We start from the raw sequence: 72,089 nt of genomic DNA, 5'->3' as shown, positions 1-72,089 counted from the left end.
AGTGTATTCGTGGACATTTTAGGCCTGCTGCTGTTAGATGAAAAGTCCACGACCATTAGGATTCAACTTCTGGGCACCATAAATCACCGTACCAAATGTCCTGGCAATCTATCCAAATAGTTGTTGAGCCATTTCATTAAGCACCTATAATGTCAACCTCAAGGCAATACTGGAAAAATAAGCAGAGGATCACAAACATCTGTAGGCTTTATCCACTGGGGGGCTGCCAATGTCTGTACCAAATTTCATGGCAATCCATCCAGAGTTTATTGAGGTTTTTCATTTTTGGCCAGCACAAGTGCAAAGGGGGGGATTTCATGTCAAAACAGGATGAAGCCATAGCTCCAGCATGCAAGAAGATACAGGTTGCTGTTTGTGAAGGAAGCAATCCTGCAGTAATACAGGTCAGAGAAGAAGATGCATACACTATCAGTAAATGGGAGGCAGCATTTGTTGTTCTTCACCTTCTTGTGTTAAAAATGGCTCATTTTTAGCACCAATTCAATAACATGACACATTGCGTTAAGGCTGATTTACAGTTTTGATAAAGCATAAATATAAATCTTTGCTTTTTCACACCTCATTCTGACCCGGTGATGAGGATAAGTAGGTCTTATCCACAGTGCTCAGATCATTCATCCTGGCCTTTGATTCATGCATCATTATATTTTCTAATCAACAAAATATGCCAGAGGGCTTATGTGATTAAGATACTGTAATTACAGCACTGTGCTAAAGTCTCAAGCCACCTATTATTTCTTTAAATTTTGCTATAAATGTGCAATGATTTACTAAAACATGTGCAAACATGCATGGAACACTTAAGAGTCAGTACTGGGTATGAACGCCTTCATTCTTCAGCACAGCCTGAACTCTCTTAGTCAAACTTTCTTGTCGTTTCTTTTCGTAGTCTTCATGAATAGTCCTCCGGGCTTCTTCAAGGACATTCAAATTTCTTCTTTGTTCTGTTCTCTGTCAAGATGATCCCACACTGCTTCAATAATGTTGAGGTCCGGGCTCTTGGGAAGGCATTCTGTATTTTCCCATCCAGGTTTGCTTTGACATTGGGTTCGTTGTTGGTATCATTATCAAGCTGACAATATAAGTTTCCTCCATTTTTTTTAAGGACACACTGCACACCATGCAAAGATGCGCCCAGCTAATGGCCAACAGCATTTTGGAAATCATCTCTCAAACTGTGTTAGTGTTAGCATTTCATAGGTTTTACCAAATAAATGGAAAAAATTATGAGCATTTTTTGGGCAAATTGGTAGTAACAAAGTGGCAAAATGTAAAACTGGTTCTGATGAAGGCTCAAAACAACAAACTAAAGTCATTTCTCTGAAAACAGTTACTAAAATGAGCAATGTGTTAAAAAAAATATCCAAATTACCTTGAAGAAGCCTGGAGAATTAGCAAGACCACACAATTCCAGGTAGCTTTGATAGATCAACAACAATCATATCATCTAGTGTCAGTACTCCTCTATAATCTTCGTTGAAGAAACTTGAACAGACCTAAAAAACAGTGGCTAGCTCCCTGTCAAAGATCTGCATGCACAGTATTAATTCTGCTCTGTATGTGTTGCAAAGGCAAAGTAAGGGGAAAGTAAAATATAACTTTCCCCTTCAGCTTTTCAAGTCTAAACAAGCTCACCTATAACCGCTCTCATCTAGCCCACACACTCTCTCTAAAGGAAAAGATCTTTTTAGTTTAAAAAAAGAGCCGATCTTTTGTTCCATAGCAACTTTACATAACTCCAGTTTGCCGTTTGATTTGGATTTGTTTCATGCCAGCCGCTTTCTGTGTAATGTTAGATTCAGAGGCGCTCACTGTCCAGTCTCTTTCCCCTTCAGCAAACAGATGTGTGGGCAAGGCACAAACAAGCTCCCAAAGCTTTGCTCGGTCCATAAATAACCTGTTTGTCTTAATCCATCAAGTTTGTGGAGTTAGAAACCAGTAGCTTTGTAGCATGAAGGGTTGGGGTGTGGGGGTTATTAGCTGGGTGCCTGCAGTATCATAATATATAAGCTTGTTCTTTACACAAGGGTCTGGTCCACTACAGGGCTATTATGCCAGGCTAGTGCCACCAATCCATCATGCTTAAGCACTGTATAGCCTATTTCACTTGGCAGTGAGCCACCGTCACCCTCTGTTCACCTATTTCCATACTCAAATCTATGGATGTGACTTATTCATAAGGTCGATGTATTAGGAGAAATGGCTAGCAGCTCAAAGGGATGTTAACTTGGCAGTGGGACAATCTATCTTGCATCCACACTGGCATGCAAGGACATCTACATTGATTGAAAAAATACTCAAGCCCTTTAAAGAGCCAATACAAAATTCTTAAAATAACCCTGTGACTAATTATACCGTGATCGGTGGAAGTCACACTGCTCTACATCTAAATAGTATACATAACGTCATGTTCCAGGTAAACCTCCCGTGGGACTCGAGCGTCTACCCTTTTGACCTCTCACTGAATAAGTGCTCCTCTGAAAAACTATTGTTTTTCAATTTGTGTTTTATAATTTTAATATAAAATTTGGCCTTTGGCATCAGTTACCGATTTATGTATTTTTATATTTCTGCTGCACTGCAAAAGACCTATCCACTCCTTCACTTTCCCCCATCGTCACAGACAGCTACGCACGCCATTCAAGCGCCCTGAGGAGCAGGGTCACGTCTCTGACCTGCTGTTATTGGTGACGGCCAGGTAACCAAAGCTTTTGCCTGCCTCACCAAAGTGCGACACTGTTGTGAAATCAAACACAGTGGTCCCTCGGTATAACGCGGTTCACCTTTCTCGACCTTGCTGGTTCGCTTTTTTTTGCAATTTTGCACGCTTTTTTTTTTTTTTTTTTTACAGAGCATTGTTTTCTGTGTCCTGATTGGCTGCAGACTATCGTCAATCAATTTCGTGCCGTGTCTCCTGTACAGTAACAGAATGCGTTCAGCTTGTCAAATCTTTGATCGCTAGCTGTGTGATTCTGACTACTGTATGTTTGTAAGTTTTCTCCCCAGCAAAGGCATCTGCTGTAGCACCCAAAAGGCAGAGCAAGATGCTAACCATCGCACAAAAAGTTGGACTTCTGGACATGCTAAATGAAGGTAGAAATTACCGTATTTTTCGGACCATAAGGCGCATTAAGCGAAACAAGTCAAACATTACTCAACTCATTCTTCTTGCTTCCTCCACTTCCGTACCATTGATTCATTAATGTTGAATTCTCTGGCAGCTGCTCTATCCCCATGTTCTGGACCTGAAAACAGGGTTTGATCTTTGGTTTCATTCTGTAATACTGGACTTATTTTTCTACGAAGGTTTGAAAGAGAAAAGTGTGAAAATGTTCATCCCTGGCTGAGAAAAGTGTCTAAAGTGTGTAGTGAGAGGTTTTACAGCCTTAAAACATCTATAATAATTGTAAAAAAAAATTAAAGCTGGCTACTTCGTGGATTTCAACTATCGCAGGTTATTTTTAGAATGTAACTCCCGTGATAAACGAGGGACCGCTGTACTATTACAGCCATGCAAACATAAGCGAAATCGCTCATTATCAGGTTATAAATAGCTAGCTATAATGTACATGTGAACTTTAGGCCCTTTGTTTGACTACAAAAAGAAGTAAATGATCATCACTCTTTGTATAATCTACCTTGTACTAAATTGCCATAAAACTCATTCATTTTTAAATATTGTTTTTATTGCTTATGGGTTTAGTCAAAAATCCTTTTTATCATTTAGACTCTTATGAACTCACACTCACTGTGTCGGATGAAAAATACACACGTGCAGTCCTGCTGTGTACAAAAAGTGAACCAGGTGTCTGCCACCGTGGGCGCTCGGTGAGGAAAAGCCTTCTATCTGAGTGGATTGTTCACCAGTACAAGCGAGATGAAAGGATACGTCAAAGTTTCTGCACGAGTCCGTGAGCCATGACAGGCAGCATGTCGTGTGTGTGTGTGTGTGTGTGAGTCTGAGCTGCTGCAGAGAGATGATGGAGTCAGTTTGTGCGTGATGTCCCATCTAGTTTGGACAATTTTGGCACCGGCTCACTGAAATATTACTAGCATTCGCAGAGACAGTACAAATGCACTTTTTTTTAACCATAAATATTGTACATCAGTAATGCATATTAACAGCCAGTTGCAGCATATTGCCAAGCAAGGAGAAAGGTTAAGAAAACAGGAAGAAAGGGATCTACAGCAGGCAGCTCCAGGTAGCAGCTCTGTTATGTCCCAGATTCAAATATTCAAGGACTTTTTATTAATATATTATTTTTAATATGCATGCATAATAACATTAAGGCAATACTCCTTCATATGCAGTATAAAAATTCAAATTACATACATACACCGATATAAATGTAAGTACAGTTCATGGCATGTGTGGAGTAGTGCTGTGTGAATTTGGAGCTCTGTGCTCTGAATTTTGGAGCTTTTAACCTATAAAGACAGCCAAAATAATTAGTTAACACATTAAAACACACTTTTCAGCTTTTCATGTATTTTGAAGCTTGTTTTTTGGGGACATGAAGTCTAAATGTCTGTTGTTTAAATGTGCTGGGTCGATACTACCGATATTTAGATGGATCCGCCCACCTCAAATGTGGAGTAAAACATGTAATCTACAGAGAAAGTATTATATAAACTGTGAATATTATTTTTCTCCAAAATGAAATGAAAAACATAAAAATGCTAAAAAGTACAAAAAAGGTTATAAATCCTAAAATCCTAAGATTCACAAACAGCCATTAACTAAGTACTGTTAGTGTCTGCAGTTCCTGCCCTGCATTCAGTTGCCGACTGAGTTTCACTTGTAAACAGGAACACCAGTTACAATTTTGTGGTATTTCTGCTGCCCTAAAACCCTGGATCTAGTGGTATTAGACACCACATGTAACCACAGATGTTACCACCTTTTATCCATGGGCATGTACCCACTCACACCCACACACACACACAAATAATACAAATACAAATGGCTTCATGCATAACAGTAATGCACACAAATGAAATTAGAAGACTTCCTATTTAAAGCACTGAGTAAGACAGCGCACAGACACATATTTCAAGTAAAAGTGGCACCAAAGGGAAAAGGGTACATCTGGTTCCACACAGCACTGCTATTGCTCCAAGGTGTGTTTTTGTGGCCCACTTTGGCAACAGGAACAATAACAGACTGCACGCTGCCCTCGTCTCAAAGCGTCCCCTCAGCAGTCATTTTACACTCTGAGCAGAAGTGTTATTTTTCCACTTTCTAATTATATCCTTTTTATCAGGCCACCCTGTGATTGGTTTTAGGTGATAAGCGGGGAGTCAGAATGAAAAAACAAGCAATCGTAATGTTGAGAATTAGAAGGCGAAAACGGCTTTTTTGTTATCTCACCGGGGGAGTAAAATGGGAAGTCGAAGTCGATTTTAAAAAGTTACGTGAGCCTTACTGCGAGGTGGCAAGGTGTGGCGAAGCAATCAGATGCTGTCTTTGTCTTCTAGGAGCTGGAATTTATTTTTCTTAACCACAGCAAAAAAAAAATATATATATATATTTACAATGTTGAACTTTTTTCAGGCGGAAACGTCGACTTTTTAAAAACTCTGCTCTGAAGTTTGCTCAGTTTTCGTGGCAATCGCCTTCCTGATTACCCTACTGAAAGATCAAGACGAGCAGGCTTCAGAGGGCTGTCTCTGTGTTAGCAGCCACTCCCACGGGGGGGCACATTTATGCAAAACTGCTCTTTTTGTGAAAATTTGGTGGAACTAGGTGGGAGGATGTAAGCATAGGTGTATTATTCAAGCGAATCCATTTCACTCAGACTTCACTTGGGGTCACATTAGCATTGCAAATAAGGGATGGTTTAAGGGAGTGTGCGAGCCTTCTAGATCTTAATGATTCAATAGCGAAAGTGTTGAGAAGGCGGTGGGAGAAAGATGCCTGCTGTCGTAGTAGTTTTGTGGTGGGTGAGAAAAAATTACACGGATTATGATTAATATTTCACCGCTATACGTATATACGGTATTTTAGAAATAATAAATGCGTCTCGTAGAATATAAAGTATGATGTATGGAGTGTTATCTCCACACACAGCATGGTGGGAGAGAGTTATAGAGGAAGAGAGATGCGGCTCTCTCAAAGACCTGCTGAAACTCTGGAGCCCTCATAGTCTTATTTGTTTTTGAATCTCCTCAAAAAGAAACTCCAGATGCTCAGTCTGAGAACAGAACGAAACTAAAAACAGCAGACGCTTGTGTTTTTTGTTTTTTTTTGTCCCGCTCTGAAATATTGCAAATGGCTTTTGGGTGCCAAGGCACATTGTTAGAATGTTGATGAATGCCAACTGCTTTGGAAATTGGCTTGGAAATGGCTAAGACAAACATCTGAAGCTGTCTCTGTAACAGGTCTGTTTGTATTTTCGCGATGCACCATCTAAGTATAATGAGAACCAAATAGACATTAAAATTTAATCCCTCGACTTCTATTCACATAGGTTTGTTGTTGCATGGCGGCTATCCACTTTGTACTGTTTCTGCTTGTTATCCAGCGTTCAGATTCAGAACCTAGTAGAGTGTGGAGAGACGTGCACACTCAGCCAGCAGATTTCCTATATGAAGTCCAATAACTCTGCTTTTTCAGCCAATACCTATCAGGGTTCTTCTGTATTCAGCAACCCTAATTTAAAAGAAGATGTATAATCAAATCTAAAGTTTTCTCATAAATACTCCGTCGGTTACTAATCAGCTTGGGTAGTTTTGCACGTCGCTGTGTTTTTGAGCTGTATTCATGAGATAAAGATAACAAAAGATCAGAACAGGCACATGGGTCTTATTTCCAGTTTGTGTTATCCACCGTGTCTCTTGGTCTCTGACCAAAATCTTTTGTTTTACTGTGTAAACTCCATCTGTCTTGCTTGCTTGATGTAGCTTAATGTAGCTCGCTTGATGTCGCTGTCTTTGTCAACAGTGTGATCACACAGTCCCCTTTTTTCCTACGCAGCAAACAGAGTAGAAGCAAATTGAAATTAGTCTGTCTAAACCTCATTCTGAAAGCCTCGAGTTACCGTGGTTCTCTTTGTGCGCAATTTGGACCCAGTACTCAGGTGAGGAACAGAGGGTGCTTTGACTCTTGAGTGTCAAAATAGCCTTAAAGGTAGTTTGTTTGTTTCTGGATTAATATCTAGGCTGCCTTTTTTTGGCCATGTGTTGGACGGAAACGAAGGAAAAAAATTCTACAGTGAAGTTTGTTCCAAAACTATTGAAGAAAAAATACTGTTCATGGATCTAAATACATTCAAGATGACAGAAAAAGCTTTTAAAAATGCTGAATTAGCTAATGAAGTGTCCATGACTGATATGTGTAATTACATTATTGTGCTAATTGTTATGTTCTATTATTGGCATTACCCGTTTTCTTAGCCATTGTTTGTTCTTTGCATTTCTGCCATATGTTTTTTGCGACGGTGCTTTCAAATCATCACGCCTGTGTCGCTCAGGAGCGATAACACGCTTGCATGTAGAACAATAACAACATATGTGGTAGGAGTACATAAAGGTAGAAATATATTTATGCAAATTGTCCTTACATATTGGAAGTCATACAACTCATAACTGATAAACAAGAAGTGCTAATCAGTGTTATTTATGCAAGATTATATAGTGACTCAATGAGGGGGGGGCACATTTGCATTACACTTAAAGGATCCCCAGTTTGAGACCCTATGGAGAGCCAAAACCAGCTTCGGGGGCCGGCCACAAGCTAGTGTTCTTTTTGTGCTGGTCCCAAGCACAAATGAAATGGGAGGGTTGTGTTGGAAAGCGTGCCAAATCAAACATGTGGATCCATCTGCAGTGGTGACCTCTTGGGAAATAGGGGAGCAGCTGAAAGTAACTAGAGCTAGCTGTAATGTATTATATGAGGAAGCAACATTTTCCCATTGTAACTGATAACAACTGGTCATTTTCAGTGTTTCTAACTCTGTCATTGTCAAATGTATGGATAGCAATGAAGCAATAGTACAATATTTCACTCTGACGCATAACATAGCATGAAATGGAAATATTCAACCTATGTATAAATACCTAAAGCTGTACTATTCCACTTCTGAAAGTCTGGAACACTGATATCGTGTGGACAGGGATATTAGATTCCTCTCTGGAGTATTAAAATATGACAGGTCAAGCCTGCTGCCAGTGACGGTTGATTTTGCTCTTTAATTCACTTTTAGTGATGCACTGAAAGTCCTGATGCAATTGCAGTGATTTGCACACACAGCCACATTGCTCAGCAATATTATCAATCAAAAGAAAGTAAGGCCAAAAAAAAATCTGTGTAGGATCGGTCTTCGTTATTTATTGGTCAGCAGCGATGTTCCCGGAGTGAACGGTACAACAAATAGAAAGTTATCAAGCAATCTATTAATGAGACCCCCAGGAATGTTTACTTTCTCCTCGAGATGGATATAAAAGCCGATATTTTTAACCAATAAATCCACACATCAAACCTCACATGGATCCTCGAAGAAAAACTGCCTGCCTTCCACTCATCACTGGCCTATTGTAAAATAAATATGTAGCTCTCCTCCATCGTAATGGTTGTTGTTAGTAAAGCAGCTCTTATGTGTGTAACAAAAGGCCCTTTGAAACACTCACCGCAAGTCTGTTCAGAATTTAATTGTAGAAGACGAGCCCAGTGAATGTTTGGAACATTTTACTCGGAAGGGAAAAAAAACAGAAACTGAAGGAAAATGAGGGCTATTACAGTAGCACGCAGGATAAAAAAAGACTAGAGTGAATGCCCAAGGACAGGTTATTGTGTCCCTGCTATCTAGCAGATTGATAGCTGGAGCTGTTTACCACAGAAATGTCGTGGGACCTCGTTTACACAAACAAATCTGAAAACAGCATCTGAGAATATACTAATAGCTCATGCTTGCGAGGCCCACACAGGTCAAATCGATGGGATGCTTTGGCTTTGAACATCCTTCTAATGTATTGCCAAGGGTTTTCCCATGTCGCCCAATTTACAAGTTGGGAGATTTGTATACGCCAATAACTCAGAGCTCAAACTTTAGATTTTCTTGCCCTTGCTCGTCCTGAAATGTGCCCTAATAGAACGTCAACAGCAAATAGAGCTTTGAAACATCATTAGCAGCAAATAAACATATGGTTTTGTTTGAGGATTGCTGATCTGTGATGCATTATTGTCTTATACAATGATAGATTCACAGTATTTACAGTAAAATTTGAAACTACAACCACCTACATCTTTTTTCTCTCATCTCCTCTATTGTACATCCATCCATCCAGTTGAGCCAGACGGTCGCCCACAACGAGCCTGGTTCCGTCTGAGGTTTCTCACCGTTAAAATATTTCTTCCACCCGACTGTTGCCAAGTGCTGGCTGAAGGGAAACTCGTTAGGTTCATCTGTTTATGTAACCGTGATACTTTTTGTAACCTGTTTTTTTCGAAACGTGCTATATATACATATATAGAAATTGTTATTATTACTGCTACACAGTTACAAACTGTACATCTGCATATCCAGAACTCACATTTTTTTATTTTTACTTGTGAATCTAGGTGGAGTGGATTCAAACAGACCTCTCGGGAGGCTTGCTCTGTGTAATTCGGGCGGATTTGGAAAGGGAGCTCTCCTTTTTATCAAGAGAGGGGAAATAAATAGGTCAGTCATATAGGGATGGTGCCACTCATCTTCACCTGTGCACTGTCAAAGCTGATCATGTTGCACAGTTATTAAAGTGTGCACAGGTAGAATACGAGAGGCAGAGGAGAATGGTAATGAGAATGATAATAACTGCACAGTGACAAGGTAATACTGAGTCCTCGGTTCTTATGTGCCTCGTAAAAGATTTTAAACTCACTGGTCATTTTATTAGATACACCTTGCTAGTAACAAGTTGGACCCTCTTTTGCGTTCAGAGTTTGCTTCAATCTTTGCAACATAGATTCAACGTCCCTCAGAGATTTTGATCCATATTTCCATGCTAGCATCACGCGGTTGCTGCAGATCAGTGATGTGGATCTCCTGGTTCACCACAAATGTGCAATTTGAGTACAGTCCACTCACTGTTGTATTCAAGGAACCAGTTATATGGTCATTTATGGCAAAATCAAAGGCATTTCTTTACTTATTTGCAGAAGTTATCATTCTGTTATGTGCCATATATGTTTGTTATGAGTATATTTAAAAATGTGTTACATGCTTAAATTTAAACAAAAAAATTCAGAAATCTGCAGTCACAAAATCATATATTTTTCACCAAAAATTCAAACCTAATTTTTCATGATTTATGGGGCTAATGGCACCTTTATGCCATTTCCAGAGTGTCACAATCGTCAAGCTGTGCTGAAATCTGAAATCCCTGTGGTGTTAGTTTAAAAAATGTGCTCTGGCACCAATCATAGGCATTGGTTGCTACTGACAACCAGAAATAAAGCAGTTTTAAGGGCCACCTTCAGGGGGGTGGGGGGACGTTATGCAAAACATCAGAATTTCAGATTTCATATTCAATGTTAATTTTGTGTTAACGCTATTTTATTTTAATAAACAACTAAGGTGGCAAGAGATGATGTTAGTGTGGCACATGCCACCCCAGCAGATCCGCCTCTGTAAGAGACAAGATTTACAATATTTGATACAGGTATTTCAATAAAAACGCACAAGTTTTTAAAAGCAGTCATGTCTTTCAATGACTTATCAGGCAACTTGTAATAATTTGTTTGTTTTTTTATTTATTTAACCAAAGTAACAAATATTAAACCTTTCATTTTATTTTACATAGTTTTCAAAATTCACACAACTGTTTAAGTTAAGCACATTTCTTTTCAGTAGTTCAGCTTTTGTTTTTATTTTAGTTTACGAAAATGTTTTTTTTTTCCTCACATCTAGTTTTAGCCAGTTCTAGTTTTAGTTAATTTTACTAACCTTGTTACTTGGACCAAACCATCTGGCACCAACAACCAGCATTCAAAGTCATTTAAACCACCTTTCTTCCTCATTCTGATGCTCAGTTTAAACTTTGGCAGATCGCCCTGACCATGTCTACTGAGTTGCTGCCATGTGATTGGCTGATTATATATGTTTGTTAAAGAGCAGCTGAAGGGGTGTACCTAATAAAGTGTCTTGTAAGTGTATACTGTTTTGTTTAACCAATACAGCATATGCTACATTTGTTGTCCAGCTGGTGTTATGTTAAAAATGAAATTTCATTTTAAATGGCTGAATATAATAATCATTTTCAGTATCGATTAATCTGCTGATTATTTCCTCAATCAATCAATGAATTGTCTTATTTGTACAAACTGTTAAATAAGTGAGAAATGCCATAAACCCAAGAAGTAAATGTAATTTATTATGTTCTCATGTTGTTTTTTGCTGTTAAATGACACTTAAGAACACCATTAATTCTCATTTGATGTTGCAGTGGTTATTTGTTACTGCATATCTGCATATTTTCATTAAGGCTTCAATTTACTACTCATACCTTTAAAGTATAAGTCAGAGCCTCGGACCATTATGGCCGTCTGAGCGGTGCGCCCCTGTGCTTTATGCAGGAGATGTTTGTCTCAGTGATGAAAGATTCGCAGAAATGTTGAGGATTCAACTCGGCAAGTCATTTGCTGTACTTCACTTCAAGTGTGTCTTGAATTTGCAGATGCTTTGAAGTGTGTGTGCTGTCTCTGTTTGTATGTGTTGAGAGACTGACAGAGCGCACACATGCGCGCACGGTACTTGAGGGTCTCTCAGCAGCCCCATTTACTCCTCGGTGTCACTCATTTCCCCTGCTCTACAAGTTTCTCTTCCCTCGTGGACCCTCGAGGATCTAAAAAACCTGTAGTTTATGTACACTTCATATCTCAGCAGCAATCGTCTGAGGGGGACCTGGACCGTTATCCCAGCAGAGAACAACACATCATTTTCTCCTGTCAAGCCTTCTGTTAGGGCTCATCACAGAGAGCAAGCACTCAGGATCCATGATATTATTAGTCTCCCAGGGAAGGTTGTTCATTCGGTTTTCCCCACAGCATTGCACTGTAGCAAGGTCCTTCAGTGTGAAGTGAACAAAAAGTGAAAAATAAGATGGTGCAGAAGCACAGCTTGTGTTAATCTAGTCTCTGCATTGAGAGGTATTTCTTGCAAACAAGGTGATCCAATATCTACCGTCTTTAGAGACAATCTGGGCGAAAGCTATAGAATGTTTTCTCTTTACTCTCATAGCTATGATTTCTGCAGCTTTGCATGCATGACACTCTTGATTTATTTGTTGAGCTGCAGCCATTGTGAGATTGATGGAAATCTCCAGGTTGTGCCTACTACGCCGTGAGAAAGGTCAGGGAGATTCTACAGAGTAATCTACTTGATAGAAACATTTGCACTTGAATATATGCAGGAAATTCAGCAAAACTGGGCTGTTTTTTTTCTCCCCCCTATCATACACCTCATTCAATCTAAGGCATCTGTAACATTCAGGGGGGAAAAGGTACTTCTGCTGTATTTTCAACATTCCTGCACAGTTCAATCCAACTCCTACACTCAAAGCCCAAGGCTTAATCCCCTCTCTGGTAAAGGCGTTTGTTTGAGGATGGTCCTGACTGCTGGCACCCGCCTCTCTGTCCTTGCCATACCCTTCAAAGATGTTACTGGCAGATCTTCACTCAGGATTACCTTTAAAAAAAACTTTTCTCCCAAGCCTACACTGCCCCTCACCTGAAAATCTAATTTGTTTATCCTCAACACTGCAAGGCCCCTCTTCTGTGGAACCAGCTTCCAGTTTGGATTCGGGAGACAGACACTATCTCTAGTTTTAAGATTAGACTTAAAACTTTCCTTTTTGCTAAAGCATATAGTTAGGGCTGGATCAGGTGACCCTGAATCCTCCCTTAGTTATGCTGCAATAGACGTAGGCTGCTGGGGGATTCCCATGATGCATTGAGTTTTTCCTCTCCAGTCACCTTTCTCACTCGACATGTGTTAATAGACTTCTCTGCATCGAATCATATCTGTTATTAATCTCTGTCTCTCTTCCACAGCATGTCTTTCATCCTGTTTTCCTTCTCTCACCCCAACCGGTCGGAGCAGATGGCCCCGCCCCTCCCTGAGCCTGGTTCTGCCGGAGGTTTCTTCCTGTTAAAAGGGAGTTTTTCCTTCCCACTGTCGCCAAAGTGCTTGCTCATAGGGGGTCATATGATTCTTGGGTATTTTTCTCTGTATGCATTATTGTAGGGTCTACCTTACAATATAAAGCACCTTGAGGCGACTGTTGTTGTGATTTGGCGCTATATAAATAAAATTGAATTGAAGAATATAAGGAATGGGATTTTCTTCAATTTTCAGTAAGCATTAGCTCATGAAACAATGTTGGATTTGTTTGTTACTTTGTTTATATGTTTTGGTTTTTTTTAAACTGGTATAATAGTTCAACAAATATTTGCAAGTACATAGTAGTAGATTACATGGACGTTTTCATGAGTATATCGATGTATCTTAACAAGCGTTTCTAAAAAAAAAAACCCGTAACTTTATTCTGGCTTCCTTAACGACAAGGCAACGTTTCATTATCGACTCCATTGCTGGTGAATGAACCCATGTGGGCAGATATAAATCTCATCTGCACTGTCCTCCTATTTCAGCTGGCTGATATGATTGTTATCCTTTGGGAAATTCTCGCGAAGCCTAATAAGGCATTAAAGCTGATTCCGTTGCTTTTGGAAAAGTACGAACGGGCTCAGAAAGCCGAATAATGTCCTCATTCAAATTTGACACACTTGAAGAAAAATGCTGAGCGTTTTGAAGTCGTAAAAGTTGGAAGTGGGTGAGAGAGACATAGTCTTACAAATGATTTCCAGCAGCTTCAGACCATACGGGTATCAGACTGGAGACTTTTCTATTAGATTTTAGTCTAACTTTTCATCAGCCTGCTGAGAGAAATCCCCCAATGGTCTGGAGAATCAAAGAAAATAATTTCAACCCTTGCACCATTTTTCATCACCTTCTACTGCTATGAGAAGGCATGTGCTGCTATTTTTTTTTTCCTAGGCAAGCATATGAGATAATAAACAGTCAAAATGTAAATTAATCTATCAGCATGTAGATCTACCCTCACGACTTTAAAGACACATATTTCAAACTGCAAACACAGCTTCTTAGAAACGCTTCAACTTACTTTTTTTTTGCCCACTTTTTTCTAGGTGTTTAAAAAGTAAAGCAAAGCAAACATTTCTGTGTCCACAGCCTAGATAATATGAGTTTCTAATTCTTGAAAATCTAGGCTGACTCACACACCATAGGGGATACAGCAGGAAAGGAAGGAGGAGAGCTGCCAGTGATTGATCGCTGAGCTGTTGAGCTGAGCTGTAGAAGGGGGATTGGGAAAGCTCGGATTTGAGAATATGCCAATAACTCATTTCTAAAGAAATAAACATCAATTGCATTTACAGCAAATCAGAGATTCACTTCAGAAGGGGGGAAAAAAGAACCTTTTTTCCCTACAAATTGCCTAACAGCTCAGACGTTGCACAAGGCAATCAAGTCATAAAAATCACTATTTCTGAGCATGAGATAAGCATATGTTTTCAAGTGGATCACAATCATAAATTTTAAGTGACAAATACATCGTTTTCCCCCTGTTATGTAAATGATTTACAAGCAGCATATGAATCCTGTATAATGTGACGCATTAAAGATTAATAAGGTAGGTGTTACATGAGTGATGTATACTTGACAGGTTCAGAATGTGACAATAAAAAAGACCCTTGGGGTTTGTAATGTGTATTCATATTCAAGCAAATCTGCTGCAGGTATCTATTTCTCAATCTATCTTTGTATATTTGTGCATTAATGTGTAAATACCTGGACCACATTTCCCCAGGATGAGAGGCTAAACTATGCTGCAAGATTTAATGACTGGCTAAATAATAATAATCAAATCAATCAATCATTCACAAATTGTTATTGACTTATTATTATTGTTTATTATTCATGTTAAATGATAATGGTAGTATAATATTTATAATGCCTTCAGTATATCTAAGGTTTATAAATTACATATTGCATTATTTGGTGTTTTATAGTTGATAATAATAATATTTTTTATTTAAAGGGACAGTGCAGTTTAACATAGTCCAAGTATAAAACATGAAACTGATGTACTGCACATATGTTCATAGCTATTGCTAATTTCCAACCATTGTCCCATTATTTGGTGTTTTATTGTTGATGAGAAACAATTAGGTCTGAACAACATTTAACAGAGGTAGCATTTGATATATTTTATTACTTGAATATTGGTCAAATCTGCATCATAACTTTTTTATTACTGATCATTCCCATGATGTCAATAATGGTTTCAGTGCTGTAACATAACTTTAGTGGCGAAATTTAGACTGCTACTGGACATATCGGTACTCAGGTGTGGTTCATTTTAATAAAGCAGGTGCCCAAGCGTCATTTTTGCAAAATATAACTTTATTATTGCAGTTCCTTTTTTTTTCTTTAATCAAAGCGGTTGTCTTTTCCGAACCCTAACCAGGTAGTTTTGTGCCTAAACTGAGCAAAGCTATTATTATTATTAATAATATTAAGTATTATAAACATTTAAAGCTCTCTAATTGCTATCCAATTAAACTTTACTGCAGCATTACAAATTATTTATTAACTGTATACAAAGTTTTTATAACAGAGTAACAACTTTACAAGAAGACAATGACAACTTATTAGCATGTCATGAAAAGATATTAGCATTGAATTTTAAACAGTAATTAATAACGTTTTATCAGTTTTATCAATTTTATCATGAAATCCTGAATTTCACCTAAAATAAGAAAGTTCTACATTTTCGTATTCGCACAATAAACTCAAAGCTGTAACTAGCAGGAAGCAAAAAAAAAAAAAAAGCATTTCTCTTTTAAAAGAGGAGAGTTTAATATTTTAACAAACACACTTATTTACTAGTTGTCTGAAAATATGATGAAATATTCTGGAAGCAGCACCTGAAGTTCACAAAATGCTTTGTGCCAAATTATGTCTTGGCAGTAGGCACTTAGGGAAACAATAAAACAGTTTTGTTTTCAAGCTGTCGTCTGCAGTCCTCGTGGTGAGGTAGGTGGATTAATATTTACCCCAGAATGAGAGCGGCAGCAGTATTCTCATGCAGTTATAAATACTCCAACTGTGTTTCTAGGATTAAGATAAAGGATAGATATTGTTTAGGGGAGGAGAGGTCACCTGACATTTTAACACGTACATATTTTGATTAAAGAAGGAACTAGAAAACCGCTTGGCTTTTTTGAGATTTCTGCTATCTGGAGCTTTAGCTTACCTCATACATTTTCAAATTTAAAGTGACCACAACACATGTAAGTCAAAACTTTTGAAGTTGTTGTCCCTACTTTTCTGTGTGTTCCTGTTACATTCCTCCCTATAGCTCCCTCTTTCTCCCTCTGGTGATCTGACTGATTTCGGGGTTGTTTTTTCTTGCAGCTATGTGAGAATCGGAATGTGCTCAGTGAAGCAGCTCAGTGTCTGCCCAGTATCAACAGTTGCCATGTGGCTCTGAGAAACCCTTTCTCACACAACAACAGTTTTGTTTATGCTTGGGTAGAGTCTTGACACTGCACTGTAAAAGAGGATTATGCAATCATACAGGTAGCAAGGAATGTTCTGCCATCTGCTAACCTCTGCTGCGCTATCAAAGTTTTTGCACAATAAGGAAGAAAAGTTCTAGTTGCTGTTTGGACAAACTGCTGTTTGTTATTAATTGAAGAAATATAACTTTATTCAGGTAAACATTTCGACTGGATTGCTGCAGTATGTCTACAAAGCGCGATCACATACCTTGGCCTTGTACAGGGAAACAGTGAGGCCACAGTGTACCCACAAGCATTAGCACTTGTAAAACACTGCAGGGAGCTGCCACATCTCAGGCTGGGGAATAACAAGACGCTGTTGTTTCAACTGACTATTTTAAGAGCTACTTTCAAAAAAATCTACTTAGTTTTTAAAGTGATGCATATTAAAATATGTTCTGAGACTGGATATGAAAAATATGTTTTATTGATATAAAAAACTAAATAAAGGCAGAAATTCTTCAAGCGCACAGGTGCATGAAAAAAATGTTTGCAAACCTTTTGGATTTACAAGGTTTCCTGAACTGATTATTCACAAAATGCGGTCTGATCTTCATCCAAACAATCTGGCCAAGCTACCAACACATCGATGATTCAGAGCCAGTGTAGGGGGAAAAAAACTCACTATGTGAATCTTTGTGCTAACAACAACAAAATCTACTTGTAGTCTGGTCCACAAATTAATGAGATTGGATTGGAAGTGCAGGCTATAGGGGAGCGCCTCAACCCTCTGTTTTTATAAACTGAGGTACAAAATCTGTACTGATGGACTCTGCTCGGCGTGAAGCATACCTCGATCGGAATAATTTTCACCGCAGACATTATAGAGATGAGCACAAGGTCCTCAAAGAGGTTAAAAAGAACCCAAGTGTTTCAACAAAACACCCAGAGAAATATCTGTAACTTTATTTGATGTTTACTATAAAAAAGCACTAATAAAAAACTGGTGTTACTGGACAGACACCAAGAAGGAAGCATTGAAACACTGCAGCACACTTGCAGAAAAACACCTGTATGTTCGTCAACACTTCCTGGATAATATCCTGTGGAGAAAAGAAAAAAAAAAACAAGTTAAGGGCTGTGTTTGGAGGAAAAAGAGTACTGCATTGCACCAAAATCTCAACTCAGCTGTGTCGGCTGAGGGAGCATGGACACCTTGCAATCAATTCACAATTGTATAAAGAACAGGAGTGTCAGGGCAGCAGTCCATGACCTGAAGCTTAGAGGACAATAAGCCCGAGCATACAAGTAAATAAGCAAACTTAACTCAAGTTGTGTTATAGGATTGTTCCATCGATATACCCCACACATACTGCTGAACAAACTTATGGGTTTTGTGGGAGGAGTAGTCCAAAACAACACCTTCCCATGCAAGACTCCAAGAAGCTTTGGGAAACTTCTGATAGAGGTTGCTGCTGTCTTCAGTAAAGACAAGAAAAGTATGAGTGTTTGTGCATTATTAGTTTAGTCAAATTGAGTTTGTCTAGATTTGCGACTTAGATGACAATCAGATCACATCTTATGAGCAATCAATTCCGAAAGCCTCGTAATTCCAAAGACTTTTCCTTGAAACTGTAATTAAAATTTAATTGAAAAATTAATGTGCAAACTGCAGCCTTTAAATCCCATTTACGTCCTCCGATCCCTCTCGGTAATTCTGCAAACGCCACATCTTTACGACGAACCAATATCAGCCCGTATTTATTTTCAAAGTGACTGTATGTGACAGTGGTATTACAGAGCTGACGCTCGGCGATGAGGACGAGGCAAACTATTTGTGTTTATCTATTTGCAAGAGGTCATATTACAGCAAGCAAATAACGCTGCTAATATTTATTACTGCATCCAGAAAGTGCGAGTCATATTTACAGTAACTGTAGATCAAACATCTGCTGCGGCACCGGCATTCCTGTTTGTCTCTCTGAGCGAAAGACCTCTCGTAGAAAAAGGGAGGAAATCTACCGCTGGCAGCAGACGCTAAAGGACATTTGGATGCAAAACAAGAGGAAAATGTAGATATATACATATTACTGCCTCAGTATTCCCTTTCACAACATTTCATATTCAGTAAGAACACGCTGGAGTAATACAATAACACTGGCAGACGGTTGGTTTACACCCTGAATTTCTGCGACTGGAGTGAATTAAATCAAAGTTGAAGTAAATTGTGTTTGACTTGAAAGAAGAAAGTTCGGCACCTCAGTTCTTCAGAGAAAATGAACATGTCTGTTTTATCCATTTCATTTCCCTTCATGGGTCCTTTCCATTTCCCTCTGCCCAAAGAACAAAACCTGTCAAATATGATTTCTCGATCACTTCCTTCATTTCGTCCTTTAAATCTTCACAGCTTACATATACATACACATTTGAGCCATTAGACTGGGTTATCTAAATTGAAAACATGGTGAGAATTTCCAAATATAAAGATCCTTCGTGTGCAGAACAAGGTAAATGAGTGTCGGTATTTATGCCTTTAGCAGATGATTGCTCGAGTAATTTCTCTGGCTTTGATTGTGGCTGGAGTTCAACACAAAGAGCATGGGGTAATAGAAATGTCAGTATCAATGAGCAATGAAGGACAAAGATACAGTATATTTGATTCAGGCCAGTTTACTCAGATGGCTTTGTTACTGTATCTCCTTCACTCCCACACAACGTTGCTGCATAAACCCGATAGTCCTCTGAGTCAGAGTTGATGTAAACAACAAGAGAGCTTCATGTCCAGCCAGAGCCTAGCAGGATAATGGATATCAACCCGGCGACATGTGATTTGCATAGACAGCACAGAGGGATTAGGGTATGATCTGCAGCGTCTCAGAAAAGGCAAAGCAGAAATGTGCCGCTGTAATTTGTGAGCAACCCAAGCCTGTAGATTTGTTTTCATGTGATTCCAACCAGCAAATCCCGATCAGACAGTTATCCTGATAGGAGAAAAACATCCCAGCGTCACATTTAAATATCTGTGCTCCCAACTTTTATCAATGACAGACAGACAACAGTATGTCAAGCAAGCATCATTTGGTATTATGTACTCCTTCGCTCTATATCTATGCAAAACAAACAAACAACAGGTCTCCTGATTTCTTTTTCATGTGCTTTTGGCTTTATTTTTTTTTAATTCAGTGTTGTTGCCCTCTGACAGGCCTGCAGGGAAGTCATTTTTTAGAAGCAGGACGTGTCTATCTGAGTGTATTTTTAAAGGCCCAGGCAAGGCATGACATTATACCTGCTCCTGCTGCGCTAGCTGAAGGGGAATCCCCAGTGGCACCTTGTCGAGCGGCCATGTCAATTGTTTGTTTGCATACTGAATAGCTCCGGGCGTTGTGCTGTCGAGCTCAGAGAATAAGCAGCTCATCACTTCCCTTGGACAATCAGGAAATCTGTATGCCAACCAGGAAAACTCACAGGGACTGACAATCATGTAACTGTCATTGAATGTAAATAAACACGTATGCTGGAGGAACAAAATGAAGTGGATGAGAAAAGTTCAAATAAAGAAAGAAATATGCAGAGCTGTGCAAAAGTCTCGAGTCGCTCTTTATTTCTTTATATTTAGCTTGAGTGTTTAAGGTCAAGACAATTCTAATGAGCTTAAAAGTCAAAGTTTGTTATGACCACCTTTATTCATCAACACAGCCTGAACTCTCTCAGGCAGCTTTCTTGTCATTTGTTTAAGTAGTCTTCAGGAATACTTCTCGAAACTTCCTGAAGGACATCCAAAGCTCTTCTTTGGATGTTTCGGCCTTTCCTTCTGTTCTGTGTTGAGATGATCCCACACTGTTAAAACAATGTTGAGGTTGCGGCTCTGGGGAGGCCTGTCCATGACTGATAGTTTCCCATTCTGTGCTTTTATATCCAGGTGTGTTTTTACTGCATTGGCAGTGTGTTTGGGATCATTTGTAAAAAAAAAATGAACCTGTTAACAATCAAACTCTTCCAGATGGTATCCTATGTTTCAATTTTCACAAAATCGCCAACTCCACTGTCTGAAACGCAGCCCCAAACCATAAGTTCATTGACCCCCACCCCCCTATTTCTTAAGGTCATAACTTTAAGATACTGTTCATCTGCTACAGATAGTTTTTTAGTCCTGCACCTTCTTCTTTAGTCCTCCACTCAATTAGTTTTCTTCAATTGTTGCACAGACGAGTTTTTGGCAAGTAGCTGTTTTAGGATCACCTTGTTGCTGGAAAAATGCTATTTTATGTACCTCAAACTGTGTTATTTTTGACATTTTCATAGATTAAATAAAAGAAAATGAAAATTGCTTTTATGTCATGCCTTGTCAAAAAAAATATTTAAAAAGGTTTCATTGCTAAGTTGTTGACACCAACCTAGTTCATGCCATGAATTGGGTGGCTTTTTCTGCTTGAATGATTCATCAACATGTGAAATGTTAAATGGCATAACAGAAATTAATTAGTTATTTAATTAAAACAAAGATGTTTGTTGGTCAGTTATAGCAACTGTCTAAAGAAAGACTTTAAAGACCTTCAGAAAACCTGTAGAGCCATTGGTCGAGACCACTAGAGCCACTTGACAACAAAGATTACAAGAAAGTCTGAATCCTTGGAGGCAACATATAAATAAATGAGGGGCAACTCAAAAATTCTACACAGTGGTGTCAAGAGTATTTGCATGTGGACATGAGTTAGAATGAACTTTAACATTTAATCAAGAGTTTTATGCTCCTGTATCACAGTACACTGCAGGGAAGTTGTTGCTTAGCTTACTTAGCCACATTAGTGTCCTTGATCTCAACAGAAAAAGGTGGTTTCAAAGATGAAAAGCAGCTCGTCACAGAGTTTTTACTTTTCTGTCGCTGCTGATAAGGTCAAAGATTACAAAAGCTTAACATGAAAGTAATTCCTGTTCTTTAATGTGGTAATAAACTATTTTCAATTAGTGTTTAGCCTGAGGCCCAAAAGCTAAAACTTTGGCTTGAAAAGAATGACACATCTGAGTTGCAGACTAAAATTTTTTAGATTTAAAAATTAACAATGGGGACCACATTTAAAAATCACCAAATCAGTTTTAGCTTTTGTCTTTTAGATGTCTAATGAAAAGTGACCTTAAATTTTTGGCAAGTGAAGAAGCCAAACTGTTCAACAAATCTCCCAAATGCTTTCTGGAATTAAACAGTCTTCTGAATTAATACAATGCAATAATGCATTTTAAAGATTTGGATAGAGTACATGACCTGAATCTAAATCATTTTCAACATAGCCATGACTCATGCTCAGTCAGTGCGACAAATAAATCACATATGACAAAAACAAAAGAAACATGGAAAACACAAACTTTTACCAAGAACTGTACAAGGCGAGAAAATAAGGCTGAGGAAACAGTGGTGATACACAACGAATCTCCAACTGAAAAACGAGATAAAGACAATTAGGAATGGCTCGAAAGCCTGAATGCAGGAAGTACAAAGAAAATGTGGAAAATGGGAGGTGAACTGCTGTGGGTGAACCATAAACAGCCATAATAAAAACCACTGAAATGCTGTCATTGATCTGGCTGATCGGTAAGTGGGCTACTAAGATTGCTATTTGGATGACTGAACAAAAAACTGTCAGGAAAAAAACCAACAAAGGCACAAAAAAAGGATACATTAAAATACAGTATGTTAAAAACGTAAAATAAAACAGGAAGTTATGAAGGAAGTATTAACAAAAAAGCAAAAAAACCCACACATTTGGCTTCTTATTTCCGTTTTCAGTCTATGAGTGAGTACATTTTCCCGATGAAAAGTTAAACTTACTATAACACGACCAATAATAATAACCAAATTAGTCTTCAGCGTGTTGACTGAATACACACACGTGCTAATAAACAAGCTGTATAGTGAATTTGTGAATATCCCACAAAAAAAACAATCAGTTACTTTCATAGATCCATACACACACGTAAGCTCCAATCAGTTGTGCCATGACCAAGTTATACATGAGAAGCTATCTTTTCTGTTTTAGCAGCTTGCTGTAAATATACTCTACATATACTGTAAGTAAAATCAATTTATATCTCCTGCAAAGCTAAGCCATTTTTTTTCCACAGCTGCAGTGAGAGAGCTATATGGTTGGCCCACTGGGCTGCCAGCTACCTTCTCCCTGGGGATAAATCCTAGAGCATCTTGTCTCAAAACACTACTTAGACTGGCCCTCTGGGACATGAGCTGCTAAGGGGCCCTGTCTGCAGGAGAAAACACCCACTTTTCTTTTTGCCTGGTTGCATTTGACGGAAGAGAAACAACAAGCTATTGTTCTTGTAGGATACCTCATTTTTAGCCCATTTTGAAAGATAACAATCATGTAAATTCCTATCTCGACTGACTATCCTATATTTCTTTGGCTACCAAGTGGGAAACTGTGGAGATAGAAACATTTAAATTCAACATAAATAGTGAAATGACATTCTTTTAGAACAAATACTATCTTGACGTGGTCATGCTCTGCTTTTTCTATTAAACAGTTGTCCAAATTGTAAGTGCGTGGAGTTTCACCTTTCCTGTCATCTACCAGCATCTGCCGGGCTGACCCACTGAAGCTGATCACTAACGTGATAACAGATACGCGTGCCCTGTAAGGCTACTATAAAATACCAGGAACGAGCTGAAATGAATTAAAGGCACAGCTGAAACGTATCGGCATACTTTTCCCACTTGTTATATGAAGGCAGAATAATTAGGAAGGAGTGTTAAATGAGTGTTTATGGCATTGCTGGAAAGATCAGTGGAAAGAAAATAGAAAAATAAGTAATTTTATTTTACCAAATAAGTTAATTTGGTAATGTTTTGTACCATTTAATAAACACTATCAGCGCTTTGGTAGATGAATGGTGCTCAAAGCTGCAAACACAATTATAGTATGTTAATGCTCAAATTGTCACATTGTATCTTTTTTTTAGTGGCAAGTTTATGTGAGTGTGTGTGTTTTCCATCTTCATGCTAATCTAAAAAGCTCCTGAGCTACTTATTAATGGTATAAACTTGTGTGTGACATCAAACTTTGTTGCTCAGTGGCAGCATTACCACCTAAAGCCACAATCACCCAGGCTTAGTGACCACTTAGCTACTGCCTGGCAACTATCAGGCTACGTCTACACTAATCCGGATAAATTTGAAAACAGCGTTTTCGTCTAAAAACACTTCACGTCCACACTATTGTTTTGAATCAGTTTCATCAACACTGAAAATGCTATGTTCCTGTACTGTGCATGCGTGAAACCTAAGATGATTCGACCTGCGTCATTTCGTCTGCAGTTTGTTTACTTTTCAGCTGTTTGAAACGTCACGGCAAAATGTGGAGGAAAAGTGCAGACTTTTATTTGGAGCATGTGCAAACCGATATTAATCTTTAATAGGGCTGTCAAAATTGAGAGCAAAAAAAACCATCTGCTGTACGATGCCGTCCTCCACCTTAGTTGAACTGGTCACATGACTGCGTCGTATGACTAAAATGCGTCATCGTTTTCGAAGTCCACACTGCGACGCGAAAATGTTGTTTAAATTTATCCACTTTGGACAGCGTTTTCAAAAAGCTCAGTTTTCCTTGACCAAAAACGCCGTCTCAGTGTGGACGGAAGGCCAAAACGGAGAGAAAAAGATGTGTTTTCAAACGAAGACGTATTAGTGTGGACATGGCCTCAGTGTCTGGGGAAAAAAGTATATTCCCCGACTGGTCGGGGAGTCCTTGCTGGATGTTGCTTGCTGTCACAAGAGTAAATTGGTCGCAATCACTGAAAACCTCCTTGTGTTTGATTTGGTTGCTAACAGCTTGTTACTGTTAACTTTAGTTTGCTTGGAAGACGTCAACTTGTTCAGCAACTACTTGCTAAGTAGTCTTGATGCACGCTCAATCATCCAGGTAGGTAAATCCCAAAGGTTGATTCTGTTCATCTGGACGTAGAGTTTTCAATGGAAGAAACATTTCGTCACTCATCCAGGTGACTTCTTCAGTCACTGGATTGAAGAAGTCCGACCAAAGAAGTTACTTGGATGAGTGACGAAATGTTTCTTCCATTGAAAACTCTACGTCCAGATGAACAGAATCAACCTTTAATACTTGCTAAGTAAGTAGTGAAACTGTGGAAAGTGCGACGGAGACTCTTTATCTTCAAAGCAAAAGGTGTGTCTTTTGAAAAGTGTCAGTTTTACTAAAGGAATTTGTTAGAATCAAAGCAACCACAGCAATTGCAAGGAGGTTTTTGGTTTTTGTTGCAATCACTTACCAACCTGTTGGGGAATGCAGTTTTTTTCTTATGAAACCACCAGTCTCTAAGCCTGTGTGACTAAGGCCTAACTACTCATAGGTCCAAGTGTTTGGGCCTTAAGTTACTTTAGCATTACTCACTCCCCTTTTGGTTTCTACCTAAACTGGAGGGAAATACTTTTGTATGTTACGTTTTAGCAGCTAGACGCTACATTACCTTTACAAAATATTCAGATTTTTTTCCCCTCTAGTTTTTGGTACTGAACAAATAGTGCTCTTTTAAGTGATTTCTACCCATTGTGGCTGAAAACAGCAATAAATGTGAAAGTAGTCAAGTGTGAACCAAAGTAAAGTGGGCCTTCAAATGAAAGCAATGTCTAGAAAGCTATAAAGCTCCAAAGTGCAGACTTGGCTGGCAATGCTATTTGAGCCCACACATATTCATTTCATCATATTGAAATGCTGCTCACAGCTGCTGTGATGCTGTTAATGTTGTTAAGGAGGATAGGAAAGCAGATTAACGAAAAAGGTGTTACTCCTCCCATTTTTATGTATATTTCTTTGTTACCGCCGACAACATCGCTGCAATTATTCAAAGCATCAACTCTTTCCCCTTGCCTGCTGATGCTCAGCACTCCTCTCTGCAGTTCAGTTGCTTGATATCTCCCAAGATAATTTGATGGGAAATTTATTTCATTTACACATCATACCACACTGGCAGTAATTAATTGTTCCGCAGGTTGGAGTACAATAGTTCACTGACTCCTTTGTGTGACTTCAGGCTCGTTACTGTTCCGTGATATGTGGTGAAAACTGGTAACAGATGTTGCCGTCAGCGAACATGTCCACAATGATGACTGCAAAACAACAAATTCCTGGATTTAATCAACCGAAAGCTTCTTGTAATATATTTCATTCTTTTTTGACAATAAGCTTCTTAGTGAATTACTATTTTCCCTGATTACATTTGACCTGATGGTGGATATTATGTTTTAACCCTACGAGTTTTTGGCAAACATCACTTCAGTGGTAGATATGTGAGCTACAAAACGGTATTGCATTAAACGCTGGTTTTAAATAAATGAATTTTATTCTCAAATCTGCTTTTATTTTACTTTAATATCATCACATAACATGAACATGAATATATACTTCCCTGCTCTATGTTAAGTAATGAACATAGCATATTATTTCGCACAAAACTGGTCAAGGTGAACCAGTCGTTGCTCAAAGCACACCATCTGTACCCTCCTCACTTCCCCATTTTTTCCATCACTTTATGCCGTGCACGAACATCACAGCCTTAAACTCGATTGCATTTACTTTTCAGATTTTCATGTCAACTTCTAAAATGTTTGTGACTCTCACCGGCTATTTGACAGGCATATTTATCACTGTGCAGTGATTGAGTAGCAATGACACACTGAGGACACGTGGGTAATTGTCAGCTTGGTCTATAAACTTAAACTAAACATGTGAATATTGAAGCTTGCAAATTCTGAGAACATGTGCACACAATTCTCCAAACCGGTGCAATTTATATGAGGAACTGTTATAACCAGGGGTGCACATAAGTGGTCTGCAAGTGCGAATGCCCTGTCAAAATAAAAGACGTGCACCAGATAAGAAGTTGTAACGCGCGTTTGCGTACATAAGATTTTCTGGAGGAGGACAGACATTTGTTTAGAACTCCAAAAGATGTCGAAGAAGCAAGCTCCCTTAAGCAATTACTTTGGTGTTCCTCCACCTCCAAAGAAATGTCAGAAGGAGTCCGAACCGCAAAAGAAGCGCGTATTCTCGGAAAAGTGGTTGCAGGAGGTGAGCTGGCTTCAAACAAATGATGAACGCACAGAGATGTGGTGCAGAATATGCCGTGAAAATCCCACTCTAGCGGACAAATACAGTGCCTTTTATATGTATGCAAACACGCGTTGCAACTTCTTATCTGGTGCGCGTCTTTTATTTTGACAGCGCATGCACACCTGCGGACCACTTATGTGCACCCCTGGTTATATATTTACTGGTTGTTTGGACGATATGAGATTCATATCAGTCGATTCAAATACTGAAGGGGTGTTGTTATACTCTGCATTACCTACGGGCTATGCAGATATTGATCTGGTGAGCCCACATCGCCTTTGCCAGTAGAGGCAAGAATGTCCACATGTGCATAGCTTGAGGTATGTAGCAGGTCATGAAAGGGCTACTCATGTGATTAACAGGAAGCATCAATATAAAAACCTTATATTTAAGGCATTAGTATTGATGGTTCATGTATTATATTTATATTTGCTATGACCAGATTTACCATTTTCCACAGCACATTTGTATTGGCTCTCCAGACTTAGATTTTACAAAGCAGTTTTCACGAGTAACTGAATTTCATTTATCATTTGTCACCTCTTTAATACAATATTGCGCATACACCACATGCTAATGCATAGCATAGATGCAGAGTTATTTGAAGCAGTGGAAGCTGTTTGTTTCAAGCTATGCTTAAGTCAGCAGGTAGAGTCTTCACCTTGACTGCAGTATCTAGGAGCAGGCAGCACATCACAATTTGTAGCTATAATGAATCTTAGTCCATTGCCCTTCATACTCTGCAACCCTCTTTAGTCCAGTCTCTTCCTCTTAAACCTAGTAAAGCAGTGCCAGTTTATAGACTGGCACTGCTTTGCCAGAGAAATACATTTCCCCCTGCTGATAAACATTCCCGACAACCATTCGTTTTCTTAATGGAATCGGCTGAAGGATGCTCAATAGCAGGCCCCATAAGCCTTCCTGTCCTTGTTGCATCTGTGCTAGAATCAATGGGACTGTTACCAGCAAAATCCTTTTCCTGTGCATTGCATGTCCTTTAGTTACGGGTGATGTGTTTTGTATTTTGAAAGCAGCAAACTAAAAAGTTTCAGCTACCTGTTGTGTTTTGGGCATTCACGTGTGGGTGGCACACTTTCATCCTTAGAACAAGATAACAATATGCTTTGATCGAGTAAAAGAATTTTGTAATTAAATATGTTTATAAAAGGAAATAATCAACACAGTCAATTATATTCAAGTACATGAAAACATAACCCCTGTGTGGGTTTTCTTTTTCATACTCCTGCTAATGGACATGTATCTCACATTGTCAAGTCTTTACCATAGACTCCATATAAAAATGGGTACAGCAAGGTGTGACGTGGCCTACTGATGGACTTGTTGCATATGTTTACCACCCTATTTGCCATTGGAAGTCAAGAAATTCGTTTTGTCCCACCTCCCTCCCATCACTCCCAGCCGGTCAGATCAGATGGCTGCCCTGAGCCCGCTTCTTCCGGAGGTTTCTTCCTGTTGAAAGGGAGTTTTTCCTTCCCACTGTTACCAAGTACTTGCTAATAGTGGGTTGTATTGACTTTAATATAAAAAGCAGCCTTGAAGTGACTGTTGATTTGGTTCCAATGGATTAAAAGTCCAAAACACTGCGGTGAGAAGAGAAAACTGTGATCCTCAAACTGTCAAAACTGTCATGTAGCACCATTGTTTTTATCATTTGGTGCAATTTTTGTGATAGAAACCGACTTGAATTGAAAGTAGTTTGAGTACTCAAGTAAAGCAGAAAAGCACTATACAAGTACCAGTCCATTTACAATGTCTGTATGGCTCTTAGTTAATTCCTCACAAACATAGTAAAAATACATGTCTGAAGAAAAAAATAAATGACTGTTTAATTTCTAAACTCAAATTCTTGTCACTTGACTCCGCGCAAGTTCATGTCTGGAGAAAAAAGAAAGAACGAATGACAGCCTTCAAATCTTTTCAGCCACGCAATAACTTCTAAACAACTGCCAACCCAGTTTTTGAAAGGGTTATACTCACCAAATGAAACCATAATAGTAAAAAAGCACGAGCGACCCGGGTTTCTGAGTAAGAGGTTAAGGTTTTTAAACAGGAATCTATTAAAGGCATTTTGAAAATATCATTGAGTGGTAACATCGCAACCTTACAAGACAAATCAGTCTGCACATTGTTGCGGGTTAGAAGATCAAAATGTGGATCCCATCAGACTTGGTAAGAACCATCTGAGGAGCTGGAAGAGCTGCACAGTTTGTGTGTACTGTATAAACCCACAGCAGGATGACGGGCTAATTGAAAACTAATTCACCCCAGGTGAAACCGATAAAGGCGGGGCTGATAATTACAACGGGGCTAAGCTTAATAGAGACAGGAAGTAAAAGTGACAACAGGGGAAAAATAGACTGTAATTGCAAAATAAAGCATAAAAAACCATCACAGTTTTAGTGTTTCTAAATATTTTTCACAGAAGATATTCACAGTCTGTGGCTTCATTTTGATTTTGATGGATTAAATACGATTTTAGCTTATTATTTTTTTTTAATTTAGAGGGGGGGAGGGTTTTGTTTTTTTTACAGTTGTTACTAAACTGCTTCTAATAAAGACATACTATTCACAAATCAAAACGGTAGACTGTCCTTCACCTGTTTAGGTTTAGAAAAAGAGGTTAAAATACACCTATATATGAGTTCAGTTTGCTCAGTAGGGATAGCCTATATGAAAAATAAGAGGCAGTCTGTATGATTTGTTAAAAAGCTCTATTAAGGCTGAATAACATCACAAAGGGGACCAAACATTTTCGAAACTCTGACTTGATATTTAGTTACTTTGTAGCTGAGGTGAAAATGTAAGATTGTTGTTTTTTTCACGTTACATAAACGATTCTGTGCTATTCTCTCTTGGAGTGCACTCCAGAACCCATCACTGCATTGTGTGGTTTGTCTGAACTTTGAGCACAAGCTGAAGCACTTTTTGGCAGACACGTAAAGTGACTTTGTCACTGGCGTTGCTCAGCTGCAGATTCATTGCTCGCTGAAGCAAATCTGACAAAAGGAGTAGAGGTCGAAAGAAAGGCGAGCTGATGTGGGAATGGAACATAATATAAAGTCTGTTAAAAACTTAATATGACTGAAGTGACACAAATTAGTAAGAGGGCCATCTAATCTGTGCGTTCCCATGTAGGCATAGTTCACAACAGGGTTTTGGTCCCCTGCCATTACGGACTGTCACTGGAGCAAGGATGACGAGAAGGGACGTCTCTAATTAGCCCTTGTCAGCCAAATGACATTGTAATCACGTGATTCTGGTAATTACTTCGCTTTTACAATCTCGCCTCTCATCTTAGGTTGACACGTTAACACTTGTCACTGAAATGAACCTCTTGTATTTGGAGATTACTGGCTGAAGCAGGGAATGGAGGGAATGTAAAAATGGAAAGAAATACCTGCTTCAATCCTCCACCGTCAAGCCCCGAGGCAACCTAATGTGAAAAAAGTCTTCTCATTTTATCATCTTTAGTGCGTAAAATTGAGAGGTTTTGGTGTATTTACGTGGACTTACACAGTCTTGACACTGGCAAGCCTGTACTTATCTGTTTGCACACCTTTTAGGTAGCTTTGGTTGATCGGCCTGCCTTCCTGAACTTCTACCAACTGAGCTGGTTATATGTGAAATTAAAGAGGGAAATTATTAAACAGCTGGCTGACGCTAAACACGGTTCCTGGACACAGGGCCGGGAGAAGGAATCGTTTTCATCCCATCTTATCCAGCAAAATTGATTCAAGGACCTTTTCCGCATATTTCTGAGAGTCTTCATAGTTGCAGGTAGAGTGGGTTTTATAAAGAGGGGAGAAAAAAGACAAGATCAGCGATACAAAAAAAAGGAATGCACATTTTAAGTCCAATTAAGGCGAGTTATCAAAACGTAGAAGAAATGATTTCCTTTTTTTCCTCCTCCGAGTAGAAGCATGTGTGCTTACCACGTATGAGAAACACTTACTCTGGAGGATATTTCTAGAAAGATAACACTTGTTCTCATTACAGAGGATATGCTATATGCCTAACTCCATATAAGAACTCACTGAATTTTGAGTCCTGCAGTGGCCTGTGCTGAAAAAGAATTCCCAAGCAATTCTTAAAGCTTCTCTCTGCGGGGGGAAATCATTAGTTGGGACACAGGTGACATCATTTGAAAGCGTGACCCCGCAAGCCGTGTGGAAACCCTGGATCGGGAGACACATCATTGAATAATACCCGCCTCTATTTCTAAGTGAAGCACAGGGGACGGCAAGGGGGGAAGTGGCAGAGCATTATGCTAAAATATGTACCATTTCCATCATGGTCCGCTGGGCTTAGGCGGCTGTTGTTTGTGCTGCAGTGACTGTCTTGGTTTCTTGGTTCACTCCATCTCCAGCCTGGGCCTCATTATGTGTGACAGTGCTCTGAAAAAGCAGGTGGAGGCAGGAATGAAAGGAAGGGAGGGAGAAGGCTTGCTGTACGGAGATAGGCCGTCTCCTTCTCCTGATATCATGGATGAATCAATTGATGCTGCTTTGTGCACTTTTTCCTGCTGACCCAGCGGAATTGGGGGGAACATATTCGGCCAGTTGCCTGTGGCATGGCAGCTAAAGTTGAGTTTAGCTCACTCTGTCACTATTACCTCCCCTCAAATCTGGGATTCTTGCTACCAAAAAAACCTCACACTTGAAAATTTGTGCATTTGTGCATATACACCCCCACACACACACACATATGAGCCATACCCTTCCTCTAAAATGCATTCCTCGCCTGTGGAGTTATAGCATTAGACTGTCTGCTAGATATTAGGGTTGTGAGGGTAAATCTAGATGATGGATGATTTCTGTTGTGCTGTCAAAGCCAGTGCTTGATAAAAGAACAACACAGGACAGACGCACAAGACAAACGGATGGCAGAGGGAAAGTAAAACTCCCATCAATATCTGCTCTTACCCAATTCATAGCACTGAAGCTAATTGAATCGGCGCCTACAGTATACGGCATCGCTTCCACTTATAAGGGGCAGCTTATTTATAATGTCACAGTGTCAGATGCTTTAAAACCAGCCAATACATTAAGCACACTGTTCACAGCAGCACCCACAAGGCAAACATTATTACAGGTCCTCAATCAAATGTTTTCACTTGCATGTTGTGTCAACTCACCAGGCATCTTCAGCCGACTGTGGGCAGAACAAACGCTGTCTTGTCTCTAAGAGGAATAAATATTGATATGCTCCAGTGGCCTAGTATGTTAATTAAATATGTGCTTATTGAAATTCAATGACAGCTGGAATTTCACAGTGAGCGGGGGGATCCAGCTTCTCCCCAAGAGTGTAAAACATAATTGGTTGACAGCAAAAAGTAACACACAATTAGTTAGGGAGGTTTAATTAATATTATTCAGGCAAGGTCCTCGGTTTAGATGCGTCCTGCAGCGCGTTTCCTCTCCGCTGTACAGATGCAGTAGATGCGGGGCTTTAGGCGAGCGGTTGACATGTGCAACAGGGGTCCGTTTTTCAGTGGAAAAAAAAAATAAAATCCCCCAGGAATCACAGCGTATATAATCAAAAAACCTGGGCTGCATTTATTAAAGACCTTTTCATATATTTTTTTTTAAAAACACTGCAGTTTTAAGAAAGATGCACAGCACCAAGTTAGCAACGAGCTAACTTTTTTTGGGTGGCAAACTTTGCACCTTTAATTAACACCAATAAAGCATGTCTTAATGCATTTTGCATTTTGCATGGCTTGAATAGCTGCAGCTGAGTGGAGACATCGCTGTGGATACAGAGCCCAGAGGACGGCATTAACAGAACATACTGATGCTGTCCTTAATTTGCTGAAGGACATCAAAAGCAATCTGAAACCTGCAACCCGAAGAAGTCACAGAATAATCAGTGCACTAAATCTGAATTTTTTTTTAGGTCTCTAGTTCCTTTCCAGAAGTGAAGTAAAGCTTTAATAAACTCTTTATTTCACTAAAGTACATACTCTTCAGCTAATGGCTCTCTGCAGAGTAAAAATACAAAGGCAACCTCCTTGCACCTAGTTAAAATCCACAGCGCATCTCACCTGCAATGTCTCTCTTTGCAATAGGGGACTCATGTCAACTGGTTGCCAACTGCTTGCATTTTGGTCATATTCTTATACAAAAGAAAGATTGCTGAGCAGCTGTGAATTTCCGCAGTTAATTTCCCATCCTCCAGCAACTTTGCCACTGCTTGTAGAGGAATGTCTGTTCAAATCTGTGAGGTTCTGGCTGGACTTTAAATGTGAGAAGTTAACTTCTATTTAATGTAAACTGTCTGTAGCTCACAATTCAATTCAGTTTTTTTCATACAGCACCAAATCGCAACAACAGCCGCCTCAAGGCGCTTAATATTGTAAGGTAGACCCTACAATAATACATCAAGCAACACAGTTGCAGTTTTTGCCTATTTGCTACCGGTTTTTGTCATAGTGGCTTCAAAGTGTTGTGGCTTACACATTTGCCCAACATGCAAACGATCCCTGGTTAAATCCTGGGAGGAGATAGTTTGGTCTGACCCTTAGACCCCTTAGATTCCTAACAGGAAGTGTATCCTGTGCAAAAAAAAATGAAATATGCCTAATTAAACATGTGGTGTTACCTGCTGTGGTGACCCCTGTAATGTAATTGCTGAACTGATTCAATCACAAACTCATAGCAGACTCTGTCTTATTGTCATTTTATTGTAGTTTTGATTCCCTGTGAGAGAGTGAGGTGAAAGGGCACAAATACTAACAGTTATTATCTAGAACCATACAAAACACAGCAACAATTAGTTTTATAATCACTTAATATCAATAATACTCAATCATCATTGTTGAGCAGTTTGGACACTGCAAAGTATTCGACTTTGATCATGTGAAATCTTGTACCTGCTGGAGACACCAAGGCTGAGCTGGATTTATTTTTCTATCCAAACTGCATATCGGAAAGCTTTAAAAACGTTCTCGCTATTTGTAAGTCTGATAGGTAATGCCATACATTATTTCTAAAATGATTAAACCGACTATCCAGCATCTACGCCCACTTCACACCATGACTAGTTAAGAGGAACTGCTATTTCTAGCCCTGTTTTCAAAATCTGTTAGTGTGTGGCTGAATCTTCCTTGGAAATGCTGTCATTATTGTTTTTAAATGGTGTCGCATCTACCACCTGTGGGAAAGACCTGCGTCTCAGATAAAGTAAATCACACGCTCAGACACGTAGCACCGGCTACACTGATGAGACTGATTAAGGTCTCATTTGACTTTAAACATTTTGTAAAGGTCTCAGTAAAGCTTGTGCCTGAGAACATTTTTATCAGTGCAGCTGCTCCCTGAGCATTTATCCCACAGTAAGCCAATTCAACCTGAAGATCCCAAAACCTATAAACTTAATTCATGCTCACCTTCCCTTGCCCCAACTGTCTGTGCTTTCTTCCCACAGTGTCGCTGACACCTGGAGTCCTCCGTGAGTCATGTATCACACTCACTTAAATGGCCTCACATGGCTTATGGACAACAATCCGCTTTGTTTTGGACTGTTGTACCAAACATTAAAAAGCAATTTGCTGGCAGACCTATTGAGCAGACCTGCAATCAGTCCCCCAACATCACTCCCCTGGTGGATTGTTATTGTCATTGACTGGATGGGGGAGGGGGACCTCTGACAGTAGGCAGTTGGGAAATTACAAGCTTTATTGCGCTGGGCTCCACAAAAGGCAAATGGAAGTGAGTTTAAAGTTGGGACCATTGCGATAACACACAAACGCATAAAACGCAGACAATCAACATTTATTAATCTCCAAATTAGATACCAACACAAACAATGGGAAGAGCCGCCAGATTATCCCAAGTTAAATGGAACTCCTGCTTTGCATTTACCCGCATCCTATCAGGTGCTTGGATTTAATTGGTCAAACTTGGCAAATCAAGATTATATGATGGAAATATGGTATGGTTCACAATGCATTATATTACAGTATAGACTGAACAGTTTCATGACTACAGTTCATCCTTTTCCAACCTCTGTGTTTCTGACTTCTTTTCAGTTCAGTTAAATTAGGTTATACTATATTTATAAAGTACTAAATCAAGAGTTGTGTCAATAGTTGGCTGCTTTATTTCGAACAGTAAAGACACTACAGTATTAGAACAAAAAGCTCAACAGACAAATGGCCTCTTTAGAGAGAGCACCTGGTGACAGTGGGAAGGAGAAAAAAACCACTTTTTTAACAGGAAGAAACCTCCAGCAAAACCAGGCTCAGGGAGGACCAGGCATCTGCTACGACCCTGTGGCGGGGCGTGGTCTGCAGCACAGCTCCGTACCCACTCCTCGGTTGGGAGGGCTGGTGCCCGGCAGGTGCCTGCACCCATTCTAGCTCCCCGGAGGAGGGCCGCGGTGCAACCGCTATGTCCACCACCGGCTTACTCACCTGCCCAGCCAGAGATGGAGGTTGGAGCGTCAGAGGGTCCTGCCCAGCTGAAGATGGAAGTTGAGGAGGCGGCCGCTGGACGCGCAGATGGCCCCCAGACCCACCTCGTCACCTCTGCCGTTGAATACACGGGTGGCCCACTGAACTAAGGGCTGATTCCCTCTCCCGCCCACAGGTGGGGGGTGTGAGGTTTGGCTGGATAGCTCCCCAGCCTCAGCCGGGCGATGGGGGTATGTGGTATGTGAGACAGGGAAAAAGATCTTTTTTTTTTTTAATCTGATGATTTCAGTATCTGTCACCAACTTTTTTTACCTTCACATTGACTTGCTGACTTGTAAAGGACTCAAATGTAAAACATAATGTATCTGACTGAAAATGATGATATTGATAATTCAGCGTGGGATTTCTTTTTAAATATATATTTACTACAGTACTGTTTAGCTATGAAGGCTGCCTTTAGATTTTTTCCAAAGTGTCCTGGCCATAACGATGGCAGACAAACATTACAGATCAGGCAGCACAAAAAATGACACAAGAATTAATCGTACAAACAACTTGGCTGCCACCTTAAAACAAATTATGGAAAGAACCCAAGACCGGACCTTCTTGTTGCTGTTAATCTGACGTACTATATTGCTGCATCAATATATCATCCACGTTATACACATAGTTACCCTGTATATTATGTGAAGTGATATTTTCAGGAGATAATGTATCAGCAGTACAATACAAATTGTTCCTATCCCATCTAATGCCTTGGATCTTCCTTCTTCTCATGTTCCCAAGGACGAAATGAAATCTCAGTCCAGTGGGAATTCTGTGAATCTTGCTCAGGTTGGCGTCAGATTCCCAACATACACCAGCTTCTACTTTTGGCTGCCTTGGCCTCTATCAGCACACACATATCTCTTCACTCATTGTTTATTTCCCTGTACAGTAGACATCAAACAAACATGACCAGTCATGCTTTAATATCGCACCAAACTAGATATTAAAACAAACAAAATATGAAATAGTGGACTGTAAACCCCACGTCTCTACAGCAAGTACTCGGCTACACCACACAGCTATTCAAGTAACAAATTAGAGATTAGTGGAACGCTGGATGACTGCTCTGTGCGCATTTGCATTTGTGTTTGAAAGGAATGTGGGTGAAGACGTGCTGAACAGGGGTTGTTTAGATTTAAGCTCTCTCTTCATTAGTCGAGCCTTGTTGCAGATGAATGCTCGCCCCAGGCAAGGCACCACAATCATTCAATGACACTGTTCATTCTTCTGTCCAGGCACTGATAAATGATCAAGAGTTTCTCCAACGCAGATGAGCTGCAGCACATGAAACAAAAGCAGCATAAGTTTAAAGAGATAGAAAACACTGACCATTTGCTGATCCTCTCAACACAGCAGCCTCTCACGCTTTGGGGTTTTGAAGCTGTTGAAGTCATACAGTACTGTGCAGCCACTCCTCATTTCTTTATATCTTGATTCCAAGCAGCCAGACTTTTGATTTTTTTTTGATAATTTTTCAAATTAGTCTTGAGCAATAGTTCTCCAGGATTCCTGAAGGGATTTCAGTGTGTTTCTTTTTACATTGACTGACTTTATCTGACTATTTTCAGAAGAATGTGTTTTTTTGTGTTTGTCTGTTTTTTAAGACACTTAACACAAACCTATGAATCATTCAAGCATAGAGGCACCTAACTTCATGGATGAACCACTGTTGTGTCTACACATAACAAACAACTTAGCAGAGAACCAATTTTAAATTGTGTCTTTAGGCACTTTGTTACTGCAGCCTCTCACAAAAACACATATTTCTTCAATTTTTTTGTTGTCTATGAAAAAGATTACAAAATTTTAAGTTAACAGAAAACCAAGGGAGCAGAAAACCTGGAATATCTCAACATGTTGTCCCTAAAAAAAATTGAGGAAACTAGACAAGAAATGGGCCACCAAAAAACTGTTTACAGTATCCAAATGTCATGTCATTGAGAAATAGAAAAAAATCCAGCAAAGACCTGAGTCAGGACCTGAGAGATATCTGGGACACATCTGGACCTTCAGTGGATGGGTGGCTGTCAAGAAGCCATTCTTAAGGATGGTAAACAGGAAGTAAATGCTGAGGGATGCTAAATTATACAAGAATTTGACCGGAGATCGCTGGCAATAAGAGTAAGATGTTCATTGTTGTTCAAAATTTATTAAATTATAAACACAGAAAACTACCATCAGATTGTTATCCACCATGTGATACTGCCATCAATGCACTATGCACAATGGAACTCTATCAGTCATGGATTGGCCTCCTCAGAGCTCGGACCTCAACATTATTGAAGCAGTGTGGGATCATCTCGACAGAGAACAAAACAAAAGGCCGAAACATCCAGAGAAGAGCTTTGAATGTTCTTCAAGAAGCCTGGAGAACTGTTCCTGAAGACTACTTAAAGAAATGACAAGAAAGCTGCCAAAGAGACTTCAGGCTGTGCTGAAGAATAAAATTGGTCATACCAAGTACTGACTTTCAAGTTTGTTAGATTTGACCAAACCAGTGGTGTGCAGTGACTTTTACAGAAAGGCAAGCACAGACGATGAAATCATCAAAAGTAAAAGTAATTATTCTGCAGAAGAATGTTCCCCATTGGTGTTATATGGATTGCCGTTACTGCTGAAGATGTTTAAGGCTGATTTCATTTTAAATACTTTATATTCTGTTTAATCTCCAGTAATGCATCCTATTCTATAAAGTCATATCTTTGGACTGGCTGTCCTATGAGGACCACATATCTCTATAAGCCTACAGCTGTTAATGAGCTCAGCAAATGGCTTGAGAAGTGTGTGATCTGGTTAACTGTCGATATCTACAGGGGGATTAAAAATACTCAAGAAAAATCATTATCAGAAATGCTTTATTAATCTCAAAACAAATTATGTGGACACATTAGGGTGTGCTGGCAAAACAGTTGGTTCAAGACTTTTGCACAGTACTACTGTACATGCATTGGGCTTTTAACAAGAGGGACCTCACTAAGTAAGTAGGATGTGGTTTTTAAAAAAAAAAAATAAAGAAAAAATAGACAAATGTATGAAAACTGAATTAATTTAAAATGTGTGTTTATCTCCTCTGCCATGAGCTCCAGCCATTTAAATTAAAGTTTTGCACAGTTCGCTGCTGTAAATAGTGTGACTGTCTGCTAATCTGCTAAAAACATTGGTTAGTCCGGTACAGTTTATAAGTCTAACCTTTGCCTTTCCTTTCCCAGTCATCTTTATGGATAACCATCTGCTCGGAGGCTGGCTGTGCTGCCTGGGTCATGCACCTACATTAGTATGCTTCAGTTTTGTATTTTTATTTATTTTTTTAACACGATACAGTGCATATAGTTATTTTCACACATAGGACAACTTTGGGAAAATCAGGCAGGGACATTTCCGACAGCGCGCAGGACGACACGAGCCATTGCACACATATCGACCCTATTGGAAGTAGTGTAGGAGGTGAATGCAGTGGACTAGCAGCTCCAAAATTCGCGCAACTGCACAATCCAACCGCATATTGACTTCATACTAAGGAGCTGACAGGTTAAAGACGGGCTTATAACTTTTTACTGCCTCTGTTAGATGATGTCTATAAAACTAAACTAGTTACAAGTGAAAAACTGTCAACTGGAAAAGAAAACTGGTAACTCTGCCACTTTGATTTTTTTCAAAGTTCCCTTTTTTTTGTCAGCCTGAGAAGATGGAAAGCTGAACTGGTGAATCCCATGAACCATGTACCCATCCAGTCTATGTATAAGAAACCTGAGGTTTTTCATTTCAAATTTATAAAGATCCTAATAGGAGTTGCTACAATCTTGAAAAGACAAGAGGCCTGATACACTGATACAATGATCTGTAATTACACGTGATACAAACCATTGAAATCACAAAGATACACTATGTCAGGAGCTCCGCCTAATAAAATACAACCATGTGAGATCTGTGACCAATGATTTGATGTCTCCATATTATGAATAATTTTACATCTGGTCACAGGAGTGATTATATTATTGATGTAGTCAACGCCAATTTGTCATGGACATAATAGTGCTTCACTGGTTCTTGCCAAATGATTACATTAATAACCATAGAAGGAACAATAGAAACAATAGATTGGTGTTTTCTAAGGCTGCCCAGCATTATGTGTGGTACAATATTCTGCACATACTGCTGCTGTATGTGATTTGACTGATCAAACATCAGTGAGATTTATTGCATTTGCCTTAAAATGCTTTTGAATAAGCAACCAGTGGGACGGTTTGGTTTATGTGTCACTCACTTCAGTGAGAACCTTTAAACCACATTTATATTCATACCTGATATTACTCAAAACTGATTTGTTTGATTTGTTTTAAAAAACGGTGCAGTTAAAGATCATAGTGACAGCTGTTTTCAGCAACTAAAGGACAGGAAATGCTGCCACAGGCAAGTCTAAGGACCCTGCAGATCAGGGCGCTAATTACCACACATTTCCTCTTGCTTGGCAGTTTATGCCTTGTACAGAGTCATCACATAGCTGGGACAGAAGGAATTAAGGCAAACTTTGAGCCTTGCATTTCCCAGCACAGATGATAATTTTCCAGGCAATTAAGATGAGCTGCGTTTGAGAAGGTGAGGTCGCCGCATGCTCATGGGTAGTGTGATAAAACCAGCACAGCACTGTTGTTGGCAATGTAAAATGCTGCTTGTCAGCTGTCCTACAAGCTTGGGTAATTGACCCAGGTTTTAGACAAATTACCAATATCAAAAAGTCATTACATTCTTTAAAATGAGATTCCCTAATGAAAACTTTTCCTAAGTGCTGCGGTCTTAAACAGTGTCCACCGGTTGTGATTTCATCAGTTTCAAAGCCACTCACAGTGTCATGCACGATGTCTTGCTTGACCAAGCCAAATGGTCAGTTTATTCCATATTCAGCAAATTGAAACTTTAATGCAAAGTACATTACATTGCTATATATGGTTGCTTTATGTTAAGAGGTGCAACAACCAGCAGAATGCTCTAAAACTGCTAGTTAAGTAAAACTACTGTCTACTGCAACTTTTAGCCTTTCTTGGTCTTTTGTGTCTAAGCTAGGCCGGGAAGACCCAAGTAACACAGGTCTAGAGACCGGCTGAATTATCTGAACTAACGTTTAAATGTTACATAAAAAAATGTTGCTGGAAGTTGCTTAATCAGTTGCCCTAGAGAATGCTTAGTGACCTCCCTGCAACTATGACTAAGCAGGTAAATTATGGGGTTTTTTTGCTGCAAAACCTCATTGCAATTATTCGCCAGTTATTGTGGTCATCTGTAGTTTGCATGGAAGATGTCAACTTGTCTGCAAACACTTGCCAACTGCTCACAGAGTGTGAAACAGACACCCCTTTATTCGATGTAAACAACATTTAGGCAAATGTTCTTTCACTAGACAAGCAGTTGTGAAGTGTTTGCAGATAAGTTGGCATCTTTCATGCAAACTACAGACGACCATTCCAATGAGCTAGCGACAAAAGCAATCACAAGGCAGTTTTGGGCGTGACACCCTCTTTGTGACCAATTTCCCCTGGTGACAGCCAGCAACCATTCAACAACCAGTTCGGGAATACAAAATTCGGACTGGAGGTTGCCACGCGGTCATTGCCCGATCTTGACGGTCTTAACGGTGGCTAACATTCATTTTCATGAACTACTTATGGGCACATAGAGGTGCAGAACTTCGTCCAGTTTGTCAGCCACGTTTGAGTAGACTGAAAAAAATTATCCAATGACTGATTTAAAAGATTCATGCTACAGTTTGTATGGTCATTTATGATCCCAGGAGAATGAATTCTACTCACTTTGACCCCCTTAATCATTCCTCTGCAAAACTATTAAGTTGACATTTCTAATGAAGAAACTGATAGTCACGTCTCCCTCATGAATATGTTTATGATCCAGTCATCATGCCAGAATTTTCATTTGTCCAATACTTTGAATTATGATTAGTTACCTGCAACATTAATGGCATTCCAATCAGCCTCAATTGCTCTTTGTAATTACACCTAATTAGCAAATGATAGCCAGATAACTATGATGAATGCTATAGGCTACACTGCCAAGTGAGTATGTGTCACAATGAGCATCTTATCACACTGATGTTACCTTTTAGCTCCAAGCAACATTTCGTATATCTAGCATAGAAATACAGTGTTGACTACCGATGAATGCAGCAGTATGTCACCATATGTGGAGCCCACTCCTCCTAATGCAAGTGCTGTATGTCTCTCAGGACAAGATATCCACCCACTATTCATAGTTTCAGAAAAAAATAAACAAAAGCATCAAACTTTAAAAATCAGTCATCGTTTGCACATTTAATGGGATTCTGCTTTTAATTGCATTTCTGATATTTTGCCTCCTACATGTTACTTACAAGCTACAGATTATTTGCAAAAATGAGTTCAGTTGTACAGCTGGAAATTCACATCATCTCACAGTCAGTACAACTTGGGATTTATGAATTTTAACAAAGCATACTAAAGGTATGCAATGCTTCAAGTAAAGTTAAATCAAAACTACCCAAAACTGAGTTATATATAATAAAAAAAACAGGAATAACCTTCTCTACTTTATCAAAAGCTTTCAGTGCGCTCTAACATGAATCCAGCCAGGGCACCTTGGTTTTACTTTGGTTATCAAAGGTGTTCTTCACCAAAACACAAAGCTCATTCATTAAACTCATGCAGGTATTTTAAAATTCTAAACAATCTTTGAAATTGCCCTCTGAGTATTGGCATCTAGAGGACACTGGTAGTGTTAAAAACAGCTGGGTTGAAGATCACTGTTCGCAACCCACATGAATTTGGAATACCACCCCACCACCCAAACACTAATCCTGAAGGTTATCAAGAGTTCAGAAGCTCACAGACATCAGAAACTTTGATGCATCCTTTCTGTGTTCGTGGGAGCATGCTGAGATGTTCCAATTTGATAGTTTCACTTTTGAATGAGACGACAAGGACGGGCTCACGCATATATATCGAGCATACCACACAGACTTTTTTTAAAGACATAACTTCATTAAGTTAGAAAAAAAAATCTGTCTCTGAGGGGAGTTTCTGATGTAATAGACTATTGCTTTCTACAGCGCCGCTGATCCCAGATGAGAAGAGGCGGCTTTGTTGCCATTATCTTACTAGGTTCCATCTGGGCTTCCTTTTGCTTGTATTCATAACCCAACACACTTCACTCATCTTCCATGTTAAATAATTTAGCAGCACACACCGCATTAATGGGGGCGATGCATCTCTGGGAGATGAGAGGTGGAGAGCGGTTATTTATGTACGATATCAACAGGGGAATTTGGCATTGTGTTTCAAATGAACAGGAGATGAAAAATATGGGGATTTGAACCGTGGGTTATTCAGAGAATGTGCTAGAAAACAAGCTGTGCATGAAAAGTTGCGCTGGAAATGTGGTAAGTAGGCATGTAAAGAAGAAGGAGTGGAGAAATCCTGCATGGATGCATTACTCAGGACATCAGTATGCATGCAAGGAAACTGCATAAAATAAATAGGAAGAGCGCATTTTATGAACATGTAGGGATCTTTAACTTTTTGTCAGGCTGCTAAGGTTTTTTTTTTAGATAGTAAAGTCACCAAACACAATTTCTGTATGAATTAAGAGATCATAGTAGAGTATTATAGCATTCAGTTTGCACAGAAAAATGTCAGCTGTGGCCATTCAAAACAAACAAAACAAGTTCATTTCAGTTAAATAAATAGCTCTCAGTACATCCAGTATGCAACAGCAGGCTAACCTCTATCATCCACAATGCATAATTATTAACTTAAGCACATAACACTCAAAAATTCATGACTTTGAGCAGATTGTTCCTGTGCAATATTTTAGCATTGATTAACGACAGTTCACAATTAGTACCAATACAAATACTGCACGAAGAAGGATGAAAGCTGTACAGCAGCAGAAATTAGCATCCAGAAAATGTCACGATGTTGCCCACATGCAGAGCAATAACACAGCCAGCAGCCTCAGCAGCCTCATAGTTTTCTGATATTGCCTAAGCACACAAACCGGCAAGTGTTTGCAGCTGTTTTACATATATTTACTGCAGTCTGAAAATCAGGGAAAAAAAAGGCTGGGAAGGGGAGTGGAAACTTAAATGGGTTGTCTCGATGAACAAAGTGCATCGGATATATACGTTTAATATGCTATTACGTGTCTTAGAACTGCGATGGGGGGGGGGGGGGGGGGGGGGTTTGTGTTTGTTTTAAATAAACACCAGATACTTCTTGACCCCAGAACTAACTTGCAATCATAATAGAAAACATAAATTCCCAGTGCCAAAGGAATAGTGGTGAATGCAACACAAATTGTCTGCATATTTTTACTCATGCATTTTGCTTTAGAGATCTTGAAAATGTGTAGAAAATGTATTTTCTTTTTAGTTTTGTGGCAGAGCATACCGTAAAAAAGAAACTTCCACCAGTGGCCTTAAACAGCATCTCATTCGGGAACTTGTAATAAGCAAATAACAAAAATGAAAGGAGGGGTGGATGGGTGGAGGGGCTCTATATGATTCCAGAAAAAACAAAAAAAAAACAAAAAAAAAAACAAGGAATATGTCTGTTTTGGGGAAAAGATGGATTTTAGATGATGTGAAAATATAACAGTACAAAGCCACGTTCGCCTTATAGTCATGTTGGTCCTGGGTTCAAATCCCTTTGTTGGCCGGGGCCTTACTGTGTAGAGTTTGCACGTTCTCCCCTGTGTCTGACTCTGGCTTGCCCCCTCAGTTCAAAGACCTGCATGTTAGGCTAATTGGTGACTCTTAATTTAAAATTAATACTTAAACTGTAGGTGTGAATGTGAGCGTGAATGGTTGCTTGTCTCTCTGGAGATTAGTTGCTGGACGTGTACCTCCCTCTCGTCCAGTGACAGCTGGGATCAGCTCCAACCCACTCGTGAGCCTGAATTGGATAAGTGGATGGATGGTGAAAATATAAGTATATCATTAAAATCACTGTTCTAATGGAAGACTTTTAGACCGTCCCGTGTACTCTAATTAGTATAATTTAAAAGGTTGGACACACGCATCTTCATAAGCAAATAGGTAAACATATAAATGTTTGATTTCTAGTGGGAATTTCTGTGTACATGAAGAGACACAGCCATGTAAATCTCAAAAATAAAAAAGAAGGAGCCCAACAGTTGCAATGGACCGACTAAGGGATTGGGACACACTCTGTATGCAACTTGTATCCATGGCTATGCAGCTTTCCCCTCCATGGTTTCGGGTCCAACTCAGAGGATTTAGAGAAACTGAGAAGCAGCAAACTTTCACCAAAAGTTTACATACAGTTTTATTTGAGACAAGCAGAGGGCAAAGCTGTCATGCATCTTTGTCTTCTTCAGGAACGGACAGCTTTCGTTTAAGCCTATTTAGTGTACCGAGAGCAAACATTTGTACTGCAAGCTGTCTTTGGCCTACTCCCTAACCACTTCTAAGTACATTTACAAGTACACTATAGAGGCACTGAAGAGGCACCCTTATTAAACTCTTCATCAGTAATTAACCTACCATCTATCCTCTCCCCGTGATCATGCTAACGAGCGATCTAATAATCCCTAGTGACTTGTAAAGTGCATGCGTCATGAATCACTCAAAGTAACTCGCTCTGTCCATAGATGGGTCCATGCTGTGTCTATATGTCTGATATATTGTTACATTGTTTCCTTTTTTACATTTCAAAATACCAGTTTACAATTTAAGTAAAACAAATAAAGAGGATTTCCTCTGTTTCTGAGTCCGAGTGTGTGTTTGTGTGCGCTCCCCCCATTACCTTGAACGACATGTGCATTCTCACTTTAACTTTGCCTTCACTTTTAATTAGTGGATACATATTTTAAGTTGACCTAACCCCAATTGCGCACCATTTGTGTGTCCTCTGGCAACGGCGAACAACTTCTTGATTTTTTCTTTTTATTTCAAACAAATGTGGGTGTTTTTCAGCCTGTTCTGACAGTATAGCTCCTTTATCATTCAGCAGGCGCACACACTTCAGCAGGAGCTGCATTACAGTAATTGATATTTGTATCCTGAGACAGTTAAGTAAAACAACCTCTCTGGCTCAAGGCATGAGGAGTTCCCTGAAATGTAAATGGAGCTTGAAGAAGGCTGGGAGTGATTTAGGAGTCAGTGACATCCACACTCTTTTGCTAAGTCAGTGAAAGTGCTGAGTGCAGGGCGCCAGGTCTGTTGGTTACTCTCTCCCTCTCCTTTTCCTTCTCCCAGTCATCGTCTCCCCTTTTTTTCTATCACACCCTCTCCGTTTCTGTCTTAAGACATTGTTCTGGCTACACATATGTGCACACTCAGCCACATCAGAAACATCAACTCAAAGGGGCAGTTACAGGCTCATTATAGGCACAGGAAATATTTTTAAAAATCTCCTATAAGAATGATCCTGTTGTAGCCATTGTCCTAGGTCGTCGACCCAGCATTTTTAATTTATTCTGAAGTTTTGGTTATTAAATTTTATACAACTAATAAGTATATTAGTTAGTCTTATATCCTTTAGTGCTCGTTATTTCTTTTTCCTGGTTCTTGTTTTATTATGCTAGTTCCCTTTCGTGTCCAGTCTCTTCTAGCCTCTCTAGTCTCCGTGTTTTGTTATCCTTTCTTTCTCCCTGGTCATGTTCCTGTGTCTGACCGGTGTGCTCTGTCTGCTTTCCTTTTCTTATCAAGTTAATACACTTGTAGTTCTACCCCTGCGCTTATCCCTTTCTGTTCCCGTAATCTTCTGTGTTTCATCCGGTTGTCTTCCCAATTAGTCATGTATCCATGTTTATTCTTCAGCCCCTGTGCCAAGTTCAACTGAGTCTTGGTCTGTCTGTTGCTTCCCGTTTTATTTTGATAGTCTCCTGTCTCATGTATGTGGTGTTCCCTGATGTGCAATCTGATTGCTGGTCAGATTCGGTTCCGCTGTTTTCCCAGGTGTTTCCCTTCTACCTAAATACCTGTTGTGTAAGTATTGTTCGATCCCTTTGTTCTTTGTCATGTTGTCCCTCATTGTTGTACCCTCCCTCGCAGTATGTTTTCCCATTTATTTTGAAGGTTTGGTTTTCCTGGTTTTGTTACTCACGTTATTTTGTACTTTGTTTGAATTTAATAAAAGACCGCTTTTTAGTTTCTCTCATGTTTCTGAGTTCTGTGTTTGGACCCTACTCCTGCTTGTTACACAGCCAGTCTTGACAGTTAATTCGCTCTTGGACCAAGGTGGGACCACAGACTGGCAGCAAACCAAACCAGAGTTAACAGATGTGTATGTGGTTTAACTACACAACAGTGTAGTAAAGACATAAAGTACAATGACACAAAATATACTGTTGAAAAAAATTCATTCTTTCAGCTGTGTCTTCAAAACAAAGAAGATATGTTTGCACACAGACAGCACACAGTTGAGTCAGCGCCACTGCAGGCAAAAGGAGATTATTGTTCCATCTGAAGTTATTAATAGGGAGGCAGACCTGCACCAAAAGCCCCAGTACACAACAGATCAGACATCAGAAACAACATTGACATTGATGAAGTCAGAAATGGAATGAAAATGAGCTAGGGTGGAGGTGGGTTCCAAAGTAGCTTGCAGAGGGCTGGCATTGAGATCAGCTTTAATCAAATGATGTAGTACCACCATGGGCTAAGTTTGACTTTATGACCTTACTCTATGTCAAAAATGTATTTCCATCCGGCCATTTTCTGGAGGGTGGAGGATGATACACCCTTGTTGACTTGCCACTCTGTCACAGTGGTAACACCTAGGCAACCACTCATACTCATATTCCAGCCTACGGTCAATTTTGATTCACTAACATGGGTGTCCTTGGACTGTGGGGGGAAGCTAGAGTACCCACAGAGAACCCACACAGACATGGGAAGAACATACAAGCTCCATGCAGAAAGACCCAAAACTACATTCAGTTAGTGTGAGGTAACTTAGTGTGAGAAAGTAGGACTATCTAACCTATAATCATTAGTTGACCTAACTCAGTGGTTCCCAAACTTTTTTTGCCAGGCCCCCCTTTGTTTTACAAGAAAAATGTTCGTCTGACTATCTTCAGGTTTTACACGCTTACATATACACACGCAGTTACTGTCCCTCCATTTAGAAAGGCAGAGGCGTCACAGTGTAATTATTTTACGTGTAGTTGTTTTTTTCCTGTGTAATAATATTCAACATTGCTGTCAATACATTTTTCAAAAAAATGCCTCTCTGTGCAAAATGGGTTAAAAAACAAAAACAGCTGTGGGATACTGTTTGTCCGTGATTTGAACCGGGGGAACAAATCGTGGCAGGATCAGCCTGATATTATTTGTATCCCACTGTAACTTTACTGCATAAAGAGCTAACATGTCCAAAATGTCAGGAGTAGTTATTACAAGAAGTGTTTGTCAACTAAAAATCAACATTGTGGGATACTCTTTGGCCGTGATTTGGAGAGCCCAACGCGTGCTCCCAACGCAGGGAAAACTAATTTTGCAGGGGAGACCTACCTTGGCACTTGTGCAGGTGAAGCCAAAGGGAAGATATGCTTCACCATATTTTCTAGTCTTTGGCTTGGAAGGAAGTTGGTTTGGAAACATATTTGGCGATGCTTCATCTCTTGCTTTGCGTTTGTGTGGGAGCCCCGTCAAAAACCTGTCCACAGTGTCCAAGCGCTCTTTTTTTTTTTTTTTTTCATACCGCGCCCCCCCTGCAATAGCTCTGCTGCCCCCCTAGGGGGCGGGCCCCACACTTTGGGAACCTCTGACCTAACTAATGATTAGGTCAACATTATCTTTCCCATCTAATCGACACTGTAAAAGATGAATACAGTTGGTGTTAGGTCATCCATTTGTTTGTGAATTTCTATTATGAAGCCTTGGGTTGTGTGTTTTATTAAGTGTTTTGAAACTGTATGTTGCAATCTACATGAAAGTGCACATTCATTAACAATTCATCACTGAAAAGTCAAGAACCAATGAGTTTAACTTGGATGGTCCCTCTTTCTCTCATAGAATGACCCTAATTTACAAAAGGGTCTATATGTTCTATTTGATACACCCACAAAAAGCATCAGTATAGTGGTCCTAGGTCAACAAACAAACCAAGGTCATAGATAAATGAGAGTTTAGGGCTGTTTTACATTGACTTCTGTAAAACTGGAAGTCTTTTGGGGAGGCCCTCTAGTGGTCATAAAGATGTTGCAAGTTTAAGACACCTACGCTTTGGCTTTGCATTTGTGATGCATAAATTTCTCATCAGCTAGAATGGCAAAATATTCTCAGAGCATAGTATTTGCATACTGTAAGAAATTCTAATAATTAATGTTGTCTATTGTATTTTACCAGTTACTTGTTATGTATCCAGGACAGAGAGCCTGTGCTGCAGTGAATTTTGGCAGATAGGTAAACCAACTTTACAGTCAAGCTGTGGTCACAGTTGGATTCAAACAAGTTTTCAGCAAGAACAGAGAAAAGTTATTGCTGTTTGGGTACAGAGGTGAACTTTTATTTCTGTAGCTGCGTTCTGTTAAACATTTAGACATTTTTGGAAATAGATTTATTTGTTTTTTGCTCAGAGCTACGGGAGAAGATTGATGCCAAAAGAAAAAAAGAATAAACCACTAGCCATCTTAGCCCAATTTTCAAAACTATGCCTCTCAGCACCACTAAAATTCCGAAATTATCACGGTGTGTGTCTTCTGTGTCACAGAGAAATGAAAAAAAAAAAGAAAAGAAAAACTGTTTTATAGAGCTGAAGCTCTTTCACTGCTGGGCCAATAGCATTTATCATCCACCTCCTGATCTCACTCCTCTAAGAAAAATAAATACTTATGCTTTCAAAATGTAGGTTTTATTAACCTTATTAACCTTCATCCTAACAACAAATATGTAACACATGAGAACTACTAAAAGCATGCAGTAAATCCAGCGCCAAATCCCAACAGTCACCTCAACGCACTTTTATAGTAAACAACAGAAAGAAAACTCCATCAATCAAACAATCTCCTATAAGAGCATTTGGCGACAGTGGAAAGGAAGAACTCCCTTTTAACAGGAAGAGACCTACGTCAGAACCAGTATCCAGTATTAAGTATCTGTTTGTGGATGTTTGTGTTAGTGTGTATACTAAACATTGTTTAAGTCGGTTTGTCGTCCATATGTTTGTTCACATCGACCTTCTTCAATAAACTCACCACTGGAGTGTACATCCTCTTGCACTTTTTAACCTCCTAAGACCATGCATGCATTTTTAGTTTCTCTTTGCTATTTGGGCTGATTGGGACCTGATGATTGTAAAAACAAAGAATTGTGTGATTTTTTTTTCTGAGAAAAATGAGATCCACATATGAGGACATTCGCTTTAAATTTCGATAGGACAGTGGCAGTATAATGTCCTTTAAGTGGATATCAGGCCCTTGTAGAGCAAAATTTAGTATTTTGGTCTAGACAACCCAAAATGTGATGTCCACATATGTGGACACCAGGTCCTAGGAGGTTAATTGGCTGCACCACAGTGGCTTTTACACATTTCTAACTAGAGAATAAGCCAGCCTCCACAATCACAGAGAACTGTTTCAGAAACAAGACACAGGTAAAACCACTGGGCCTGGAAAAAAGCCAGAAAGGAAAACCAATAAAAAATACATAAAAGAAGGGAGTAGCTCAATAAAAACAGGAAATAACTATAACAAAGACACCGAATGTATGCATAGACCAGACACAGACAAGGAAGTGCGAGATAATTCTTTTTTTCCAAGACAAAAACAAAGTACAGCAGAAAAACAAAAAACACTGTCTGCTTATTTGGTATGATTATAGTGAAGGAGAAACTGCCTTCAGGGTTGATAGTCTAAATGCTGTAATCACTCTAAGATTAGTTGAAAGTACACACAAGGCAGTGACTTATTTAATTTCTCAACCCATGATGAATACTAGATTAAAATGAGTGCAAAGACAGTGTATCCCTGGAATAGGTTAGGGTTTACTTCCTTTCTTTACCCACTTCTGCTATAGTCCACCTCCCAGGGACCCGGCTAACCAGGACCGAGCTCCTCCACTAACAAAACCCTTTTGTGAAAGTCTTGAAACCCACTTATCTGGTTTTGATCTCTTTCATACACTGTGCTGATACAGTTCTATATAAAATGAATAGAAATGTTATGTCAAACAGCCTGTTCAAATCTGCATACAAAGAAAAAAAAAACGCAAATTGCTGGATATGTATGCTAAACGGAGAGTGGGTGCAGCAAACGGGATGCACAACCCCTGGTTAGCATTGATTCTGGGACGCTACAAGTGCAATTCTGCAAATTACAGAAATGCATCTTCCATTTTAAAACTCCTTTAAGTTTGCTTCTTGTTTTCAGGGTTTTCAACAGAGCAGACATGCCAATGAGAGATAAATGAGGTGATTTAGCGTGGCAGTCAGATATAATAATGATGTCATTTGGGAAGCACTGCGTTCATATCCGTGTATGGTAAACGAACATAGTAATGAAAAGGACAAAAATAGACAATGTCTCGAATGTGATGAGGGGAGGATGGCTGGGGAGATGACACTAGCCAACTGCTGTAGAGAGAAACTCAGCTCTTGTTAACCTAAAATATGCTGAATGCTTCATTCTTCAAACAAACTCACTCCTTTGATCATGTCGAGGTCCTTGGATGTACAGAGCAACAACAGTAAACATGCTAATTTATTCCGAAGAAAAGGTTGTAGCATGTATTTACAATTAAATGTGAATTACCACAGGGAATACCACCTTTCGCTAACGCACAATTCCATCCCTCGCTCAGATAAAATTATAATGTCCTCTGTGGCAGTTAAACAAAACTCTGAAAATCTGAAATAAGCTTGTGTTCACATAATGGAACAAACACATAAAGAGCCCCGCTGGTTTGCCTTTGTGGCCTTATCTGACCAAGGCCAGCTCACGGCACGTCATGGGAGACTATGCGTGAGAGAGATCCAGTGTATCACATCTCGGTGACTGTGGGGAGTCAGTATCACACCAGATCTCCAGGTCATTTACCAGGGTGGGTGGTTTCATTAGTCTTCTTTGCAACAATACTCGCTGATTGCCATCTCGCTTCACGGTGATTTATAATTCTAGGCCTCTGGAGTTTGCAGAAATACCTAAAGCAACTGCTCAAATAAGATAAGAAGGGTTCTTTATGTATGGTGTTGTCTGTGGCGTACATCAGACGGGGAGAGGGAGAGAGAGAGAGAAGCCTCGGGGAGACACGTTACTTTATTTTTTTGCAAGCATTTACAGTTCTTGCCAGAGATGCAAGAATACAAGAAGGGCTGTTATTTCTAACTTCTGCAACAAACACTGGCTGCAAATGAATGAGGCAGTTGTCAGGTTCAATTTGGTTAACGCGCGGCGTTACGCCACCTTTAGAGGATTGCACAGCATCCGCGAGAATAAAGCCAAACCTTAGACAAAAGGGCGCAATCATGGTACTTCTGTCATTTCAGAGGGAAAGATTCTGTCTTCATCATTGTACAATTTACATAAAATTGCACAACCTTAAACACGAACAGATTGAGAGAGGAGGAAAGGGAGGTGGGGAATCGCGCAATGGGCTTCAAAACCAAACAATTAGAGTGGAAATATGAAAAAAGAAACCCATTCAGCGGTGTAATGGTGTTAATTGGATAGCCAAAATTATATTTAATTACTCAAGGAACCCTTTCCTAGGAGGAACCAAGCATTAGCAACCCATTTGTTTTGTCGATGCCGTTCAGTTAGCTGTAAGAATTTAACCTACAGGCTCAAAGGTTCTGTCGTTTTTTTAAGGTTGTTTTAATGACTTATGTTATATTTGATACGCAGTTAACTTCAAGCTGCTCTACCTTTACACCGAGACAGTCGCTGAGAGCAGAGAGCCATAAATTATGCACAAGAATTTTATTACTGCCGCAAAACAGCTAATGGTCCATGCATTTTCCCAGATTAACACTGGCACTGCTTATTGCTTCTCTGTGACTGTACACACATTCAATTCAGCTTTAGATTGTGCCCCTTTAGTTGTAAAGGCATATACATGTACTGTGCATATACATATAATGGAAAATCGGTGTTTGGTTTCATTTGAATGAGAATATCCATATATGGTTACTTAACTCATCTATTTCCCGTCTTCTACATGTTCTTACCTTTACAGGAAGACAAAATCATGAGATAATCACGAGGCCATGTGGAGCCTCATTATACCCCTTGAATGTGCCTCAGGGGCACCGAATCGCTCCCCGTTCACTCACTGTCAGAGCTCTCAAAGCAGATGAGGAAGATGCCCATCAGTACGGCATCACATGCCGCTCCCACATATATAGGTTTGCGGCAGGGTTACACTGGCTTCCTTATTAAGTTAGCCACATGTCTCGGCACGTTAACTCACTATCTACGCGAACGGCTCATTATGGTTATGTAGGGCAGCGCATCGCTCAGTCCCTCTTGCTCCCCTCCCGATCAGAGGGGACAGGACAGGAATTAGTCTGACCCTCAGCTGTGTGGATGAAAAACATAGCCCGAGGCACGTCTTATAGTCTGACTCGGCCTTTACCGACGACTGAGGAGTGGACCGCTCGTAATGTGTACTGTAGGAGAATTAGACGCTGCCTTATTTACAATTCGGTATCCTGTATGATTGCACTTTGCCCCCAAGACAGGAAATTATCCTCTGATGAAAAACAACAGCCTTCAGCCCAGAGCCCTGAGTGGTTAACAGTAATTGGTGTTTTTCTTATTATGTCACAATTGATCAAATGCATGCTTGAACATGGTTCAAAAATAAAGCTTAGAAGGAAGGGCTGGAACTTGTAATAGACATAGTATATAGTCTCAGACTAGTCTGCTTAATTACAACAGTCTGAAAGTAAAACTTATTCAGCAGAAACAGGGATGATGTGCAAGCAACAGCTAGTTTTTGTTAGCAACCTACAAACCAAATGAAAATGTACTAAAGAGAACTGAACAGTGTGTCTGACATTGTTATGAATGCATGATGCCGGAGTAATACGCATCTGTAAGTCATCAAAACACAACTATAGTGTGAATATGAACACACACTCATGGTTTACATATGGCAAATATTCAATGCTATTTGCCACCAACGAGTTAGAAAACCTCCAACCCGAGAAATGATCATCATTTAAAAACTGCATTTACTCAGGTTAACGTGTAAGTGTGATATTCCAAAATAAGGAAGGGGACAAACATTTCTTACAGCACTATTTATAGAGAGATTTTTTTTAATTTGTTTTTAATTTCAGCATGCTGGCAAGTTTCATTTTTTTAACTGACACCAACGATAACATATAGCTCAGGCTGAAAAGGATTCGGTTATAATTTTTAAAAATGCATTTTTAATTTGTGGAGATATTCCTCAAAAAGAAGCCAACTTGCTGTATTTGTTTGTTCTCAGCTATTTAATCTAAAATACAAAGGTAGTCAGTAAGTGCAGACAGGATGTAGAAAGAGATATCATACACTATTTCTCAAATATTCGGTTCTTTTTACCAGCTCCATCAAATCTTAAAAACTTTACCCCAATGTTCCAATAGAGTATATATATATATATATATATATATATGCAGATCCCAGATTACAACTTTAGTTTTTGAGCTCCACTATCCTCCTTACTCCTAGATGTCATCAATCAGGACAAAAGTGAACTCATCTAGGCTGCCTGTTTAAAATGAATTGCCTGGATCACCAAATAAGCACAAAAGAAAACTGACTGTGTTACATTAAAAGTTGAGCAATTAACACATTTTATCTCAAGGTTGCACAGAATGTCTAAAGCCTGACAATAATGCATTCAGTAGCTGTCAGTATATGTTTTTATATTCAAAAGATGTGAGTATTAAAGCTATTTGTCGCACTTTTAAAAACTTGCATGCAGTTGAAAAAACAAAGAAAGAGTTCATGATCAGTTTGTGTTTCAAACACTTAAAAAGTTGGATGCTCGCTCGGTGGATTTAACGTTTTTGGAAAATCCTGGCGGTACTAGCAGGCATAGCCTTGGCATGTTGTATATAACAACCCTGCATAACAGGTCACTCAGATACCTCATGCTGACACACAGCCTGCCTACTTCTTTGACGCAGACCATGATTCATTACTGAGATTCTCTAACTGATGTGCAAGGTCGACTTTTCCATGCTTTTTTTTTTCTTTTTCAGAATATAACTTTAAGATTAAGAAAGCTGGAAAAAATGCCGTCCAAGTCTTGCTTGAAAAGAATTCAGGAAGAACAAATGTATGCTGGAGGTGTACTCTCAGCGCAGATTAAACATTATATGTGAGACTAACTCTGTAAGAGAAGTACATCGTCCTTGCTTTAACCTCTGCCATTGTCTTATGCCACGGTTGAAGTTCATGCATCATTTAGTTATTAAAGAATACTTTACAACCGGCCCACTTCAGATTGGATTTTCAGCTTAAGGGATCCTTTTCGTTCAATCTACCTAAGCTCCTAACTGAACCTGACAGCCATTCGGGAAGAGCGGGAGGACGTGTCCACAGTTTGAGTTTAAAAGAAAACAGCCAACCTTATTTCACTGTACATTAAACCAATTAAAGGGGTGGGGAGGGAGGAAAGGGGGGTGCGATTAAATGTTAGAAAGATTTAGCCAAATCCCGTCACGGCTGCATGTTTTACGGTGGTTCACATGTATTAATTTTTTATTTTTTTTGGAGCGAAGACCAAATGAATCTGAATGTCACATGCTGATACTAGCGGCCGCCTACAGTTTGGTGCCGGGAAAATTCATTGAAAGAACGCAGACAGTTGCAAAAATAATGATGTTCATGAATAATGATAGAGGAGGTCTCAGAGGCTTCACACACACATTTTTAGTGCCAGGCAGCTAGAAACTGGCAGGATGAGGCTTATCGGGCGTGTGCCACCAGATTCTTGGGGGAAAATACTACAAATCCTACTTGGCGGGAAAACAGTTGTGAGTGCGCGTGTTTGTGCGTGCGTCTGAGTGTGGAACATGGGCCTCCCCAACAGCAAGTCCTGAGGGTTTATGGGTACAACGTGTACGCATGAGCTTTGGCATACCAGCAATATACAGTGAGTGGTGAATAAATGAGAGCGAGAGAGAGAGAGAGGGAGACAGCGGGAGGGGAAGAGGAAAATACAAACTAATCCTCTGGATGATTTGGCATCACAAGTTCGGGGACAATAACAGCCACGGGGTTTTCTGACCCGGGATGCAGGCACCGAAGAAGTCCCACACCAGCACCAGCACCCAGGGCGATACATGGAAAGGGCATCTCTGTACAACATACTAGAGGCCAAGCAAATCAAACACAAACACGAAGAGCGAAAACACAGGAAGAAGGAGAAACACAATAAACAAGTCAACTCTGTCATATTCCAGGTGGAGATAGTTAATGTCGCTCCACCTCTGCTGAATCACTTAGGAGGAGAGCATTACAGGAGATCGGGGTATTAACCCCTGTGGGCATAGTGACAAGCACAGCGTCAACGGGATCATCACAGCAATGCAAAATCAAACAGCGTCTTGGTTTGTTGTTTGTTCTTGAAAACACGTCGGACGAGCGAAGAGCAGCGTCTGCTTGACCTTGATTTGAACCTGGTGCGTTTGACGCAGCATTTGTAACCAATAATGGCTCCGCGGACTCACGTTCCTATCTGAACTGGAAAGACGTTCAAGTTTTATCCCTACTGACTTTACGTGGGCGCTTAGATACACATACAGGAATTTTAAACATATAATGCCCCAGATTTCACGAATCCTGTAAAGAAAAGGCAGCTGAGCAGACACAGGGGATCGTATTTCTTATTCGTCTGTTTTCTTCCTTTCTGTCTCACGGAGGATTCTGCAGGTTTGAATTATTAATTCTCTCTCTGCATTCGATTTGTATGGCTTGTCACTTTTATGAAATTATATGTGGAATCTCTCATTCTTCTGAGCACATTTTTTTAAATTCAATATCCACATTTCACCTTGCTAGAAATTCAAAAGCTTCGGCAAGTGCTATATACTGAAGTCGTACTTTGAATTGAAAAATAAATCTAATTTTTAGACACCTATCTCCAAGGGGATGTACAATTATTTTAAAAATGCACAGGAAAAAAATTTTTTTCTTTCAAAGTCCAACATAATTAGCCAGATCCAAATATTTTTTCAAATAATCACTGAGGCACCATTGAGAGATAAAATTGTCATGTTTTTCAGCTTCAATAAAGTGATGAGTGTAGCTGTTCCTTTAAGTGTTACGATCAAGTGTATTGTCCACAGAAAAAGCAGCTTTATAAGATTTAAAAGATCCCGTGGGAAAACTTTCACCACTGGATGTCAGCTGATTGGAGTAATCTGAATCATGTTTTATTACCCAAGTGTGTAATCCTAGCTAGGGTGGCCGCTGTAAGACAAACAACTCTGGTCGGCCTTCATCTCTAGTGAGTGTAGGTTTTCAAGCTGCTGTTTACCTCAGCTGTCAATATGCTGGGTGTCCACGTCTATTTACTCTGAAGGAAGTTGTAAAACTTTCTGAAAGAAGCCCGATACAAATCCAAGAAACAGTGAAGCTCACTTTTGCCAGATGACAGTAAAGTGAGCTGTTGAGGAAAATCCTTAACTTTTCTGTCTTTCAGTGCTGCTGTTAGCTAGCGTTAGTGAAGCTTTCCTTGAAGTGAACTTGGATACTTAGCAAATAAACTCTCATGTGAACTAAGAATGTAATCAAACTGTTTGTCGTTGTTCATCCGGTGTGTTTTTAGCTGTCTAGAGATAGCAGTTACTTTAAAGAATTAATGATAATACTTGTTTTCAATAAAAGCACAAGGTAAGGGTCAGTCAGTGAGCTTCCTGATGGGGAGAGACAAGTGCCATCGGATGGCAGGATAACTAACATTAGTTGCAGCACGGCTGAACTTACTGAGCTACCAAAAAGTTGTATTTTATATAGTGAAAAATTAATTTTCCTGACAGTGATTCTTTTCTCAAGCATTATTATTAGTGTCACACACAGGACACCATGAGCCTGGGGGCTGAAGTGTACACACTGTCAGTTATCAAAAAATAGCTTCAAGAACTGTGCAACTAAAAAGCTGTAGAGGAACAGAATGGCAACAGAGTCGAGTCAATTTAAAAACAATGGACACAGCACTGCAGCATATTAAAAAAGATGAGCGTCTTAGTCATGCACTAGAGGCTTGAATTTTTAGAATCAGCATGGAAACTGGCAGGAAACCAACATGAGGACTTAAAAACAGACGTCGGGCCTTGGAGTTCTGGATCAGCTGTAGTTGGTTTATAACATGTTTAGGCAGACCAGATAGCAGATCGTTTCAGTAGCCTTTTTGGTATGAAAGAACATATCAGTTTCTCTTTGTCACTAAGGGAGAGAAATGGTGCTGCTCTTGTGATATTTCTGAGGTAATAAAAGTCAAATTTTGAGACAAACCCACACATAACCCTCGAAGTTCAGGTCTGAGCTCTCTGGCTTTTTGGCCTGAGGTGAGTCCACTGTCCACTCTCGGGATGCTTACGTAAGACATTGTGAGATTAGAAAAAATATATGGTTCTGAAAATAGCGTGAATAAGTACCTTATTTCTGTGACATCTGAGCTCTGCTGTGCTATAGTGTCGTGTAACATCATCATCTGCTATAGCAAAGTTATTCTTAAAGGATTCAGGTGTCATTATTCTGGGTGTGACTGTGGGGTTTTTGAAATTTTGAGATTGAATTCTGTATTTGTTAGATGCTAAAAAGTTTAAAAATAAATGGTAGAGTTTGTGTCCTCAGTGTTTCACATACATAACTAGGGTATTTTTTTTGGAAAAAGAATAAAACTCTTGGGAGATAACCAATTAAAATCCATACCAGAAGGGGGAGCTGTGTTGGACGGTTCATGCCTGTTACTTACGGGCATTCAGTCAGACAGGAAGTCGGACTTGATCACCCTGTGGACCAAATCACCTGAGACAGCCAAGCTTGAATGAAGTGAAAGGGTGTATGTGATGAGCTAGAGAGCAGTAGAGCATGTCAGCATTTTAAACAGCAAGGTATATAAGTGCAAGCTTTCTGCAGTATGAAACCAAACCCTCATGTCCTCAGCCAACAGTGGGGATTGATTCAGCGCTGAAAGCCTAGCAGCTCTGAGTCTTCAAGGTCCTTTAATAATTGGATAAGGTCACGTTTAAGCAGTTCAAACTGTTGATTTGTGCCATTTGTTCCCAAGCAGAATACAATGTGCTCCAACTTTGGATGGTATAATCTTCGGGATTTTGCTGGCAATTTACTGGACTCTTGGCCTCGGAAAACACAACGTTTTCTCTGACTTCTTCCTGACATTTCTATGAAATCTCGTATAAAGTCGTATGGGTGAGCTGGAACTGGTTTCTATGTCACAGGACAGCAGGGCTGAGGAAATGCAATATGGAGCGGAAGCAGCACAGTAACCGACACCCTGGAATACTTTCACACAGTCTGAGTCACTGCCTAGGGGAAGAAAGGCTTCCTTCTGAGAGTCCACCCAACTGATTACCATGCTGAGGGAAGCTGGAGGCGTCCCCTTGGAAGAAAATCCTGCTCATTCCAGATGCTAAATTTGTTGGCTAGCTGGATGTCCGAGGAGGGTGACAGGGAGTCTTTTTTGCTGTACGGACAGCCGTCCATGGTGGAAGTTGCTTCAGGGATCTCCAGACTGTGACACCCCCACACTGGCAAAAGCCAAGTCAGTTAGCAAGTACAGAACTCCTCACATGTGCACGGTTGCTGCTTAGGTGTATGCTCACAGTTGACTTTGTGGACAAGAAGTGAACAGTGAAATAACTTGTTGTTTTGATTCTTTTTGCTCGTGACCCATCCTGTTATTAGAGTCTAAAAAAGATGCCACTGAAGCCTAATCTCTCTTTTTAATACTCAATCTTTAGCCAGTACCTCCTGAAGACAGTGTACTAATAGTCCTGTCCACCATTAAATCACAATTCATTTAATGATTAGAACTGTTAATAATCACACCGTAATTTGTGCATTTATCAGTGCAACACTCAGCATCTCTACACTACAACAACATTCTGCTGTGCTGGCATCCTACAAGTATTTCCTTTGATCGACGGAGAGACGGTCATCTGTTTTCGATTCAAAACGTCCTTGCTGACTGTGGATATTTGGATAGAGAAAATAAAATCCATTCAGCACTCCTGCTAATGCATCTTTAGCATCGAGGCTCAACAGACGGATTGAGACATTGCTTGCCGGTACTTCAGGTTGTCTTTTTCACAGTGTGTGCTCTCAGTTTTCACCTATTATGAATACTGAAACTGCATTTTTGAATTGCCTTGGTGGCCCCTACCGCCCTCTCATATAGGCTCAAGAGAGGAAGGCATACTTAGAGACCTGAAATACTTTTAGCACTAATGTGCTGTTCAGTGAACCGTCACAGTGCCAAGATTGACACCATTTTTTACGCAGCCCCCCATTAGTGTCACTCAGCCTCCACCGTGGCACATTAAAATAAACTAATGATGTTTCTTCACCAAATGTCTTATGGAGTATTAGTCAAGAGAGTGGCTGCTCTGTACTTACTGCACTTTCCCCATAAAAAGTAGTACAAAAGAAACTCCGTGCTGTGTCAGAAATGTAATGCGGTTACAGTTATGTTACATGCAAAATTCTCGCAGCGAGATTATTTTTGGCAGCGAAAGTCAATTGATGCGACTCTCAGAAGTAACACAGAATCATTGAGATGACACAAAGGGAAAACCTCCATTTTCCTTAACCTCTGTTCCCATGGTTGCTTTATTTAGGCTGTGTAGCGATGCAAGGATAGAGGATCAGTGTCAGCGAGGCGAATATGAAGCTTAGTTCCAGCCTCGGGCTATCCCCACTGCTCTGGTGGCCTGCATAGAAAGCATCTCAGGGCCCTTTTGCATGGACACCCTTTCCCCCCCACAAACCTCTCTGGACACCACTCTGGAACTACTGAAGGGGAAACTGAAATATGCTGCCTTTCCGCAAGGTCGGGCTTAGGCAGGACTGACACCTGCTGCTGGCCATGTTTAACCTGGCATCCAGAGCCTGTGTAAGCCCCGTCTTACTACTCTGTTGTGTAAGGAGCCTGCTGTCATTGCAGTTTATTTTATAGTTAACCCCTATTGATAGCAAAGTCTGATTGGTATCTATTTTCTGCAGGAAATGAGTGACTGTAGCTTATTACACCTACGGATGTACAGGAAATATTTCAGACCTCTATAACAACATCTCTGAAAAATGTTCTGTGCTGTACCACCTTTTACCTCACTGTGTACTATCCCTCAGCGTGCACACACGTTCTCACGGAGCAAAATGAAATTAAATCTGTACTAAAACAGATTTTTTTCCTTTCAGGTCTGCCCTGCCTTATCATTTATTCAAGTTCCTGCGTAACCAGTTTCTCTGTTAGTCAACAAATTAAATGGATGCTCAATGCAGTAAGCCATTACCTTTTTAAGCAGGGGTTACGGCATGAAATGAAAGCATATTACGTCGGGTTTGATGGAAGTTCAAAGCACACCTTGACTCTTTTAATGAGAAAACAAGCTTGAGCTGGTGTACTCGCCAGGGCCCTCCATGTTATGAATAGCTTGGTCGCCTATACATTACAGCAAGAAATTCAACATGTCTGCCAGGGGTACTTGGGGAAATCACATTCCTTGGTGTGTGGGAGTGTTGCTTTTTATTACCTGCCTCAGAGCTTCAAATCCAATTCCATCTCCTCACTTCTCCCTGGGCCTTCCTCTGTCAGTGCTGAGAGAACATTGGATAGGCGATGAAGCAGCCTTATGGATGGAACGGCTATAGCCTGCAGGTGACTTTAAATTAACACCCTTCATTAAGAGCATCCATCACATGGGATCCATAGGGAATCACCACGGAACACCCATGACACATAAGTAAAGAGCTCATAGGAAAAAAAAAGCACTAATGCTGAATATTTCCACATCAGTCTTCAATGAAATAATCCACCTGTCTGACAAGAATTTCCACAAAAGGTTATTCTGGGTACAGTTGGAAGATGTCACGAGTTCTTATTTTTCTAGCTTTGCCTGGTTGTAAAACAAGGCAGACTTTCCAACCAAGGGTTAGGAGAAAGTCTCAACCTTACTGTGACAATTCAGTGCAGGAATGGAGAAGGCCTGAGCATAAATTTACAAAAGCCATTTTTTTTTACAGCACAGCTGCATCCTTTATGAGGTAGAGAATGCCTAACCAGCCATCCACGGCAGAAGACAGGCCAGGCATCCACGGTGACAGCAAAAGGGTGCTTCGTTTACATTCAGGGCGACTTAGACGCTATTCCCTTTGCCAACTTATCCTGCTGAAACAGCGGCCACACTTGGCCGACAGAGCTGTGATTTTTCAGCGGCCTGGAAGCTCCGGGGCTAGTGGAGGCTTTAGCAAGGGGAAGAGGCGAGAAATCTGGGCTGCCGAGCACACCACTGGGCCGAGATCCCTGAGTTGAATTTCTGAAAGGCTCATTATTCTGGATTGGAGAGAAAGTGGCATTGAGGGGTGGAAGGGGTGAACAGGAGCTCAAGGCAAAGTGTCCGTCAGAGCTGCTGTGGTGCGTTTAGACACATCACCGCTGGGACAAATGGGGATCAGGGGTTGGACTGAGATCATATGACTCACCCGATTCAACACCACGGTGTTTCACTGTACAGACGGTGTAAGTCGTGTAATTGACGCCCTGTGGACTAGCTCGCGTTTTTCCCTCTTTCCTGTCCCGATCAGCCAAACTCAGAATCATAAACAAAAACAAAGTGCTCGTTTGAACGTGCTTAATAAATAAAGACGACTGCCGACGGCGCCGCTGTGACATAATATCAAATCCAAATTAAAACATAAGAGAATGCTCTTTACTCCCTTTTATTTGAGTCCAGTCTCGGTGCAGCAGAATACATTACTATCTCAGCTTAGCACGCTCATAACTGACATCTCACCAATCTACATTCAAGGGCTTCAAAAGGGAATAAAATTATGAGGAAATTACAAGGCAAGTGAGTTTTGGTCCCATATGGGGAATTAAAACTTATTATCTGTGACAACCTGTCAGCCAGTGAGAACTCAAACATGAGCACAAAGCTCCGAGAGCCGCAGAAGGGAGCAGGGAAAAAAAAAGAATGATAAAAGAAAAGGGGAAGGAAAAGAGAAAGGGGCAGTTAGAGACATCATTTCTGCGCAGATAAAGCACCTCCCGGTAGGCTGAACAGTAAATGTTTTCGACGACTGTGATTTGACAAGCTTGATCTCAATGTACAGTGTGGTCATATCGGTTTTTTTTAGATCTCACGTTTTGTGTTGTATCCTGTGTGGAGTGGTCCTGGTTTAAACGATACACTGAGTGCTTGCGGTTTCTTAAAGCGGACGGCTCAATCTAAAGTAGGAGCTGGATGGTTACACGGTGCAGTTATTCAGGGGAATATGTGCTGGTGATATTGGGAAAGTTAACAATAAAGGATAGGCTAAACAAATCATATATCTCCTGCCATTTAACAAGTTCAAGCATAGCCCTTCACAGTCACTTTAACCAGTTCAAGGGAATTAGAATACTCTCTGGAGTCGGCAGTCAGATGCAATTAGAGGGAATGATGGCAAATTAGACTAAATGATCACGCTGTCTGATTTAATGGGCCCGAATTGGTGCTAGCTTACACTCCCATAGCCATGATGTCATCACCAGGAATCCCAAGAGTGCAAGTCAAACATTTTTACTTTAATGTTCCCTGAGGAAATCCTCCATTCTTATTTGGTCCACCACCCGACCCTCACATCCCACCTGGGAATGCCGAGAGAGCCGCATGAAAGTAGAGCAAAGCCTCAAATCTTCAGAAGGAAAGAGCTTCTCAGAAGCTGCTCCAAACATCCGAGAGCTACCAAGTTAAGGCAACTTCAGAAAAGGCCTCCAAAACTTGGCTACTGCTTGGAGTTTCCTTTTGTTTTTTTCTTGCAGAACAGAAAACTGTTTTGCATGCGGTGGCTTTTACGACCAGCTGCGTGCTTTGCCACGGCTCGCCCTGCATATGCGAACAGAATTACGAGTCTACGGTGCGCTCCGGCAGCCACAAGTCTTCCTGTAAAATAATACAGTGGCAGGGGAGGGGGAGGACGGGACGGGGAGGGGGTGAGGTGGTGGGGATGAGCTGAATTTTGGTTGCTCATTCCTCGGCTTTGTGTCATCCTGCTGACATCTGCTACATTTGCATGGCAGCTGGAGATCCTTGGATTAAGCGCTTACAAGAGTATTGCCATATCTCATTTAACAACATAATCATCTTATGAGGGAAGCGATGTTTCATCCCCGATGCTTTACAAAGCTTGGTGTGCAGCTTCCACTTACTCTCTCTCCCTTTCTGCCTCTCGTCTCCCTCTGTCCCTCCTCTCTTTCCTCGTCTCTGTTTTCCTCCCAGCCCTTTTCCCTCCAAGCTGTCTCTCTTTTGATGCTTGTAACTTGCTGTTTGGGGTAATCTTGCTGTACAGGACGTAATGTGTGCGCGGACGAGTGTAGATCACATTACTTACCAGACAAGTCCTTCACTTCTTCTTTTTTTCCCCGCCACTCCAAGGCTATCTGGTCCGCAAAAGCTCAATCAACATTTCGCCAAGGTCTCTGAAACAACAACAGCAACAAAAAAAGAATGAGCCACATCAAAACACCAGCTCCAAGGGATGTCTGAGCTCTAATGCCACCTCTTGTGGGCAAACAAGAGGTCAGTAAAATAAAAACCTGGAAAAACAGTGTCTTTGGGTCTGTTATCTTATACTACTAATGCTAAAACGGACACTATTAACCATTTTATTTTTGATGAAAGTCTTTTAAAATGCCGTCCACATATTTATAGGATGTTCCTACAATGTTAAGATAATCCTTATACACTTCAGGTTCGTCCTCATTTATATTCTTCATTTCAAGTGTTGCTTGGTTTTAAAAACTGGGCACGGCTAACGTTTGGTTCATAATCCCCAGTGGAAGAGGATTATTGATTTTGGTAAGGCCTGAATTTTTCTTAATGCTAACATAAGGTTGACAAAATGAGCAGGTTTTAATCATTGCACAACAAAAAAATAAAAATAACCATAAAGGGAGAAAAATACTTCCATATCATCCCAGAAGCAAAACGTCAACATTAGCTCCTAATAGCCTGATTACTAACAGGAAAAATGACTGTTTTTTCTCCTCCACTCCATTTGTTTCTTGATGTTTTCGTTTTAACAGCATTTAGCGGAAAACCCACCAACAATTTAATTCAGCTCAATTTTATTTATAGTTCCACTCAACAACAGTCATCTCAAGACACTTTGTATTATAAAGTAAAGACCCTACAATATTAGAAAGAGAATATTACATAGCCGTGATAATAATGAATAGTTCCATGTCCGACAAGAGGCGCAGGCTAAAGAAACAGGTCATGCACCGTGAACGTGACAGAACAGTTTGGGTTAGTGAAGAATTCTTAGTATTGGTGGCTTTGTCTGAAATGTCTAAATCCTGATGAATCCTGAGCGTTTCTTGTTTAGCGTATGCTACTACAGCGGTCCCCAACCCCAGGGCCACAGACTGGTACCGGTCTGTGAGTCGTTTGGTGGCGGGCCGCGAGAGTTGAGGCTCGGGTGTGAAATTTAGGGTTTTCAGGGTTTTTATTGGTTTTTAGCATTATTTTTTTAATCGTTTTTATTTATCTTATTCCCTTGGTGTTTTCCTGTGTGTTATGAATAAATCTTCTTTTTTTGGTACCGGTACTGGTTTTTTTGTTGTATTTATCCGCGACACCTTAAAGCCCGATCCGTAAAAATATTGTCGGTATTAAAAGGTTGGGGACCGCTATGCTACTACACTGTACACACACACACAAATGCAACATTCACAAGTAAGCGCTCCCCTAACACAATAAGGGTTTTGTCCATTCAATAATACAAGGCACTTTACATTTGAAATTACTGCTTGAGTTGGATTATCTGCCGTGTACGGTGCAATATTTACGTGGTTCTGAAGAAAACTTCTTTCAACTCACTGATCGGTTTGCTAAAGTCTCACTCGGTTGTTCTGATCCAATAACCTTCAAGTTCAGATGTCTCTGTGTTACCCTCGGCTTATTTCAACCATCCTAAACATTTACAAAGTGGACTGTTCGCCTTTCAGTGGCTAACAGAAGACATTAAATAGTCTTATCTGTATATGATGGGTAAAAATGTTCTTCTTCTTCCACAGGAGATTTCAGAGGGTGCAGACTTCTCACATCGCCTGGGATAGATTTTAGAAGCGGCAAAGTGAGAGAATAACTCTAATGTGTGTGCAAGAGGGGCTCTGTAATTGAAAAGTTGCATTTAACAACATACAGCTGTCTCTCTCTCACATACATCCAAGTGCAAGATTTGAAGTTTCACGTACATGAATTGTGTAATAAACACAAGCTACAAACTCAGTTGTATTTGCCTGATATACACAAATTCTCTTTGTTCTCTTCTTCATTTAAAACAGAATCAAATCCCTCTTGGCTGTCATAGCAACATAATACCAAACATGGGGAGAGATGAATAGATGGTGAATATCTCGGTAACCTATGACCGCTGTTTGCAGTGTTCATTTTGTGCATGTAAATATCTGCAGTGAAACTACTACTTAATTATACTCACACATGCCACTAAACCAAGTGTTAATTATCAATTAGTAAATACACAATTAAATTACATCTAAGTTCTATAAATGGTAAAATAACAGAGAGCAGGGTGGGGGTCATGATTTAATGACCTAACGTGAAACATTCAGTTTTATAGTCATGCTATACTTTTAACAACTACATTTTCAGATCATTTAACCAAGTACTGCAAACATTAATTTAAAAGAAGCGAAGGGATCCACTGGCTGCAGGGCACATGTGTCCCCTTTGTCCTCTGGTTAATCCACCTATAGCTGCACTGATCACAGACCAAAGTCAGCTTATAAGAAGGATTACTTGTTATGGTCTGTCAAATCAAACATACTTGTAATAAAGTGTTTTCAGATTGTCACCTGTGAAGTGTTGCCATTTGTTTTAATGGAATATCAAAAAGCAGCAGAGAAGTTTGGCCTTTTAAATACAGCAGGAAAGGCCAGAAACAAATTCTGAGCAAGATGGCAGTGCAGGTGGTGTTAGTATTGTAATGAGTATGTTAGTAGTGTTCATGCAGTGCTTTATGTGGAATATATACAAATAGAGTTTGCAGCTAAAGAGTGTGACGTCTTACAGCGGGGATCAAAATGAAGGACGTCCTGTAATTTATAAGAGAAAGCATAAATCAAACAAAAACATAGCAGTTATAGCAAAAGGCACAGAAAAACAAGAAAATGTTCTGGTAAAGGAGTCACTTCTTTACCGTGACCTTTCTGAGCTTGAAATTTTGCTCCCTTGCTTCAGACAGGGAGATAAATGGGTCCGTGTCCGCTCAGGTTACCGACACAAGTCCAATTATTTTGTCTTGGTTTTCCAATCTGGTTTGCCTTTTTAGCTTTTCCTTGAGTGTGTGATCAAATCTGTGCCTGTTCCTGAAATCCTGGCCCGCTCGCCTTTTCCACACCATGTTTATTTAATAAAGAAATCTACAATATCAAAATCATCTGATGGGCGCCTGATATGAGATAGCAGCACGGTGCAAAAATGTGCTGATGCTGTCAAGTCCTTTTTCTTCTCTGTAGTTGCTCTAGTAAGCAATTCACATTTTCTTTTTACAGTGCCTCGCAGTCATGATTGTCTCAACGACGAGGGCAAATATTCTTGAGCGAGATGACCTTGTTATTTCTTCACAGATGGACAAATTTTTAAAGCCATGCACGCAAAAGCATTATTCAAATTCTCGTGGGCAAGACTGTTTCCATGTGCATTGTTGTGCCTTTAGTGGTCATGTACACTACCACTCCCTATGGAAGAAAGTCTTTAACCTTAAAGTGTTGCATATATGGGTACAAACAAAAGTGTCTTTATGTGGAAATAACAGCAGTTATTTTGTTGATAATTTATGCTACACCTACATTAGAAAATCTGCATTATTAAAAGTATTGCTTTTATAAATGTTCCAATAAAGTGTTATTTTTCTAATTTAAGTTGTATTTAGAGGCTTTAACTGGGATGTTATGAAGACAAAATATGATCCTACAGAGACAGATCTCTAACAAGGTAATTGGTCCACCAACTCATGTGCATGTTTTGTAGGTGGAATTTAGAAAAATACCTTAATGTCGATTTCGCCATGACTTGAGACTGACGACTGAGACCATAAACGCATCAAAATAATGTTTAATCATGTGCTCGGTCAAGTAAGAAGCAGGGCGGGTTTCTCATAGACTTTACAATTATCCATGACGGACTTTTATTTTGCAGCCAGAAGAGTCTCCCCCTGCTGGCCATCAGATAGAATGTAGGTTTAAAGCTACAATACAGTCGCAGTTTTTATTTTTTAGATACAGTTTAAAAATGTTTTTATTCTTCACACAGTCGGGTTATTTTTCTGGAGATGCGTATAAAATATTTAAATCTGACTAGTAATACTTTTTACTTTTTTCTGGTGGAACCGTCCTGATGTGTTGATTTCTAAACGCTTTGCTTTTATGCAAATTCACATTTAATCATTATCCTTAAATGAATGCGTGTGTCAAACACACTGTGGCTGGGATAGAAATCCGTAGTGATCTCGCAATTTCTACCCTACATCACATCCTAATCATCTTTTTTCCCCTTTATAGGTCAAAATTTCCCCAGGACGCCACAAAGCAACAAAATACAGTAAAAGTACAAGGTGATATTAGCCTTTGAATGAACCGTTTATGTAAAAGGACGTTTGCCACAGGGTGTATTTCTTCTACTCTGAGACCTATTTTATGTCTAAATTCATTTGGGGACATTACAGGTCACAGTGTCCATTTGTTTAGTACAGTTTCTGGTCATTTGTGAAGCAACCTTAGCCTGTATGTACCATATTATATGCTCTGTAGCGTCTGGGTGTTGTGCACCAGCGTGGCTTCTTCACAACCTAATTTCATCTTTTCTTGTCTGAGTTTAGTTTACTTACTAACTTGCAAAAAGTAAATACTAAGGAAATCTTCCTTATATGTTTATAGTTTACATATATTTATTCTTCATATACATAAAAAATAAAACAACTAAGCTCAGAAGTCTGGCTAGTGTCAGGCATAGATTGAATGGGCACCTGTGTTTGAAGGGGGCCAGGATCCTGTACCAGAACTGGACTCAAGTGTGGGATGAAGTGCAGAGGCAGAATAACTGAGCTAAAATAGCTTTTATTTACAATGGCTCAGGGAAAATGAGGAGACACAAAACCTAGGAACTTAGCATGGCGTGATATACAACATAGTGTTGGGTGGAGGAACGCTAGTGTGGGGGCAAAACGAAACCTAGAAACTTGGCTTAATACACAATACACTACAAGGCAAAGAATCCTAGCATGGTAGTTGGAGGCACATTCTCTTAAATGGAGACTGGTGGTGTGGTACTCGCGGAGCACACTAGAGGGATAGAGAGAGAAAAGGAATTAGTGGGTGCGCTGGTTGGGCCACGGGTTATAGTGATTACTGGAATGGAGTGGCTTACTTGGGTAGGAGGGGGCTGAGACTCGGAGGTGAGAGGCAGAGGTCCAAGTGAACCAGCCTCCTAGATCAACATCAACAGGTTGATGATGCTCCTAGGAGTGTTGCTGAGAATCCTGAGAGGGTTTGTGTCCAGAAGGTGAACCTTAGTGATGATGTCATGGTGTAGCGGGCCAATAGAGCTACGGGAGAAGATGACAAGGTAAGCATAGAAGGAACTTGGCTCTTGAGCTAGAGTTTGAGTCTGTTACCAACTTAGGGGAGCTGACAAACTAGCAGCAAGGCAGCAGTGAAGCTGGCCATTAATGCTCTCCATTGATTGCCCAGAATTAACTCCAGGTGTGCTGCCCAGGTGAGAGGATGGTAGGCCCGCCCCAAGGTGGATACAGGAGGCAGGGATTCACACAGGCCACACCCAGCTGCTCACACGGACCGTGACAGGCACCATCTATGTTGGGGTTTTTTACAACACCATGCACATCTTAATGAAGTAAAGCATCTCATCAGCATACTATCAACGTCCTACTGATACTTGCATAATTTGTCAAACTTTGGAAAACTTGTTGTATTTTTTTAATTTTAGTCAAGACAACCAGCACAGCTTGTGTCTATCAGAGGGGAGCGCACTCCAGTCTTTACCATGACGCCTGTTTTTTTTTTCCAGAATGTTCAGTAATATTAAAGCATTTTCCCCCCATTTAATTTGATTAATTTCTAGCCATCAGAAGAGAAACTCTCCATTTATTCACAAAGACTGCGCATACTTACATCAGTATTAGTGTCTGTTCAAAGTTCCCCACATTAAAAAAAATGTTCTGATTATTAATGGAGATTCTAGTCTTCATGTAAATTTGGCATGACCAACAAACGTGGCAAGATTAAAAGAAAAAAAAAGACACCAATAATGTCGTGGGGCATAGCGAAATCACCCAAAACCATCACAGGAAGTGCAGCCTGTTTTCCCGTTTGATCACTTTAACCATGACTAATGTCTCAGATTAGATATGGATGCAGAGCAAACGACTAAAGCGTTTGGGTTGGAAAAGACAGTATTAATTCACTGGGTTATTTATGAGCTATATGTTTATTTTCTTCAGTAGCTCCAGCTAAACATATGGTGTGGTAAATTGAGGCGGCTGAGAGGAACAGGTGGTCAGTTTTTTACAGGACGGTTTCTGTATATGAAAAAAGGGGGAAATAGAAAAGTGAGAGAAAAGTAATCTAGAGGGAGACTGGATGATTTTTTTTGAACTACTAAATAAAGACAGAAACAAATGAACCCGTAAACAGAACTTAACTGATCAAACAGTGATCACTATTAGAGTTACACTTAGTTATAATTAAAGTTAGGTTCATAAGTATAAGTAACTTTTTGCCTTGTTATAGCACCACAGTGGATTTTAAATCAAATGATCAAACTATGTGATTGAAGTGAACTTTCAGCTTTAATTCAAGGGCCTCAAAAGGAATCGCACAATTGACTGACAAGCAGTTTCATGGCCAGGTGAGACCTGTTCCCTTGTTATTTCATGACAGAGTAAGCAGATAAAAGATCCGGACTTGACTCCAAGAGTTGAACGTTGCATTTTGCAGAACTCTGAATCTGAGGTCCAAAGAGATGTCGGTGCAAGTGAAGGAGACCATCGTTAGACTGAAAAAAACTGGAGATGGGGACGAGGTGGGCCGCACGAATGAGAGTCTGAAAGGGAGAATGCCGGAGCACTGAATTTTAAACCACGCAGAGTGGAGACTGAAAGAAGGCGGGCAAGAAGATAACTGAACTAGTTTAATTATTATAATATTCACTTTAACAGCGTAAGGAAAGTGGTAGCGAAGTAAAGAGCAGACTAGCAGCCAAACACCCATGAAAGCAGGCAGATGAATGATTACAGATCTTCCTTATTGAACTTACGCATAAGTTTCATTAAAATGGATGATCATGAATTCTTTCCTTGGATAAGAAAACTCCCTTCACATCATCTAACCAAGTCAAGAACACTCTCAAGTAAATATAGTGGGTCTGCAAGATGCAAACCACTGGTTATACTCGAAGACTAACAAGGCGAGATTAGGCTTTGCCAGAAAACATCTAACAGAGCTCTTAGCTCTGAAAAACAATCTTTGGACAGATGTAACCAAGGTGTACTTTTACTAAAATGATGTGAAGAGAGAAGTATGGAGAAGGAGAGAAACAGCTCTGTTAAATCCCTTGAAGTGTGCACTTCAGTCCCATCTTGTTTCAGTTAGAATCCACTGGGATGGTGTACAGAGGCAAAACTACAAAAGCTCAGCTATTGGACAAATATTCACGGATCTGACTCCATGTGTACCCATCATGTATGTGTTCTCATACATGATGGGTACGGGGAACCCTTTTCATCCTGTATGAGAACACTTTGGGAATTTCAGAGAATCTTTTCATGATCCTGTATACTCAATCAATAAATCAATCGTGTTTTCTCTCATTAAAGCCTGCACGAAACTATTCTTGGCACCGTCTAATCGACACACCTGAACAACTCGATCATTTCTTAATTCTCAGTCCGAATTACTGACTTTTGTTGATGGATTTCATGGCACGTTTCTGTGCACCGAGTAGAGGGAGGTCATGGTTCGCTAATAAGTAAACTCGTTACCACGCATTTACAGGATTGTTCCATTGAATGGAGACTTCTCTCTGAGGCATTGGTGTAATGTTTCCTCATGAAGCTGCTTATGGGGTGTTCACACTACCCCATAAACAGCAACCCTTCCACTTACCTTACAAGCAGCTATCCTTCAGCTCTTTCTTTCTTTATCTCCTATGAGTAGCCATGGGGATGATGATGGGCTGTAGCCCTGGAGCACCCTTTTAAATGAGCAAATATCTTGTGATTACCCGCTAGAATTCTCTCCTCCTTTTTTCCCTTTTTTTTAACTTCCTACTTCCTTCCTCAAAGATTAAAATACCCTTAAAATAAGATTCTGCGCTCATGTGTTTTTGGCAACTTCTTAAATGTGTTGCTTCTGCTTTAATGAGACAAGACTACACTCTTTTGTTTCCTTAAAGCAGCTGAATGATAAACAAAATAACGCTGACAAAATAACGCTTAAAACAACAAGGGTACTACCGGCGCGGCGCGCAGCTTTGTTTTGCTAAAACAGCATGTTTCATTACCTCTCGCTGTAGATTTTACACAAAGCAACAGTTGGCCGGCACATATGGCAGACAAAAACGTGGGCACTGTTGTGTGGCCCTGCTTCATTGTACACAGATGTTTGGCTAGAGTAGGG

The 72,089-nt window shown here is 40.0% G+C and overlaps 1 long non-coding RNA gene across 2 annotated transcripts; it reads right to left on the bottom strand.

Moving 5' to 3' along the window:
* Positions 1-17,169: 17,169 nt before the first annotated feature.
* LOC112846493 (uncharacterized) lies at positions 17,170-65,371 on the bottom strand. 2 transcript variants are annotated; one of them, XR_003219497.1, is made up of 4 exons: positions 65,220-65,371; positions 63,761-63,848; positions 60,922-60,985; positions 17,170-17,688 (listed from the first exon to the last, which is right to left on the bottom strand). It is a non-coding gene; the product is annotated as an uncharacterized LOC112846493 (long non-coding RNA). The 2 variants fall into 2 exon arrangements; XR_003219496.1 differs by lacking the exon at positions 17,170-17,688 and adding an exon at positions 36,172-36,472.
* Positions 65,372-72,089: the final 6,718 nt, after the last annotated feature.

This window comes from Oreochromis niloticus, linkage group LG3, assembly GCF_001858045.2.
Source record: "Oreochromis niloticus isolate F11D_XX linkage group LG3, O_niloticus_UMD_NMBU, whole genome shotgun sequence".
NCBI classification, from domain to species: Eukaryota; Metazoa; Chordata; class Actinopteri; order Cichliformes; family Cichlidae; genus Oreochromis; species Oreochromis niloticus.
The sequence above is the reverse complement of the archived record's forward strand: the minus strand, read 5'-3'. Positions and strand labels throughout refer to the sequence as shown.